We start from the raw sequence: 60,948 nt of genomic DNA, 5'->3' as shown, positions 1-60,948 counted from the left end.
CGCCACTTCTGTCTTGTTCAAAAGCATTTCCAGCATTCCGAAGTAAAAGTCTTACCATTTCTCCCCACTCCTCCCTCCACCCAGCCTCTGGTACCCGCTAATCCGTGTGCTGTGGCTACAGATTTATCTATTCTGGATAGTTCTTATAAATGGAATCATACAAGTATGTGACATTTCGTGTCTGCCTTCTTTCACTTAACATAATTTTTTAGAGGTTCGTTCACATTGTAGCATGAATCAGTACTTCATTCCTTTCAATAACTGAATAATATCCCATTTAATGTTTATACCACAATTTGTTTTTCTATTATCTGTTGATGGGCATTTGGGTTGTTTCCACCTTTTGGCTGTTGTGATTAGTGCTACTATGAACACACGTGTACACGTGCTCGTTTGAGTACCTGTTATCAATTCTTTTGGCTATTTACCTAGGAGGGAAATTGCAGGGTCATATGGCAATTCTATATTTAACTTTTTGAGAAATTATCAAACTTTTTTCCACAGTGGTTGAACCATTTTACATTCTCATCAGCAATGTATGAGGGTCGCAGTTTCTCCACATCCTTGCAAACACTTGTTATTTTTTGTTTTGTTTTTTAACTTTATTTTCTTCCAGCCATGCTGGTGGGTGTGAGGTGGTACCTATTGTGGTTTTGATTTGCATTTCCTGAATGACTCTTGATGTTGTGTATCTTTTCACGTGCACCTGGGTAATTTTAATTTTGTGATTTCATCCTGAGTCCTAGGTACATGATAGAGTTTCTCATCTGGTGCAGCATAGCACAGGTCACAGGTACGCAAATTATTGACCCCCTCGGCCTTTGGTATTAGTAAGGGAGAGTTCAGATGGCCAGAGTCTCTGGGATCGTTCATGTCAGGCTGTGAGCAGACTCCTCCGCTTTCTCCACTGGGCCATAGGATTTTATCACTTTCCATGTGTGCCAGTATGTGAACAGTTTGGGGGTACTGATTTATAGGGGTGTAGAAAACCACAGTTCTCTTGATCTAGCTTAGTTATTGGAACAACAAACAGACTCTGAACCGTTTAATAGCACTGGAATTTGTTTAATTTTTTCAGAAATCACAACAAAGAACTTTCTGTAATGGCTCACTAAGAATAGCCATTCTAAGGTTATGTTCCTAAAATAGGGCCTTCTATTAATGTAATTAGAAAAATCTAGTGATATATTACAACAATCATGACAAGTTGTTCAACTTTGGAGAATTTTAATCTTCAAAATGGCATACAACATATGAATACATGAAATTCCAAAATGCAGAGCACTGTGTATTTGTTTTACATCATGATTTATGGGAAATAGATATTTTAGATAAAATCCCAATTCTAGGCAGTGTGAGGATCATCCATCTAAGGTTGACATTAGGCACGCTTAATGCCGAATATTTCAATAGCTCAGCTTGTCAGTTATTTCACATAATTGGTGCTTAATTAATAGAGATGTAGATGAGACAGCTATAGCTGAGGCCCAGAGATGAGGATACCTGCCCACAGGGGCGGGTCAGTAGATTGGGCAATATCTGATAATGAGGAAATCCAAAGAAGTACCAGAAGACAGGCAACTGCCATCAGGGAGGACCAGTAGAAAACAAAAAAACATCAGTTTTTGAAATAGACTCAAGATGCCAGGAAAAAATTCAAAGTAAAAATTTGGGACATCGATCAGTGAACCAAGGAGAGACCAATGAAGAGGAGAGGTATGGTTAAATTTGGGTAGAAGGTGGAAGCCTTGCTGAAACTGAGCAAGTGCAGTGTCTTAGTCATCTCGAGCTTTTATAACAAACTATCACAGACTGGGTGGCTTAAACACAGACATTTGTTTCTCATAGTTCTGGAGGCTGGGAAGTCCAAGATCAAGGTGCCAGCAGATCCAGTGTCTGGTGAGAACTCACTTCCTGATTTGCAGACAGCAATCCTCTCATTGTATTCTCACATGTGGAGAGCGTGGAGAGAGGTCTCGTGTCTCCTCTTCTTCTTATAAGGTCACTAATCCCATCATGAGGGCCCTTCGTGACTGAATCTCACCCTGATTACCTCCCAAATACCATCCCACTGGGGGTTAGGATTTCAACATACGAATTTTGGGGGTACACAAACATTCAGTCCATAACAGGCAGTGACTCATTATCCCTGGTTATAAGGTAACCGTGGATAAACTGAAATGCTGGGTTGATGCTGAGCCAATAAGTTATTGTCTTTAAATGGAATTGGGAATCATAACTCAAATGAGCTCACAACATAATAACCTATTTGGAGTTATGTAGAAGAGCATTTAGTGCATTTCGAAGCCCTTCTGAAGCACTGGGCAGTAAGTGAAAGATGTGATACTGGATGGTGTTGGTGATGGAGAAAGCATTGAGACAGGCCACTCCAAGTCAGGGTCTCCAGCTTAATCCACTCCTGGAGGGCAAAGAGAAAAAGTTGATAAGTGTTAGATTGTGTGGGTCCATAGAAATATCATCTGAAACAAGATTCAGACCCTCAGCCTGAAGGGTCATGTTGACCAAGTCAATCTATCATTCTAGGTTCTTCTGGTTCTTAATCCAAAGTTCTTTTCCCCACCTAGGACATTTCTATGCTCAGAGAAAATAGAAAAGCTCCCCTCCCCAAACTTAGCCATTTGGTTAGTTATATCAGACTAAAATAAACATCAAAGACAACCTATGCTCAATGAAATCTAGAACATAAAGATTGGTAAAGAAGACTGCAGGAAGTGTCTCAACCAGGCATATGCAGACAGCCAGCCATGACTGACAGCATTCTTCTCTTGTTAACCTGAAAAGCCTCAAAACGAGTTTACTTGGGAATAGCCAAAAGAATTGCATTTCGGGATGAGCATGCTATGGCATACCACAGGCAAATTCCAACAAACAAAGAAGGGGAACTGCTTTTATAGAAAAAAGGGAGATTAGGGAAGGGCTGTGCTAAATGAAAGTCCATGGGGGAAAGCAATAGTTCAGGGCAGCAATGGTGTCCCACTGGCTAGGCTATTGCTGAGCGGGGAGAGACATCTTCCTTCGGTAGTAAAGGGGTTGTACTTCCTGTCCAACATGCAGGTGTCCCTCTCTTCCTGTTTGGTGCAATTGACCAGATATGACAGGAGTAAGAGCTCCCCCTACAGGCCACCTTGACTCCAATTTAGTTACGGTTTCTTTTATTAATTTCCACACTCTCAACCCTGGCATGGAGCCCTTCAAAATTTAGAGCCCCGGGGAAATGGAAATTTTCTAGTTCTGGAACCACTTCCCCTAGTATCATTGTGAGCCCAGTAAATGCATCTCCCTTGGCAAAAGAGTCAGGGCCAATCACAACCAGGAAGGGAAATCTAGTTGGCTCAAATGCACTTAAGATAAATCTCTTCTGGTTATTTACAGAATGACTAACACTAAGGGATGTTTACAGGTTGTTAGAAAACTATAGCCAGTCTGCTCCTTCTTACGACAGATTGCAACTCACAAAAACCTCCCAAGGAAGCCAAACGTGTTGTCATGCCATATTGAACACAATTTCCTTGTATTTCCTAATAATGCTGCTTTGCAGAAGAAATTAAGTTATACAATTTTTTTTCTCAGCTGAGTGACAGTAAGCTTGACTATGACATAAAACCTGGCTTCTGGAGAATGTATGCAAATAAATAGTAAATCCTCTTGCAAAACCAAATGCTGGAATATTATTACATACTTTAATGGCTTTTATTCCTAACATCAGATCTCATAAGAGCCAGTGACTAGAGGGAAAACCTACAAAGAAAAAGAGAGTAAAACAAAACAACAGCATCGACAACAAAAATGTTATTTGTAGCATCATTTTGTGCTGTCATAGAACATTTACTTAAAAAATAATACCAGGATGGCAGAAACAGTTTTGCAAGTCATAAGGAACATCTTGTTATAAACATTGTACCCACTGTAGAATGAAAGAAATTGAAGGCACAGAAAAATCAATTCAAAGGTCAAATTGTCAATGCGATGTCTGTGAAATTCACATATTTGCATTGATGCAAATATCTGAAAACACCAGTATCTGCTGACCTGGAGTTTAGAAATGACCCATGATGGGTGTTTAAGAAATGAGGATACCAGGAAAATTATTTGCAATCATAAAGATATTCCCATTTTGACAAAGGAAAGAAAAAGAAAAATATGCCAGGGTCTTCTATAAACAAGGTGCTCTGTATAAATAAAGCATTATGTTAATTTTACAAGTGTAATGGATTATTGATAACAAGTTATTCATTCCTTCATCAAATAAATAATTTTGAGTACCTACAGTGGGCCAGGCAATGTTAGGAACTGGGGATATATTAGTGAACAAAATAAATAACGCCTGCTCTCACGGAGCTTACATCCTAGTGGGGGTGGAATGCAGAGACAATGAACAATAATAATTAAGTTTCCATGGTGTATTGGAAGGTAAAACATGTTATGGAAGAAGAGAAAAAAGAGCAGCTTGGAAGGTGTTGGCAGTGGGAGGAGGTGGGCAAGGGAGGGGAGAGTTCAAGTTGCATTTTAAGTGCGTGGTCAGAAGAGGCACCATAGAGCTGGCGCAGAGCTAAGACTTGAAGGTGGGCGTGAGCCATGTGAACACCTTGGGGAGAATGTTCCTAGCAAAGGCAGCAGCAAGTGCAGAGAGCAGAAAAAGAGAAGACCTGAGAGGCAAGGGAGTGTAGTATCCTGGAGTGCCCTGAGGCTGTAGTAAGAACTCTGGTTTTTCCTCCAGGAGCAATTGGGAGCCTCTGGAGGAGTTTGAGCAAAGGAGGGACCTGATCTGACTTCTATTTTATTTTATTTTATTTTATTTTTTTAAAGATTGGCACCTGAGCTAACAACTGCTGCCAATCATTTTTTTTTTTTTCTGCTTTTTTACTCCCCGGATCCCCCCAGTATATAGTTGTATATTTTAGTCATGGGTCCTTCTAGTTGTAGCATGTGGGACGTCACCTCACCATGGCCTGATGAGCAGTGCCATGTCTGTGCCCAGAATCTGAGCCGGTGAAACCCTGGGCCACTGAAACAGAGCGTGCGAACTTAACCACTCGGCCACAGGGCCGGCCCTTGACTTCTATTTTAGAAGGATCACTCCTGTGGCTGTGTAGCATGTAGACGGCAAGGACAAAACCCAGGTGACCAACTAGTGCCTCAGGCCAGAGAGAAAGCAGCAGGGTGTGGAGAGTGTTCACATTCTGGAAGTCTCATGTATGACATACTCTCTGGCTGCTTCTAACACTAATAAACTGAGACCAGACAGAGTGAATCACTTCTGTATAGCTATTCAAATAAACTCATCTTCAAAGGTAAGTATAAACCCCCAAAATTTACAACATAATGTTAGTAAGAATTTGCTCTTGGGCTGGCCCGGTGGTGTAATGCTTAATTTTGGCACACTCCACTTCAGCAGCCCAGGTTTGCGGGTTGGGATCCTGGGTGCAGACCTACACTGCTCGTCAGCCATGCTGAGGCGGTGACCCACATACAAAATAGAGGAGGACTGGCACAGATGTTAGCTCGGGGCCAATGTTCCTCACAAAAAGACAAAAAGAATTTGCTCTTCAGAAAAATGGACACTATTCTGCTAAAGCAGCCTTCCTAATGAAGATCATTTTTATTTAGGAAATTATTCAAAATACTTTTTCTTTTTGTATTCATGCCTCAGAATTAGTTATTATGTATCTAGTATAATATTAAGACGTGGTCTTTACCTAAAAAATTATTTGGAATAATCTAGGCTTCAAAGTTTATTTTTTGTCAGTTTGACTACCTATATTGATCACATTAACCATATATTTGTGAAATTTCTTCCCATTTTCTACTGTTTAAAAGCCACAATAGATAGAAGGAGGAAAATCCGTTTTTATTATTCACTTAAAGAGCAAAATGACTGTGATAGGAATGTTTTACCTTAAAATATTAACTCAACGACAACTCCAGAGCCTCAAGAACACTAAAATTAAAATTAAAAATGGTGGTTATCATTTTCTTTTATAACATTTTTGCCTCTGGCCTACCCAATCTAGTTTAAAAGCCTTAAAAAGATGGCAGTAGGATGATTCTTACTTATTTTTTCAACCTAAATGTCTCTTTTCTACTCCCTAAATTAAAACAGAATCTATGACATTGCTAAGCAGCTAAACTTTTGAATTCATTGACTTTCCAGATAGCAAGCGGGTTTAGCAACTGAGAAAAGAGAAGATGCTGGATATTAAAATCAAGGATCACAAAAAAATCTCAGTACTAAATACTGAGTGTCATTAATACAAAGGCTCACAGTGCCAGGAAAGCTATTAAAGTCTAAATGATTTTATTCAGCTAAGATACAGTTCTTACAGAGCCTGTTTACTAATGGTGTGTATGTGTGTGTGTATACAACGGGTGTTCCAATGAGTAAATATGAGAGTGAATGTGTACCAGCTAAGGGTACGTTAACTGCTGAAAGAAGAAAACTCGTGAATCTTAGTGGCCTATCAGAAGACAAACTTATTTTTACTAATATGCAGTCCAGTTGGGTTGGGGCATTACTGAGCCTTTGTCATTCAAAATCTTTCTTGGTTTTATTTTTCACTGTTTGAGGTCTAGAAGCAGTCAGCTTTTCCAACCCCTCAAGGCCTTGAAAATTTCTAGACTATTCCATGTCATTTGTGCTTGCAAATTGTCCAGTTCTTGCTTGAGCCCCACTCTTTCTTCTACTGTCAAGTGATCACAGCCTGTAACAGCCAGCATTCCCTGCTAGCTTTGTTTTCCAGCCTCTTTGCTTCAGCTGGCGGCTGGTAGACTACCTTCTAGGTTGTCCCAGGCCACCGTTTAAAAGTTTTGATCCTGCTCAGCATGGCTCTCCAGGCCACCAGCCTCTGTTCTACGCCTCGTCATCTCCCACTCCCTGAACACTAAATGGAGCTTTCAGGTCTTTGTAAAAGCTGTGCTCCGTTTCAGTGTTCCAGTTTCTGTATTAATTACAGAAGGATAACTACCACAGAACATAACCCCCCAAATCTGGGTGGCTTACTGGAAGTCTATTTCTTGCTCACATGAAATTCACAAGAGGATTTAGTGGGGGAGTTAGAGTTCAGATTTAGGCGAGAATTAGGGTTTGCTTCGAAAAGAAGTAAAGGAGATTTTGAATCCTACTCCCTGTGTCGGATTTCTGAAAAGAGCCTGCTTTTATCTTAAGTGCATGATTTCTTTCTTGTGATTTGTATTTTATCCAAAAACCTCATGCTCTTAGAAGTTGAATAAAATGCCAGACCTCATAAAAATAACTTTGAAATACAAGCTTTTGCTCTACCAGCTTCCTCTCGTTCTTCTAAACCATTTGGATAATGAGATTGCCCACAGATACGGGGAGGAATCAGTGATCATGAAGCGAATAATGAACAGTCTAGCAAGATGAACTCATCCACGCTGATCGGAAGCAAGATGGAGGCTGCGCTCGTCAGAGGTTATCAAGGCTTAGTAGCTGAGAGGCTGGGCGTTGGGGTAAAATAGAGCCGCATTCAAATTTCAGCTCAGCTGTTTACTAGCTCTTCATCATGGTTGCATTTCTTAGTGGCCTCCCGGCAAAGCAGAGCGGGAGAGGGTCATAAATTTCAGGACCTCACTCTGGTGTTTAAAGAAAGAAGGGCAGACAACACTCTTAAGAAACCATGATCCGGGTGCTGGGTAGACTTATTGCTACCAAGGTATCATTCATTCTAAGCTTTCTCAGCAGACAAAGCTAGGATACAGATGTATGTATAGACGTTCAAACAGACACATGTCTGTGCAGGCATGTGTACGTGTGTGTGCACATACACATGTTGCACATAGTTTCAATGTTTTCACTTACATGCACACCTGGATTCATTTTAGCAGGATTTCTGTTTTGATTTGGAAGGGCTTTTTGCATGCTATTATAACAAATATTCAGATAGCAAGGAATTAGGAGGTATCTGGTACACAGCAAGCATCAGATATTTTTTCTTACTTATTATAAACATGGATGGTGTAGATGAGCTCTTTGCTCATTAGGCAAATAATCAGAAGGATGCGATTGACGAAAAGAAAAGTTACAAGTCATAGTCACAGGATGGAATCTGGGATATGCTTCTGTATTCCTGCAGCAGAAGTTACGGTGTATGTGAAAATAACAAAGTATAGATATATGTTCAATATGCGTAAACCTTTGAGATTGTCCTTTTGTTTTAAAACAAGTTGAGATTTCTTTCTTCCTTTTTTTTTTTAGGAAGATTAGCCCTGGGCTAACTGCTGCCAATCGTCCTCTTTTCACTGAGGAAGACTAGCCCTGAGCTAACATCCACGCCCATCTTCCTCTACTTTATAGGTGCCCATCTTCCTCTACTTTATACGTGGGACGCCTACCACAGCATGGTGTGCCAAGTGGTGCCATGTCTGCACCCGGGATCCGAACTGGTGAACCCCAGGCCGCCAAAGCAGAACATGCGCACTTAACTGCTGCGCCACCGGGCTGGCCCCAAGTTGAGATTTCTGTTTGAAGGGCAAAATGACATCTAACTTGCTGAAGGGCCTCTCACTCCTGGAAGGAACATGAGTCTGGCATAGGCAGATCTCCCCAAGGATTATTCCTAGATGGGGTATGGCCATACCTTTGCTAGATTTCTCGGAATAAGAAGTTAGCCACTACAAGGCAAAATATTATTTTAATATATAATTTATTAAAGTAACATTTATTATTATCTTGAAGAAGATTAAGGTAAAGCGATGACTGCTTTCACACTCTCAGAGGTAATTTCTCAAACTTATGCTATTGACGAACCCTTAACAAATTCACAGATGCTAATTCTTCTGATCTATTCATAAATCAGTTTGATGGGTTTTTACTGTATAGTGAGCAAAATAACGTACCTATAATGGGCAGTAAAATTAATCATTAACCTAGGGATCATGAAAAATTAACTTGGAATGAGGTGACAGATATCATGTGGGCCATTATACTTTGTTAGAGACAAGACTTGCTGATAGTTCTATAATGCTACCCTACTCTACTTCTTAATTTGATTGAAAAGTACCACAAGCTTTATGGCCAGAGTCATTATTATCACTTTTTGTAGATAATTATGTTTCTGTATCTTAACAAAATAATTTGTATCATCGAGTGTTGGTATTTGAGTCTCATGGGCACAACTAACTGTATTTGGTAGTTGCCTTGCGGCCAGAGAGAGTTAATGAGTCACTCTAGTGTCCAACTTATTATAGAGAATGTTGGTATTACCTCTGTGTGACATGGAATTAAGTAATTTTAGAGGTAGGTAAAGATTACCTAGAGATGCTTTAACATCACTCCGTAATTTTACAGATAGTTTTACAAATGAAGGATTTTAAGCTCAGAAAGGTGAAGGAACCAGTTCAGAATCACAATTTATGAAAGAGCTAGATCCAGAAGCCAGACATTGGACACTGGTCCCCCAGTGACTCATGCGTAGTGGGCCCTCCTTAAAACGTAATGAGTGAATGAAGTGTACATGATCAGATCTATGTATCAGGTACTCTGAGTAAGGCCTGCCTAGGACGCCATCAACTGGAGAAAGAATTCAGCATTCAGAACCCCAAGAGACTGCAGATAGTAATTTTAAGGAGAAAAGGAAAAGAATAATAACTTGCATTTGACACCTTTATCTTTACTTTCTCTAAGATTTGTTGCTTTTGTAGCCATTGCCACCCTAAGCATAATATTAGAAATGCGTTTTTATAGGCAGAGATCTTATTTTTTAAATAGCTTCATTTTGTAACTATGTTATTAAACCATAGTGCTTTATCTCTAAAAAAAAAATCGATTAAAATTATGTTTTGATCCTTTCTTGTGTTTTTGTTTTCTTTGCTGGTTGGTTGGATGTTAGATAATGATTTATTTATTCTGGTTTGTGGTTTAATATCAGTGTTGCATAGGATATGGCGAGTTTGCTAATGATGCTAATTAAGTTTACACATTTAGTTTTTTTTATCGCTGATCCCCCACCTTGGTGTTGAACTGCTCATTATGCCCTGGAGCCTGGAAATACGCTCCTTTTTATACATCAAGTGCATCCACTTAGCATTCAGAATTAGCGTGGGTTTAGCTCCCTTCAGACATTTTATGTTCAACTGTACAAAAAGCATGACTAAAATAACCAGGATTCAGAAGGAGTTTTTATAGAGCAGAAATAATGAGCCTGATTCTCTGACTCACAGGTCACAGATGGAGCCCACTGTTAGGTTCACTGGAGAGCAAGAAAGGCAGAAAACAACTTATTCTTGCCTCCTGATGGAGAACAGGTAACCACCTTGTTATTTCTATCCCCAGAGTCTACTGCACCCCTGACAACTGAGCTGCCCCCCAAATCCCTTTGCTCAGACTTCCCAGCCTAACCAATGTTCAGAGAGTCTTTCGAGATGCAGCAAAGAGGCCTGCATAATCTGCAGAAGCCAGTGCCCTGGCACAGCTACCAGGCAAGGCTCCCTCCCTTCATTCACTCTTCCCCTCCTGCAGGTAGGAGGGGCTTCTCCGAGCTCATGGACACTGGCAGGGTCTTTGCGATGATTAGGTCCGACAAAAGAGCAAGTGAGTTTTCCTTCGTTTTGACTGCTAATTATTGTTAATCTCATTCAGGGAAGGGATTGAGTTTTTAAATCATAGAAGGTGACTATGAAGAAGCTAAGACCAAAAGACAGACTTTCCCAAGGTCTATAACCAGCTAGTGGCAGGACTTGCATTTATTTCTCTTTCTACCACACCACCTTTCATTTCTCTGTCTCTGTAGTGTCTAGTACATACTAGTTGCTGAATAAATTGCTATGGATTTAATTTGATTCAGTTAAGTTAACCATCATATTAGTTGACCTAGTATTGTGGATACACTTAGATATACTTACTTCTCTTTATGTCAGTTATTTCCTACAAAGATTTCTGCATAAAAAGCAATGAAATGTTCTGAAACATTTTTTTTGGGTAATTTCCTAGAAATTTTAGTTATAAACTTCAAAAAATATTTTTTATAGGAAAGAGTAGAATGTCAGGGATCTGAATCATAGACATTGCTTATAGTTTTCCAACAGGCACCAGGACCAGTTTTTAATCCAGCTCAGTGAAGTAAAAGTAGACAGTGCTACACTACAAATTCAAAAGTGTTATGATGTAGCAAAATCATGTTCCAACCTTAGAATATTAAAATGAGTAGGAAATATCAAGTCAGGTCAGTTGCAGGATTTTGGAAAACATGTTATTGAAGAAAACAAGTAGTTTTGGAAAAGAGGCTATAGAATCTCTTATGACATCATTTGTCCCACTTCAAATAATCTTACATAAATAATGAATTTGAAATGTGATTTGGAATTTGGAAAAGAGATGTGACTGGGAATCAGAGACCTGGCTTCTAACGTTGACCCTCACTAACCTGCTCTGTGACCTTGGGAGAAGCAACTGTCCTCTCCTGGCCTGGAAAATGAGGTGAAGTTTGGACAAAGTGTTCTCTGGCTTCTGCTTTCACACTCCAGGATTTTCTACTGTAAGTGATTTTCTACACACATTCAAAAAGGCAAAGATTATTATCGAATAATAATTGGTTCTATCAAAAACCAAGATTTTAGAAAATTAAGTCCCTTTTTTTTCGGTTTGTGGTCTTTAGTGTTTTGTCCTTTTAAAAATTGAATATTAGCTTTTAAAATTATAAAGACAGAAGAAACGAAAAAACAAAGCTTGGGTGACATCAGTGAAAATGACAGAGTAAGGATCTCTGAAAACTCTCTCCTCCATGAATACAATGGGAGAACTGGCAAAAATGGTTAGAATCAACTTTTTTCAGACTCTGGAAATTAGACAAAGGCTTGTAGCAATCCAGGTGGCTTTTCTTCAAGAAAAATGTCTGGATATTGGTAAAAAACAGTGAGCTTTGTGGCAGTTTAACATGTTCTGTTGCTATTTCCTCTTTTTCGGCTTTGTAGTAGCCTTGAGAACCAATGGCCTCAATCACAGTGAAAACCAGCAGCCTGGCAGGCATGAGAGGGAACAGAACAAGGGTGGACTGTATTCAAAGCCTCATTTCCAGATGATTGTCATTATTTGATCTGTCTTGTGGTTCTCTGGAAGGCCCCACTTACAAGGCTTCTTTATTTCACCTGACTCAGAGCCCACCCAATGCAAAAGCTTTTTCTCCTGGGGTTTTTGTTGAAAACAATTAGAGGCAATTGTTTGACTTCATGGCTGTCTGAGGTATTGGATAACAGTTGAGACAAATAATAGGCTAATTAAAAAGTTTAAAAGGAAAAACTGAGGAATGAGATGTCCACAAAGGCTTTGAAAAGTTCTGACATATAACTGAGGATCTACAATGCCTGTGCATATTTAAGGCTGTGCACATGCTCAAGAAAGACCTATGGCTGACTTTGAGGCTCTGCACAAATAGGAAGTAAATGTTAAAGCAGATTTGTCAACTGTGGCTGAGTGTTGAGATGTAAGATAAGCTCAAAGTGATCCACACATAAACACATCATAATCAAACTATTGTAAGACAAAGACAAAGAGAGAATCTTGAAAGCAGCACATGAAAAGCAACCTGTCATGTGCAAGTGATCTTTAATGAGAGTAATTCTGATTTCTCATCCGAAACCAGGAAGGTCTGAAGGCAGTGTGATGACATATTCAAAAGAAAATATTGTCAACCAAGTATTCTATATCCAGAAGAACTATTTTTAAAAAATGAAGAATAAATTAAGACATTCCCAGCCAAGTAAAAACTAGGAGACTTGTTGCTAGCATGGCTACCCTACAAGAAATACTGAAGGAAGTCTTTCAGACTAAAATTAAAAGTCTCTTGACAGTAACTTGAATACACATGAAGAAATAGAGAGCACTAGTAAAATTAACTACATAGGTAATGTAAATATAAAAGGAAATAAAATAGGTAAATATAAAGGTAAAATATTTAAAAAATAGGTAAATATAAAAGACTATATATATATATATATATATATATATATATATATATATATATATATATAACAAAAGTTGGTAATGGAGGAAAAGAGGAACAAAAAGACATAATACACAGAAAACAAACATCAAAATGGCAGATGCAAAATCCTACCTGGCAACCTCTTTAGTTCCTGGATAAAAACTAAGGAATTTTTATTATCATTTCAACTCTCAGCAACACATTTCACCTCCATACAGTGAGATCACACAGAGGAGACAATCTAAAGACTGTGATTAGGTCAATAACGAGAGACAGTAAATTGCTAGTCTGCTTTAAAATATATTCACCACAGGGGCTGGCCCCGTGGCCGAGCGGTTAAGTTCGCGCACTCCGCTGCAGGCGGCCCAGTGTTTCGTTGGTTCGAATCCTGGGCGCGGACATGACACTGCTCATCAAACCACGCTGAGGCAGCGTCCCACATGGCACAACTAGAAGGACCCACAACAAAGAATATACAACTATGTACCGGGGGGCTTTGGGGAGAAAAAGGAAAAAATAAAATCTTTAAAAAAAAAAAAAAAAATATGGTCTAGAGAAATGAATCATTTAAAAAAAATATATATATATATTCACCACAAGGATTCATATTTAGATTGTTTAATAGATATCTAATAAATAAACTGAGGGGTTGTTCATAGCCACTAACCTCCCTCTATTTTTCTTTAAACATCATATGTCTTTTCCAAGAACTGCTTACAATATTTTCCTTAGATTAACCTCTATGTTTAACTGGCTTCAATGTTTAAAGTCTTGTTATTTACTACAATTCCCCCATTCTTTAACTTTTTCTCTGGTTTTTCTCTCAGTCTGTTCAGGTATATCTCTGCGTGCTTTTTTAAAGAACTGGCATGTAGATGGTAAGCTTTCTTGTGGCCATATATGTCAGAGAATGTTAGGACTAGGGTAAGGTAAACCAGGCACACAGGCACAAAATTTAAGAAGGGCAGACTCTCAGGCCCCCAGAAGGGAGCATCTCCTTACGAAAGAGATTCCCAGGACTTCTCCTAGTCCAGACCCTGTGTCTTATATTGCCTTCCCTCATGAGGTTAATTTACCACTTTTGGATTACAAGTTTTCTTCTCAGAACTCTATTGCTTTGTTGTATTTACTGTTAATATAGATGACATAGGGGGCCAATCTAACTTTTCACTTTATTTGTAATCTTTCTTTTTCTTCCTGGACATTAGTAGCATTTTAAATTTTATTCCTGAACCTAAAACCCACCATGCTATTTCCACCTATGGCTCTGTCTTCATGTATTTTACCCAGTAATCAGTATTTAGTATCCATTTAAATATGTTCATGTAGGCATTTATCTAGCTTAAGAAAGTTTGATTATTCCTTTTTATGATTACATCTGTTTTGACCTTCTGTTATCTCTTTGGATTTCTTATTATTCATAGACTGTATCTCCTGGATCCAATATATCATTTTTCATCTCTTCAGTTTGTTCCAATTCTACTAGTCTAGCTAAGAGGACAAAAAAAATTATATTTACTAACAATGGACATTTCAAGTTTGGAGATCCAGCAACTTAGAGAGAGGCAGTGGGAAGCACTGGGGAAAATCTCAGCAGTGAGCTCATTTTCTGTACCACTTCTTCTACATATTTTATGTGGCCACTTATGCCAATATTAAGCCCCAATTATTCTTACATGGCTCTCTGAAGTGCCTCCCTTCCTATCCCGTAGGTTTTCTAGTGCCATGGAAGTTTTAGGCGACATTTGGGTCATCTCCACTGTTCACATGGCAGCCCCATGGATCAAAAGCATTGACTCACAGAACAAAGAGGGCCTCCAAGTGGTTTATCTCCTAACATTCCCCTAGGACTGCCCTGGGTTCCTACTCTCACCCTCTGTGTTAGAGGATACGAGTGGATGCTTCCAGCCTGTCTTAATTTAATTCCTAGGCACACTGCTCTTTTCCAGAGGGGAAGACATAGGTCAGTCGACTTGGCTGACGTCTCTTGAGCAAGAATGAATTCTGCAGCAGGTGGCCCTAGGAATTGAACTATAATGTTGATTCTTTCCTGGGTCTTTAGCCTCCACCCTGCAGATTTTGGAATTACCAGCCTCCTTAATGAGCCAACTCCTTGAAATAAATCTCTTTCTATATATATTCTCTCTCTCTATATATATATACACATACACTTCCTATTGATTCTGCTTCTCTGAAGAACCCTGATTAATGCAGAGGAGAAATAAGGGTACTCAGAGTGGATCATTTATATGTTTTATTCAAAGAGTAAGGATAAGAGACATGATCTGATTTACATTTTTAAAAGGTCATCTGGCTTCGGTGGACAGATCGGATTCAAGACATATTTTGGCAATGGGTTGGATGTACAGAATGAGGGAGACTCCAAGCTTTCTGGCTTGTGCACTTGGATGGATAATACTGCCATTTACAGATACACAGAGACCAGAGGAAAAAGGGTGGGGGCACTGGGAATCCCTTCAGTTTGGGACATGTTAATTTTGAGATGCTCATGAGAGTATCAAGAAGATAGTTGGATATACAGGTCTGGAGCTACGAGGTAAAGTGTGGACTTGAAATATATGCAAATCTACTCAGCACTTGCTAAATCCAGTTTTATATGCTGCTCTGCACTTGAAATCAGTGATGAAAAATGTGTAGAGAGTTTGCAGATGGTTTTCAAACAGAAGTGAGGGATTCAAAATAAAATCTACAAGAAAGATTGTATCAGTGGCTTCCAAACGTTCACACATCACAGCCCAGTGAAATTAAGATAACAAACACACATTTGGGAGATTGGTATGAGCTTGCCAACTTTCGTTAACTAAAGATATTTTTTTTAAAAGAACCACCTGCTATCATCATAATGTCGTAAAAGAAATAGTCCACTTCCTCTCTCCCTAAAACCCCAAGAAATATATATTCTTATATTGAGTCATTCTTTTAAAAAGGAATAAATTTAGCTTCATGAAAACAACCACAACATTATCCTTATTTTTATTATTTTTCTGTAAATCTATGAAAACTTTATCTCACAACAATTCTATGGATAAATGTTTGACAAGCAGTGGGATACAGGACTTGGGATATTTCAGCTTCGTGAGAAAAGAAAGGTGAAGGTTGATGTACTTTTAAGCTCTTCATATAACCTACATGCAGCTTCTGCAACCCATCCCCCATGTCTTTCTGTCCTGGTCCCTCTCCTGCCATCGGGCTCTGCCGCAAAGCTCGTCATGCCCTGGGAGCAACTCCAGCTCAGGACATGAAGTTCCTTCCTCACTTCTCTGAAGGCCAGTTGGAGCTATGGGAAAGCTCAGCCTCCCTTTCCTACATAATTGAGACCTAGGGGTGTTACAGCAAAGCAGAAACTGTGGCCAAACTCAATGGGTCTGTTTCTCAGTGAGTGCAGAGTTGAAAAGCACAACCAAGGCTGAAGTGGGTGAAGAAAATGGCTTATTGCTTGCACAGCAATGGAGAACACAAGGGATAGCTCCCAAAGCAGTGCCCCCTGCCGCCTTAGTGCCAGTGGAGACTTGTACTCCAGAGTGCAGAGGACGTGTTACATCTTTAACAACTGGGCCTAATCAGGGTGCATGCGCAGGCCATTACATAATGAGTTCAAGGCACCATTGCATAACGAGTTTTCAACATAACATGCCATTACATAACAGGGTCAAGGTCTCATTACATAACAGGTTCAATGCAGCATGCCATTCATGACATTACGGGTCTGTGGCAACTTTTGGACATTTAGAGCTGGAGCAATTTTCAGAGGGCCTGCTGCAACCATGTAAGTTTCACTGTAGGATGGCAACATCTGCAAAAACAAGGACATCAACTTCTGAAAAACAGCACATTTGGTTTCCTTCTTGTCTGGAAAACATTTTACAGTCTGTGTTTAGCGATGGAACAGATTTTCGGTAACCCTTTCCTTGCCTGGTTTCTGATTACAGATTCCCCCATGACCATCTGACCAACCTTTCTGGGTTTTGTTCACCTTCTCTGGGAGATATTCATCTACCCTAGGGTGTGGAATGGAAATCAAATCAGTCAACTCACTTGATCAACCAACATTTTCTGGTGACTCCTCTGGGCCTGGTACAGTGCTAGGCACTGGGAATATAGAGGTATGAGACATGGTCTCTTTCATTCAAGGAGCTCAAAGGAGAGAGGGATATGGCTGGCTAGGGCCTAGCCTCCTGTAGCCTAATGAGAAAACACAGAATTGCCTTATCTAGTAGTAGGTAGAGCCTGGAGTGCCAGGCTAGTATTTAAAAGGCAAGTTCATGGACTTCCTACCAAGTTCATGATCGATGATTTCCTTTTCCCACCCAAGACCTATTTCAGCATCTCTGTGTGGACTGAGTGAGGAGGCAGTTGGGAGGTGAGGCCTCCCCACTGATGGCCTATATCTATATCTGTTATATAGCCTCATCACCAGTTTGAAGAAAAACAAAAAAGAAAGCAACTGAAATCCTAATTATCATTCTTTCCTCTCCTTGATCTGGAACCAGCTGTTTATCGCCTGGTGCGGTTCATTTGGTGTTGCTAGGGTTAGCAAGAGTAACCTGCACTTTAGCAGGAAGTGAGAACAACGGGATAAAGGTCAGCTTTCCCTGCCACCATGGAGCCTACTTCTAGCCCAGAGCAACTGGACCCTGTCCTGAATGCACGTGGCATTTGGGAAGGGACTGAAGTAGAAAACCGATTGCCATAACCAAGTCCCTCTGTTGGCCAGCACCAAATGAAACTGAAACACAGATGAGTTCAGAGAAAGTTTGGGTAGAGGAGAACATGGTTCACGCTGGCTGGTTGTGAACAGAGGCCCAGGCTTAAGTGCTGGTGGTGACTCTGGCCCCTTCCTGAGCATTGTCCCAGCTGCTATGCTGTCACAGCCATTCTCTGGAATCCCAAAGGTCCCTCCTTATTCATTCCAGGGGAAGGCTCCTTGGGAGGGGAGTCCCAGCAGTGATAGCCTTTCTTCTCTAAGGACTAGCACCACATCTAGGCTTACAGCAGGCAGCTCATGCAGAACTGGTGGGAGCTGATCACCACACTGGAACCCAAGACATGCTGGTAGGCTACTGAGAAGCCTCCATTACAGCGGAGGGGCTGTCACAATCAGATGGTGAGCTGGTCAGTCACAAACAGAGCCCTGGCTTTGGAAAGAGGCCTGAGCCCTTTGCTGGCACAACAGGCAAAAGGTTGGTCACAGTGATGTCATCTAAACTGCAACAAATTAAGGAACTGAAGAGGTTCGAGGCTAAAGAGAGTGGGTTCCTCTTTCCTGAGGGCACAGCTGCGAAGCTCTCATGCACAGTGAGCTAGAGCTAAGGAACACTGGACCCACAGCTGTCCCCTGGAAGTGGGTGGCCAGTGATAGTGTGAGCTGAGCACCTTACCCTCAGGTCCCCACAAAAGCCAAGGATTGAGGAGGCAGTGGCAGTAATGTGCCTTCTCTGGTACAAGGTGGACCGTTGAGCGCTGGCATGGCTCCTCCTCCATGCGAGAGGAGAGACTGAACCTGTGGCTCTGAGCCCTCCGACCCGAAGGGTTTCTCACCCCGGGAGACAATAGGGGACCATTGTCTATATCACTTCAGATGCAACTTTTTGATAATGAGTGAGGCACCCGGGAGCAGCACCTGCTACTAAGTTGTACCTTTATTCCAAATATCCTTTGCACTTTTGCTGACCCTCAAACCTGGACTGCAGTTCTGAGGTCTAGCTGAACACTTGGGGAAATGGCTATATAAAGCAGGAAACCATTCAGTGTGGTATGTGCTGTGTTAGATGTCCACACCTGCTTTCATGGAAGCACATACCAATGACCCCTCACCCAGTCTGAAGTAGGCCATACATGACCTTGTGCTGAATCATGAAGAAGGAAGAGAGGTTATTCAAGAGAAGGCTGGTGGGGGTGAGCGTATAGGATGGAGGCATTCCAGGGAGAAGGGACTGTTGTGAGCAAGGATGTGGTGTTCTGGGACCCAATGGTGGAGTTGCACAGTCTTTGTTTTCAAAGTTGTTAAATGCACCCCAAGACTGTCAGGCAGAGTTTCCAGAGAGAATTGTCTATTAATGCATTCAGTCATTCAACAGACATTTACTGAATCCCCACATTGTATGAGCCAAAAGGCATTAAAAGATTAATAAGGCTTGTTGTCTGTCCTCAAAGAACTCACAGTTTTAGCAAATATTATCTATAAAGAGACAGGTGCTATGATAGAGGTTAGAACAAAATGTTACAGGAACATGAAGGATGGAGTGATTACTTTTGATTAAGCAGGTCAGGAAGTCTTCATGGGGAAGAGATTTTGAAATCATTAAATAGAACAGCAAAGGGCCATTTGTATTGCCAAGATGTTCAAATATGTCTGTACTTATTTTAGTTTGTCCTATTTGTGAAAACGCTTCAACTGTTGAGATGCTTATAAATTAGATGTTAATTAATGAAGTGAAAATGATGCAAGGAACAGATCAAGATTTATTTTAGAATGGCACGGCAGAATTGGGCTCCTTTCTAAAGTCAAGTTATGCACATTTATATAAGAGAATTGAAAATGTTATTTAAATATGTTAAATATATTCTAACAGATAGTGACTATTTATAATGCCAACTAATTTTCTAAGATAACATATATTTAACATCATGCATTTCTAGTCCTAGTTTGAAATAATTTTCTCTTCAATATTAACGTTTTTCTTCTCTTGTGCATAAATATAGTGTATTTGCTCTAGCACAGCTTCTCAAACTTGATGGACCCTACTCTGCTTTCATTTTCTATCTTTTTAAACAAGTATTGAGTCATAACATACACACCTGCACAAATCTTAAGTGTATCATTCAATCAATTTTTACATATGTATATATTCATGTAATTACCATTTAGATTAAAATATAAAACATTTCTAGAACCTTTGAAGGCTCCTTCATGCCCTCTCCCAATTAATACTCAACCCTGCAGAGCTGACTACTGTTCTGATTCTATCACTGCAGATTAGTTTTGTCCATTCTTGATCTTTATATAAATGGACTCATGCAGGACATACTCTTCTGGGTCTGGCTGCTTTTGCTCAATGTTATGTCTCTAAGATTCAACCATGTCACATGTAGTTTTCATTGATGTGTTGCTATATTCCACTTCTATTTCTGAATATACCAAAACTTATTTATCTCTTTCTGTTGATGACATATTTCCTGTTGAGCTATTATGAGTAAGTCTTATAGAGGTCTTTTGGTGGACCTATATACTTATTTCTCTAGGGTAAACAGGAGTGGAATTCCTGGGTCACAGGATAGGTATACGTGGAACTTTAGTAGACATGGCTAAATAAATTTTCAAACTGCGACAATTTAAAGTCATATCAGGGGCCGGCCCCGTGGCCGAGTGGTTAAGTTCGCACACTCCGCTTCTGCGGCCCAGGGTTTCTCTGGTTCAGATCCTGGGTGTGGACATGACACTGCTCATCAGGCCATGCTGAGGAGGCGTCCCACATGCCACAACTGGAAGGACCCACAACTGAAATATACAGCTATGTACTGGGGGGATTTGGGGAGAAAAAGCAGGGAAAAAAAAAAGATTGGCAGCAGTTGTTAGCTCAGGTGCCAATCTTAAAAAATAAAAAATAAAAAAAATAAAGTCATATAGGCAGGGCATGAGAGACTTGGTATTCTCAACCTTTTAAATTTTAGCTATTCTAGAGAGCGTATAATATATCTTATTGTGGTTTTAATTTTCCTTTCCTTGACGACTGTGTTGAGAACCTTTTTATATGCTTATTGGCCATTTGGATATCCTCTTGTGAAATGCCTATTTAAATCTTTTGCCCATTTTTTAAAAGTTGAGTTCTCCTTTTCTTATTAAACTGTAGGATTTCTATTCTAAACATAAGTCCTTTGACAGATATATGTATTGTGAATATCTTCTCCCAGTCTTCAGAGGGCCTGTTCACTCTTTTAATGGTGTCCTTTTGGTGAAAAGAAGTTCTTGACTTTAATGAAGTCCAGATTGATCAATCTTTTCTCTTGTGGTTAGTGCATTCTGTATCCTTTTAAAGAAATATTTGCCTCCTTAAGAGAAAAATTCTAATGAAATGAAAACAAAAAATTTTAACATTTCTCAAAGAACCCTCAAACTCCCATGACTACACATTTAGATTCCTACTTTGAGAGCTATGCTCCAGTATATTGTTATAGAATCTTCTGGATAGACAGATAGATCCCCCCAAAACAACATCAAAATACCAACATGGGAGGATTTCATTTTTAAATAAAATGGGCAGAGAGTTTTAACTTTAGAGGAGCAGTTACTCAGAAATATTTTATTGTAAATAATATAACGTAGGGGCTGGCCCTGTGGCACAGGGTTAAGTTCACACACTCTACTTCAGCGACTGGGGGTTCACTGGTTCCGATCCTGGGTGTGGGCCTAGCACTGCTTATCGGGCCATGCTGTGGTAGGCATCCCCATATAAAATAGAGGAAGATGGGCATGGATGTTAGCTCAGGGCTGATCTTCCTCTAGCAAAAAAGAGGAGGATTGGCAGTGGATGTTAGCTCAGGGCTAATCTTCCTCAAAAAATAAATAAATAAATAAAATGTATACAATATAAGTGTATATTAAATAAACATTTTTGTTCTACGGTGTTTCAAAGATTCAATAATATGAAAGAGTTCTGAAAAAAGAGTGTGAGATGAGAAAATCAATTCACTTGAAAGCATTGGAGCAAAACTCTGATCCTTCCTCCCCTTCTATGCCCAATTTGGAACACCAATCCCTCCCTTTAACCTACTTCTTATCGTCATCCCACCACACACACACACACACACACACACACACACACACCCCCACACCCACAGAAGTCCCGAGGGAAGAACACAACTGAAATATTTATAGTTTCTAAACTTGCTGTAACTTGACAGTGCACAAACATAACAGATGGTCTATGATGACTAAACTACTGTTGAATTTGTCTTTAACGGTTAATTACACATTCATTTATTAAAATCTAAAATACATGGAGAGCCATTATTTCCAACAGTGGTATACTCATATTTTCATATTCGAATTAGTCATTTCATCATACAATTTTATAGATAGATAACAGATTTCAAATAACTGGGCACACTAAAACACAATTACCATTTGATATTGAACATAACTTTTCCTGTTGTCACGTCTCTGAAAAGCTTATAAACATCAGGATGATGGGAGGTAGTGTGCCTTTATTCAGTAGCACTCAAAAATTCAAAGTCGTCTTTCTATATGGATTCTCTGTATAAATGGGAGTTTATTCTAATTATACACAAAACATTTCTCTCTCCAGCAAAGTCCCAATTAGAAATAAATAGAAACACCAAGTTTATATGCCTTACAAGAGTCAGAGCAAATCACTGAAATGGGGTTGACGCTCTATTTAAAAACTGGGCAGAGAGACCTTCCTTCAACGTCCAGACTAAGATAATTCACAATAGTAAGACTGTGTTTTTTGAGTGTGGTCCTTTCTCAATTTGCTGTGATTATTTTGGGAAGAAACCTCAGCGCAAGAACAGTAAGTGTCTTTATTTTTCTTTGTGTATTCATTCCTTTCTTTCAATGCTTCATTTATGGAAATTTTTCATTTTGTGTGAATAATAAATGCAGCAGAGGGTTATGAACGCTTTGATAGAAGGGGCTATGGGAAGCAGTGGACCTCGAGTGAAGAAGGCCAGTCCCCTTGGGATAAGGAGGGATTTCGGAACGGTTTATAGAGTCATGAAACAACTCTCGAAAGATGAATAGGTTCTTCACTTCTTCTGGTTCGTTTTTCCTCTATTTTCTTTCACTGTTCTCTTCACTGTTATTCTGTTTTCTATAAATCTTTTAGTGAATGTCTTATCACTAGTCCAACTGGTAGAGGTGTGTTTTGTTTTAGGGGGCAAAATTATGCTCAGAGGCTGAGACTGTCTTTGCCAATACTTTATTTAACACAGGTTCACTGTGGGAATTATAACAATTTCACAAGTCAATAGCATACAGAATAATGTCTCTTAATAAGCCAACAAAGAAATTACATAACATACTCCAAACCAATGACAGAGTAATCACATTATTGTTCCAGGCAAGGGGAGATGAAAGGAATAAAGTCCAAATTTATTTTGAGGCATACCTTTTTATGAGTAGGTACTAGGGAGAGGAAGCTTAGCCATCGGAGCTGAGCTGCCAGTGCAAAACAGAAGTCCCCTGTTGCTAGAGCATGTTGCTAGGGAACCATGGCAACTGTTGATAGGCAAGATAGGCTGCTCCGAAGGTTGTCACTCCAAGGACCCTCAGATGTCCCTTTTCTTGAGACTGCTGCCTGCTTTAATAGCACTGTTGACCAAAGAGTTGCCTTGGCCATGGCAGGAACAAGTGTCTCCAGATCTTTGGAGAGCTATTTAGGTCAGTAAAGTGTTGTCCTGCCCAGAGGGAAAGCTCTTGGTAAGTCCTCGCAAACTCTTGGTATTTAAAGGTTAAATGTCCCTTAGCCATAGTTGCTTCTTCACATGTTCTTACCATCAGCCCCCAGCGATGCCCATCACCAGCTAAGTTACTGAGTGCTTATCAACAGCCACAGAAGTAAAAGGGTGACATCTTGACACAGCTAACTTCACTCTTAGGTCAAAACATTGTCCTTTCAGCCGCAAACACGTAGACCAAAACAACTTCACTTAAGGCATCAACAAGTGGATTTGAAATCATAATAAACCAACACACGACAAAGTGGAAGACAGTAATCTGGAGGATTCCTTTAGTCTCAGTCCTGCCGAATCCATGTCTGCCCCTGGGCTCAATATCGATAGAACACTCACCAACAAAGGACGTAAGAGACCGTGTAGGGCTGACAATGACAAAATCTCAGATCAGAGAGATGCCATGTATTTGCAGGAAAGTTCTGGAAGTCTGACTTGGATGGCAAAGAAACAGAGAATCAGTCATCTTTGGTTTAGCTTTGAAATCCTAATGAAGGTTGGGTTTTCAGTTATCCATTCTGTGTTGGACTATTCCTGCCTGCTCTTAAGGACATCTCATTCTGTTTTACTTGGAGCAGGACTGAAGTTCAAATAGCAAGGAGCCTAATAATGCCATTTTTTCAAACAATTAGATACCCCCAGGTGTTTTAGTTCAATAATTAGGATGGATGAGAAATGAGTCCTGGTGAATTTCCTCGGGTCCAGATCACAAGGATACTCTGGTTTCCAGGGAGGACTGGATCTCCACCGTCTTTCTTCCTGTCAGACTTTTTCTGAAACTCTACATCTGATTGTTGAATAACATCCTCAGCAGAACAATTCTGATAACTAATTTATGTCTATGTACAAAAGGAAAATGAAGAAACCTGGGGAGAACAATCTGAGCTGAAGACGTTATGTATTATTCAACAAAAGCCCTCTTCATTATTGCTAGCATAGTTTGCTGGACTTGTCAATCCTGCCAAGTTATTTTTATTTTTAATTCTTTCCCAAAGGGTTATGCTTACTTCTTTTTCACATTGTAACAGACACATTTCCTGCTTCATGCTTATTTCTCAGTAGGTTTAAATGTGGAAGACATTTTTATTAAATGGGAAAGAATTTAGAATTTTTTAAAGTTTAAGTCTCTCGATCTGTGGGAAGGAGGGAGAAAAGGAGTGGAAGAGGGAGAAAATGTATGTCTGTTATCTTGAGAGATGCAGAGATTGAGTACAGGGTGAAAGGAGACATCTTCAAGAAAATTACAGTCGTCATAGGCCTTTCTCCAGTGGGTACTGAAAAGGTTTAGGTCTTCTTATGGCCTAGGATTGCCTAGATTTGGGATAGTAAGCTATTAGCAACAGTACTCTCTGATCGCTTCCCTGTGTGAGGACATATAGGCTCATGTGGAAACTTTATAGTCTTATTACAATTACTTTCTTCAAAATGTATCTTTACCAACTATATTTCTATTGTCTTAGCTTCTGGTTTTGTCTTTTAAGAGCCTCACATTAAAATTCCAATACTCTTGACATTGTTGCCAGCAAATATCGTGATGCTTCAACAGAAAATTACAGTCAAGATTCAAGCACCCAGGACGGATAGAATAGAAAAGGCTCACCATTAACTGAGCTTATTCTTATTTTGATATGCAACTCCTGACATTTGTTCTGAGTCCCAAGGTCTCTAACGATGTTACAGAAGACACAAGGAAAGTCACCTTTACTTGCACGTTGGTGCAGTCAAAAGCCACTTATTCAATTAAAAGTTCAAAAAGTTCCCTTCTTTGAATAATCTTTTGCGTTATTTGAACTGTTTCTCGATCAGAGCTGATGTTCTTGCCTCGTCTGGTCACTGTTCTGTTTCTTCTGGTAGTTTTACTTCCACAGCTCGCTCTTCTAAGTTTGGTGAGGCTCTTTCATGATACTGATTTTTCTGAAAGATCAGGAGATTTTAGTTCTTTTTCCATATTTATATCTGTTTCAAGATGAAGAGAGTGGAGGCAAGTGAACGGAAAAGACTCGTCCCTGGGTGGATGGTCGTTGGTGCTGACCAGTACGTAGAGGGTTCATCAAAGTCTCTACTTTTAACATTTGTTAATATTGTTCTAATATTTTCATTGTATTTTATGACCAGTTTGCCATCTGTCTTGGGGTAGGTGGAACTTGCCATTCTAAATAAGAGAAAAATAGTCTACTTGCTGATGAGGCTGGTTTTGGTGATATGGGTTTCAGTGAATGTCGCAAAAGCAGCGAGTTGAAAAGAATGAAGTCTCATTGCTGGCACAAAACAGGGCTCTCTCTCTCTTAAATCAAAATACTATCTTACTTCTTTTTCACCACTTTTTTCTAGCAAGGAGTCTCCCTGCCTAATCCTTTTCCAGTGGCCACTATGTGTTCCCTCCAAAAATTTACAAGCCTTGAGAGATCCTAGAATAATAGCTGTAAAACAAATGTCATTGCTGGTTCAAAGTGCTATTTTGGATGAACGAGTGGAATGTTGCAGTAGACCACTCCAGGTTTTACTGAGGATCCTGGTCTTATGTTAGGATTACTTCCTGCAATATCTCATCGAAATATACTGTACATTATCTAGGGCACACAACATCCAGAGGCCACTCAGATCAGTTACATCCGAATCCGGGACGGAAATAGGAAGGGGCTTGGGGCCCAGTCATTTTTATGAACAGCCCACAGTTGAGAAATGTTCACTGTTTCATCTTTCTCTTTGTAATTAATATAAACCAAAGTTCTGCTGCTAATGATCTTCAAACTGAAATCCTGTGTCTAGATTTAGAGCAGTGATCTTAAACTTTATCAGACTTTCTGGGGGTGCCCCTTGCTAAAGTGCGTCTCCGTGGACCACACCCACAGAGACACTGATTCAGCATCACTGGGTTGGGGCAGGGCTCTCCTCTGGTGAAAAGAGTCCTCCACATAGGCTTTTGAAGACCGAATTTTGGGAACTGTTGAGCTAGTGATTCCTTCCCTGTCTCTGTCAGTCAAACGCCAATTTGGTTGATACTTCAAATAGGGAAAATGCACTCCATATTTAATATAGGGCTCCAAAGGGGGCGTCTACAAGGGACCAAATGATAAAAGGCCAAGGTAAAGAGTTTAGATTTTATTCCCAGTGTGAAAGGGATGTTTTTTATAGGTCTATAGGTAAGAAAGTGATGGGATCTGATTCAAGCCTCTTCTAAGGCCCTGTACCTAGTTTTGTTTTTGTAATTTTGTATTCTTTTTGCTAAAGAAGACCCCTAAATCCTGGATCTGCCTGGTGATACGGTACATACAGGGCCTAGCAGAGCGCCTGGCACACACAGGGTCCACAGCAAATGGAGGTGCTCCCTCGTCATCCGTCTCTTCTTGAAAGTCATTATCTCACCTTATCCACTTATATTTCCCAATCTCTAGCTTAGTGACTGTCACCAAAGGACATTCTTAAATATTTGTTGAATGACTGATAGAAAGCAGAGCAGGAAGAAAAGAGAATTGATTCATTGGTGTTTTCCTTCTCATCCAACTAAGAGTATTAAGTGACTGATTTTTTGTTTATTTTAACTCTAGCAAATGCAAAAAATCTTCTGATGGATGGCAGAGCTTTCTTGACATCCACAACTGTGCTTTTTAATGGGCAGAATAGGAAGTGATAGATGTGAATTTGATAGGGGAATCTATTATTTCTGATTTTGTCAAAATGCTGGCAGGAAACAATGTATTAATAAATGCAGGGGCCGGCCCGGTGACCAAGTGGTTAAGTTCATGCGCTCCGCTTCGGCAGTCCAGGGTTTTGCCAGTTCGAATCCTGGGTGTGGACATGGCACTGCTCATCAGGCCGTGTTGAGGCGGTGTCCCACATGCCGCAACTAGAAGGACCAACAACTAAAAACATACAACTATGTACCGGGGGGCTTTGGGGAGAAAAAGAAAAAATAAAATCTTTAAAAATAAATAAAAATAAATAAATAAATAAATGCAGTCTGTTGATCAATATGAGGCTAATAGGCTCCCAACCTTTTAAGAAAACCTTCGTATCTTTTCAAAGAAATTACCTGTAAGAAATAGGAGGACTTCTATTGCTTGTTTGACTCTGTATAGCATCCAAAAATAAGCAAGTTTTAGACATTTTGCAAACATCAATCAACATTCCTGGATCTCAATTATCACCCTAAATAAGAACTTTAAAAATTAGCTTGTCGAGCCAGCCCTGATGGCTTAGTGGTTAAAGTTTGGCGTGCTCTGCTTCAGTGGGTCAGTAGCCACGCTGTGGTGGCAGCTCACATAGTAGGACTAGAAGGACCTAAAACGAGAATATACAACTATGTACTGGGGCTTTGGGGAGAAAAAAAAGAGGGGAAGATTGGCAACAGATGTTGAGTCAGGGTGAATCTTTCCCAGGGAAAAAAAAAAAAAACAAGAAAAAATAATCACCCTGTCTTCGCAATTTATTTATCCAGAAATGTCATGACCACAATCTCACCAGAAATATAAATTTGGTTGAAGAAAATTTTTTTAAGGCTTTCTTTAACCTTGACTTCTGGGAAGCCTACTTTTTCCTAACTTTCTGATGATTTCTTCTTAATTTCCTTTATGGACTCCTATTATTCTTTTTCTCCCTTTAAACTCTGACATTTTCTGGGCCTATGTCCAAGTTTTCTTTTCTTTTTTTATGTCCTCCCTGGAAAATTTCACCCCCTTCTCTAGCTTCATCTGCCTCCAGTGTCTCCTGGTCTCTCCCTCGCACCCCAAGCCCTCTCTTGATCTCACGAGTCTCCTAATCGAGTGCTCCTGGAAGTCTGGGACACAGATTGCAGAGGTTCATGAATCATGGTCGAGAGGTACCTGGCTTAAGATGGTGGAGAAGAAGTGCTGCGTTCTGGTCACAGGGCCCCTGATGAAGCCGATGGCATAGGAAAAGTCTGCAAAGCAAAAGAGGTGCATAAACAAACTGTCTAATGGTGAAACAGTGTAAAGGTGGATAATATGTTCTGATTAGTTTTGCCATTGAAAATGATAAAATTAAAATGAATTAATTATTTCTATTTTCACGAATTCAGTTGACTACCCCCATTAATCTGAGTTAGAGTGGTATTTACTTAGAGTCTTTCCCTTCAAAATAAATTTCTTACAATTATGTTTTAAGATATAGTTAAAACGTTGTACCTTAAAGGCTTGTGAAAAATAACTAAGTTGAAGACGTTGTGTTCCATCGTTAGAATGATGTACAAACTTCAAATTATAACTCTTCCATTCCAAAAGCTCTATTAGAATGGTATCCAAAAAGAATTTTATCTGATTAAATTCAGGTCACTGAAAAAATTTCAATAAAGAATATTCTCTATAGCAAATGGTACTTTTATTTGATTATTAATTCAGTTGGTTTTCATCCATTTTGAATGTTGGTTCTAGCATCCTCAGATATATTTAGATATTAACAACCTTGACAACGTAAGGAAATAGCAAATTTTAGGTGGATTTATAATTAGTTATAAAGGATCATGTCCTCTGTCTCCCTATAAGGTTTGTCACCATCCCATCCTTACAGTTTCAATCTTCTCCAATTCCTTCCATTATTATTACCCCAATACCCATGAGACAAGGAAAAATATCACAATTCACTTGTCTTCACCAGAAGATGAAGTTTTCTGGCATGGTTAGCCACTTATCTTTGTTATGTTCTCGATCTCCCTATGGATCTCCCTTCAGTGTAACAGAAGTTTGGTACCAACGGGACATCATAATGCTTCAGAACGTAAACTCTGCAATCTTAAAGTCTAGATTCAAATTCAACTCCCTCTTATTAGTTGAGTGACCTTGGATAAGTTATTTAACTTATCTGAGCCATTGTTTCTTCACCTTAAAAATGAGAATGACCATGACCATGTGCTGTTGTGAGAATTCAATGAAATAACATGAAAAGCATCAAGCACAAGACCCAATACATGTAAATCTGAAATAAATGGTAGCCTTTTTTTTTTACGATTGGCCCTGAACTAACATCTCTTGCCAATCTTCCTCTTTTTTTCTTTTCTCCACAAAGCCCCAGTAGATAGTTGTATCTCCTCGTTGTGGGTCATTCTAGTTCTTCCATGTGGGATGCCACCACAGCATGGCTTGATGAGCAGTGCGTAGGTCTGTGTCCAGGATTGGAACTGCCAAACCCTGGGCTGCCAAAGTGCAGCATGTGAACTTGACCACTCAGCCACGAGGCCAGCCCCAGTGGTATCCATTTTGATTATTGCTTTTATTTTTGTACAAGGGAATCAGTGATCATTAACACTGGTAATTGTGCCAACAACTGTACCACATACCCTCTCCCCAGCTTGCAACTTTAGAGGTGGTCCAGGTAATTCAAACTGTCCCTTGCAAGTTCTGCCCACTTCAAAGTTAGCCTAGGCCAGTGTGGATCATAATGAATTCATTCATTCTATAGATATTATTGTCAAGTGCCTACTGTATTCCAGGTATTGGGAGAGGGGCGGAGGATGCAGGAGTCAGCAAGCAGATGGTTCTGAGACTTGACTGAAGACCTTTGCTTCCAACCATGATGGAGTAACTGGTACCAAACTACTGCTAGTATGGCCAACAACTGGAAAGCTAGTCAAAATACATAAACTGTTTTCAGACATTGGACGATAGGCAGTGCAGAACCGTGATGGCTGAGAGAAGGGAGACCAAGTGCACAATGACTGCCCAGCTTGCTGGCTGGAGGTCTTTTCACGATTGTGATGTAGGGAAGGAATATCCAGGTAGGCCATGGCCATTTGGTTGAGCTGAAGAGACAGAGACCAGAGTTCAAGGAAGCTGAGGCAGCTGGAATTTGCAGGCAGAGCACAGAAGAAGAGGGAATTACACCGAGAAAGGGCTCCAGAAATTAGCAAATGGATCCCCTCTGAGACTTCAGCTGAACATGAAGCTGCACGTGCATAGGGTGAGACTCTAGAAAGCTGGGCCAATCCCAGCTATCAGGGAAGGAGCAACAAGTAGGGAGCTAAGAGCTGAACAATATCAGAGCTACGCAGGGCGGAGAGACAGTGGATTTCCAACCAGCCAGAGTAGACATACCTTGTTGAGTATCTGAGCATTCAGAAGAGACCTCAGAAAGGCCACTTCTTAGGACAAGTTGTCCCTAGTTAAGATTACTCTAGATCCACCCTAATAAAGCTCAAACACAAGCTTCAAAAAGATAAAGTTGGTCCACAAGTAAATTATCTGACTGACAATAGAATACTCAATACTCTTCAAAGGAATAATTCATTATGTCTAGTATCCAATAAACTATTTGAAGAAGCAGGAAAATATGATCTATATCCCACAGAAAAATCAATTAATAGAAATAGATCCAGAATTAGTAAAGAAGGACTTTAAAAGAGCTATTATAAATCTGTTTAAGGATTTAAAGAAAAACATAAACCTACTGAGAAGACAAATGAAAATTATATAAAAGAGCCAATGGAACTTGCAGGGCTGAAAAACACATATCTGAAACAAAAAATTCCTCCGATAGATTTAACAGCAGGTTAGAAGAAAACATCAGCAAACGTGAAAACAGTGCAATAGACAATGAAACACAGGGAAAAGGTTGAAAAAAATGAACAGGCATCAGTGACCTCTGGGACAATATCAGGCAGCCTAACATACGTCTATATGGGTCCCAGAAAGGAAGAAGCACAAACAAATCAGAAGGAAATAATGGCTCCAAAATTTACAGATGCGTGAAAAATATCAACCTACAGATGCAAGATACTCAGAGAACCCCAAACCAGATAGATAGAAAGAAAATCACACCAAGATACACTCTAATCAAACTTCTGAAAACCAGTAAAGAGAAACGCCTAAAATCCACCAGAGGGGGGAAAAGTGACCTATTCTATCTACAGGATAATAAAGATTGTAATTATCACTATAATTATCACTCTTTAGAAACAATGCAAATCAAAAGGCAGGAGAATAATATATTTTTAATGCTGAAAAAAACAGAAAAACCTCTCAATTCAGAATTCTATATTCAGTAAAAAAAAATCTTTGAATAACGAAGACAAAGTATTTTTCCAAGACAAGCAAACAAAAGGCAAGAGAACATATTGCCAGCAGAGCTGCACTACAAGCAATGCAGTGAAGGAAAATCATTCCAGGAAAGGACTGAAATCAACTTAAAGGAATTGTGAGTGCCAAAAATTTAAATGTGTGGGTTAATATGAAAGATTCTCTTTTTCATTTTAAAAAGATAGGATTTTAAAAATGAAAGAAAACATTATTTAAAAAGGTAGTTGTTTAAAATAAAATAATAACAATGTGGTTTATAATAGATGTAGAACAAAAATGTATGACGATAATTATATAAAGGATAAGAGTAAGAAAATGGAATTAAACCCTTGTAAGATTCTTACATTACATATGAAGTAATAGAATATTATTTGAAAATGGACTGTGACGTTAAAGGTGCATATTATGAATTCTAGAGCAGCCTCTAAAGATTATATAAAGAGGTATAACCAAATAAGGCAACAACTGAATAAATCAATAGACAAAATTGAACACTGAAAAGCACTTAATTCAAAAGAAGTCAGAAAAGGGGGAGAAAAGAGGCCAAGAAGAGATGGAGCCAACAGAAAACAAAATACTCAGTTGGTAGTATCAAATCAAATTATTACATTACATTATAATAATTACATTAAATGTAAAGTGGACATTTCCATGTTAAAAGGCATAGATTGCCAGACTGGCTGACAAAGGAGAACCAACTCTGTGCTGTCCACAAGAAACTCACTTTAAATATAAAGACTCAGATAGGTTATAAATAACCAGCTGGAAAGAGAGAGACCATGCAAATACTAGTCATAGGAAAGCTGGAGCGACTATATTAATACCAAACAAAGTGGGCTGTGGGACAAAGAATATTTCCAGGATCAAAGAGCGATATTTCATAATGTTAAAGGGTCAATTCATCAAAAAGACGTAACAATCCTAAATGTAGGTGACCTAGTGACAGTGCTTCTGAATACACAGACCCTAATTGTCTACCAGAATCACCAGTGGAGCATCTTAAAAGCTACTCAGGCCCAGTTCATTCCTCATGTCCGCTGTTTTAGATTCTCTGAGCCTAGAGCCTGGGCACGTGTTGTTCTTAAAAGCTCCACCATGTCTGATGTGCAGTATGGCTGGTACCACAGGGCCACTCTGCTCCGGGCTCTGTGCTCAGCATTTTATAGACAGTAACTTCACCAGTTCTCACACTTAACATGAAGAGTGTGACTAAGAGGAAACATACTCAGAGGGGTTATGCAGGCTGTTCAAGGTCACACGGCCAGGAAAGAGCCAGGGTTCAAGGCCAGGTCTGTCTGACTCCCAACGCCCGTGCCCTCTCACATCAACACTGCTTCCCGTGGAGAGACCATCTTTCCATCCACATGAGGGCGGGTAACTAAGCCCAATACTCTCAGGCTTGAAGGCAAAAGAGGCACAATTTAAATGGAACTGACTTTTAAGTTCTCATGCATCCCCAAAATGAAGTATCTATTTAAATTCCACAAGTGTGTATACAAAACACACAGAGAAGTTACCTAAAGTTTCCATAGTCCAACAGGCACGGTACAGAACTCCATTGTCACCCATAAATTAAAAATGAATTGAGGTGAGTTTCCGAAACCGTTTTAAATGAACACAAAGACACCATCTCCAAATCCAGTTGGTTTTGCCCATGGTTCTGAAAGGTCATTGTTACACATAATTTTCTGAGATATGTTTTTCTATCATGGAACTGTCTTTCTAGAAATCATAAAGCAGCTGAGGATCTGCTCAGCCAAATATATATGTTTCTAACCAAAAATATATATGAGGGTTCTACCGAATTATCTCCTGGCACATCTGACTCACAAATCCTTTAGAGGTATTCAAGTGAGACTCAGAATCTGATGGCCTGATGGTGACACTCTAACAGGAACTGAGTTCTTTCTTTAGGACACGATAATTTTATATAGTTTCAGTAAACTGTGACTGCATAGGTTGTGTAATGTGAAAAAGATCATTTGAGAAAGGTAGACGACAAGCGCCTGTGGTTTTATTACAGAACAAAAGCAAAAGAGGAATCAAGTCTAGCTTGGGATCAATGCTGAAGAACGATTTTGAGTGAAGAAGAAAAGTTGGTGTTGCAGAAATGGTTCATTGGCTCTCAGCATCTGTAGGCTGCTCGCCAGAACTACCCTCCTCTCTCCTCTGTGCTCTGTAATTAAACAGGAGGAGGATGCCCACGCAAAGAGCAGCCTGCAAAATACTTTATAACTCGGGCCATTAGCCAAAGTCAAAATAGCGCTTGGGAATGGGTGCAAGCCACCCATGAAAACCTTCCAGTTCAACCAAACCAAGAAAGGGCTATTCTTGTCTCTTCCGAACATCAGCTACTGAACAGAGGATAAAATATGAAGAGGCAAAGATGTGCAGGCTCATTTCATAGAACCCTCTGGAAAAGCCAGCATGCTAACCAAACTGAAGACCCCTTTCTTCAGAAAGATTGGAAGAGATTGCCAATAGCCCTTCTCAAAGAATAATGTCTACAAATGGAATATGTATTTAAGAATAGGAAAAGGAAATTAAATTAGATTAAATTGACAAAAAAATACACCTGAAGATAAAGTAACCTTATACATGACATTTTTAGGAGTCAAAATATGAACAACACTGTGGAGGGAAAGTATATTTTTGGCTATCAGAATAAGCAAAATATCTAAAAAGTAAAAAATATCCACTAGTGGCTTAGTAACCTTTTTTATTTCAGGGTTTTGTTATAAACCACTTAAAATTATATCCATGTGGCTTTTCCTGCTAAATACTACTTTAAGAAATTTTCTCCCAAAAGAGAAAGATCTGAAGGAATTTGCAAAGTGGCCATTAACAGTTATCAAAAAGTCATTCATTGTAGAAAAGTCTCTGATCACAGGAGACATCAAAACCCAGAAGGATTGATTAGGAGAGACTGCTTCTCAGGCAGAAGAGAAAAATCGAGCAAAGAGGCAAAGATGTTCTGCCTGTTCTCTAGGTGTCCAACCCCAGGTTCCTGGGTGGTGATGCATTTGTCACTGCTAACATCTCCATCTGTGATGAGCTCCTATTTTGACTGCTGTGACAAGACATTCTCTTGATTTTCTTCTCCTCTGCCCACAAGCAACGTTTCAATCTCTGCCATAGGTTCTTCCACTTTGGCCCAATGGGAAAGCTCTTCCCTTTTATTTACCCCTCTTATGAAACTGACTGGGAAACACACAGTCTTCTCTTGGGTCCATGCTCTAAACTCCAGTCTTAAAAAGTCAAATTCTATGAATATGTGTATCTTCTGCAATTTTCCTATGTAACAGCAGCACCTAGAAAACTTTACATATATACAGTGCCCAAAAATATTCTTAATGAATCTAAAGTGGTGGAATTATCGTTTTGACCTCAAGATGCTTTGAACATTTTTATCCCAATGGCTGAGTCATCAAGATGGCTAAAATGATTGCTCTTTTGTATTTCCTTTTAGGGTAGAATTCAACTACTTACTCTGGTAAATGAATGGAGTGTAGAAGTGATTGGCAGGTGTGACAGAATTCACCATGGCAATGCTTCTTGAGGAAAATTGGTGGCTGAGCAAATTGTCGGTTAGCATTAAAAGCATAATAACCTCCAGGCTGTCCTTTCAGGTTAAGTTACACAGAGTTTCAGAGGAGGAATAATGAATCAAATATTTTATTAGTTCAGAAAGGCTCACTCACAAAATATGTATTTATCACTTCAATTTGTTCTTTGGCTGCCACACAGTTTAGTAGCATCAAATTTTTCTCTGTCTGTGGCATCTGGGTCAAGATCTCTGACCAAATATGACCTTGGTCAGTGCTCAAGTCAGCCAACACACACCAGGTCAGACCGTGGAAGGGTCACAGGCTCTCTTCAAAGATTCTCCCCAACAAGACCAGCAACATAATTCAAGGGGCTCAGAGCAAAATAAAGATGTGGGACCATTTGTTGAAAAATTATGAAGAATTTCAAGACAACAACAGCAGAGAATTAAAGCAGGCCATAGCCTTTCCATGAAACTGCACAGGGTACATGCCCATGAAGGCAGCTGGGCTCCCCCATCTCCTGGCCCCCTCCTTTCTGCATTGAAGCTGCTGTTTCTTCTCTCCTGCTCATTTGGAAGAGGGTGAAAGTAGGGAGAATCTTCCCCAAGTAGTCGAGTCTTACGGAGTCCTCATATCTTCTAAATTAGAGAAAAGAAAAAGCCTTATTCCACTGCAGATTTGGTTATAAAAGCAAATTCTGTTTCTTCTTCTTCTTTTTTTTTTTTGGTGAGGAAGATTGGCCTTGAGCTAACATCTGTTGTCAATCTTCTTCTTCTTTTTTTTTCTCCCTAAAACCCCAGTACATAGCTGTATATCCTAGTTGCAGGTCCTTCTAGTTCTTCTATGTGGGATGCCTCCTCAGCATGGCTTGATGAGTGGTGTGTAGGTCTGAGCCCAGGATCGGAACTGGTGAAGCAGAGTGCGTGAACTTAACCACTTGGCCACAGGGCCAACCTCAGCAAATTCCATTTCTGAGAACTGGCATACAAAATTATTAGCCTAAAAGAGTCAGAAAACAGTTTAATGAAAGGAGGCCTGTCCTGGCAGGGATGAGACTGAATAGCCTTTTGGGTTTATTCCATTTTTTAAATTTCTAGAAATCTGTGAAAATATGTAAGTATATCATATAGCTATCATATACCAAATCCGGGCTCTGATTGTTTTAATAAAAGGAGAAACATGTCTTTTGTTTATACCAAGCCATTGTCTTTTTCCTTCAAGCATATTAACATTAATAAGAAAAAAATGAAAAGTTCATTTAAAAAACTATACGAGAATCTGTCTCGTCTCATCCTAATTGTGGTATGGGCACAAGAAAAGCAGCCGTGGATGAGGGAGCTGTTTCTCTGATGAAGTGTCACTCAGTATTGCCCTACATGTGCCCGGCAGATTGTTAGTGTTCACGATAAAAGGACTCGATACTCGAATAAGACTGGGAACCGTGCACTAGAGACCTACATGAAAGTCTCCTAGATGCCCTGCAGTTAGAAAAGGAAACAAAAACACAAAGAAAATCTATAACCTGTTTACTCTTTGTAAAACCCAGTTTTGCCCAAATAGATTTAATCACAGAGTTCTTTCTTTATGTAACAACTATTGAAATCGTGGTGTTGAGAACTGGTGTTGAGAGAGGACACTTGGGGAAATGCGGATTTAATGAATCCATGAGTTCAGAGGAGGGAATTCGTATCATTGAGCATCTTCTAGATTCTAGGCACTGTTTATGCAACTGACGTGCCTTAACTCAATTAACAGAACAGCCAGCCCCCAGAGGTGGTTATCATGATCTTGATTTTACATACAAGGTGAATACACTAATTCTGATGGACACACAACTTAAAGTGGTGCTGGCTTCTGAGCCAGTGTCTGACTCTAGAACCCATAGCCCCTTCGTCTACAGCATCCAAAACTTACTACCAGTGAAAGCAAACAACATCAAATATTTTTAACACCTTGTCAATGCATGCCTTCAGTTCTTTCATAAGATACGTAGTATTTTCTTGATAAATTTTTCACAAATGAAACAGCAAATTGGCTTTCTCACGTGGCCTGCCATTTGTTATGAATCCCAAGAGACACATCTTTCTCTGCGCAGCAAAGCTAGGCTGAACAATTGTACCAGGTTACTAAGATACAGAATGCAGAATACCTCTGTGGAGAATCAGAACGGAGGAGCTGGTCAGAGCACTGCTAAATTGAAACTAGCACCGAGAATGTTGTGAATCTCATAGGTTCATTTCAGAGATAAATGTGTTGGGATCTTAGCCTTTAAAAGAAATTTACAGACTTTTATTAATCAATTACCAGAGGCGGCTGGATCAAAATCAAAGTGGAATCTTAGGAACTTCCAATCAGATCCAGATTTACTCTCTCCTTAAAGCCGAAACTGAAATTTGCTGTTGGGCATTTTTCCATTCCATCTGAAATAATTCAATGTGTCATGCTTGCTAGTTTTTGCAAATTTTCAGGAAACATTTCATCTTTAATTGGTGAATCATTGCACATATTAATTTCAAAGGAAGTATTCCAGAAATAAAACCAATCTGGAACTGAGAGTGCATAGAGTAGACACTTGTGGAAGCAGACATAGAGAAAGACAAACATATGGTAAGTCAGGGCAGACTAAAGAGGATGCTTGGACCTGAGATTACAGTGAGAGAAGACTCATGTAGACAAAGCTCGAGCCGTGTTAGCACTTGAGGGATAAATCGGAATTAAGTAAAGACCCCTGGTGGATTGGCCGTAGGGGAATCTACTTGAAAACACTCACCCATAGCTAGTAAGCAGTAGACCCAGGATGACAAGAGTAACCACTTCTCCTAGCAGCTGGAGTGCCTAGTCACTGTATCAGAACGCAGCGTGCCTTCTCCAGCATGGGTGTTAGGGTAAAAGTCGCAGTCACCCACGCAATGCCACGAAAGAGCCACAATACCATGGGGACATCACAGAGAAGCTCATTCTGGAACACACAGGAGAAGAACCCCTGAAAACTCTCAGAAAGGGCTGAGGGGCTTCTTGAGGGTGGCTCATTTCTACTATTCAATTTGAGACTAAACCGGAAGTGCAGCTCAGTGTGATAAGGGGCAGGCTGATGAGGTCCGTTGGAAAATGAAACACTATACAATGATCTAGTTTGGGTTGTATTGATTATACTGGCTACTGTTTGTGCCTATCCAGGCCCCTACCTCTCCTGTAACAAAAATCCTGTCCACCTGACCGTGTGTGTGGACCCATGACCCACAGTTGGCCAATCCTAGTGTGTGATGCCCACACGTCACTGTCACCAGTACAGATATGAGCACATAACCAAGACCAAACCAATTAGAACATATCCTTGAACTTGTTTAAGTCTGCATTCAAATAAATAGTAACAAAACATTTATAACATAATTGGGGAAATTAAATGCTGACTGAATATTTAATGTTATTAGGGAATTGCAATGAATATTTTAGGTGTGATGAACCATATTGTTCTTATCCTTTGGATGTACACACAGAAATATTTGTGGGTGAAATGATTTGAAATCTGATATTTGAATCAAAATCATCAGAATAATTCAAGGGGATGTGAGTAGATGAAACAAAATTGTCCGTGTTAAAGCAGGATGCTTGGCACATTGGGGGTTGTTACTCTATTTTCTCTACTTCTGGGAAGGTTCAGATTTTTTTCATAATTATAAAAGAAAAGAAAGAAATTCCTGAGACTTTATTCACTGAAGCTGGAGGAAAGAAGTTCTGTCTCCTCTTAGATCGCTATGCTCAGGACTGGTCGGCAGCCATTTCTCCATGATTGGAGAAGGCTTATCTGTAGTAAAAGATGAGACCATGCTGCGGAGGGAAACAGTGACAATCGGTGGAGAATGAGAGAGAGGGTCCTGACTCATACGGTGATTTTGCAGGATTTTATTTATTCACCTGGAGAGCTGATCACAAATGAATCTGATCACCTGTGATCCTTTTGCTTAAAAGGTACATTTGAGAGGCCAGCCTCGTGGCGTAATGGTTAAGTTCACACGTTCCACTTCGGTGGCCCAGGGTTCACAGGCTCAGATGCCAGGTGCAGACCTAGCACCGCTCATCAAGCCATGCTGAGGCGGGGTCCCACAATAAAAATAGAGGAAGACTGGCATGGATATTAACTCAGTAACAATCTTCCTCAAGCAAAAAGAGGAAGATTGCAACAGATGTTAGCTCAGGACCAATGTTTCTCACACACACACACACACACAAAGTACATTTGTTTTATGTCAAGAAATGTACATATCTATGCATAGAATACAACACCGGAGGATATATACACATATATATATCATTTAATATATATGATATTAGTCCATCTACACTTTATTTTAGAACTTGGTAAGAAGTAAGTATACAACTTTTTGTCCCCAAATAATTATCCCAGCATTATTTATTGAATAATTCACAATTTTCCCACCAACTTTATATGCCACTTTAATCAAATCCCGAATACTTAGGTCTATACAATCCATTATGTTCTTTCGATCTGTATGTTTTGGCATGTGTCACACTGTTAATTGTTGTGCTGTATATAGTATGATATAAAATCTGAAAGTTCAAGTTCCCTTTTGTAAAAGTTATTCTCACTTTTCAGTATTTTAAGTGCCTTTCTGCTGTTTTATTCCTTCAGGTAGAATTTAGAATAATCTTGTAAAATTTTTAAAGACTATATTGAGATTTAGATTGTAGTTACATTATATTTATATATTTTTGGGGGGATTTTAAGAGCCTTGAATACTTTAATAGGCTTTCTAAAAGTTGCCTCGTTTATATATTCTAAAAGGCCTAGATAAGAGAATTCAAAATGCATTGTACTTCTGATTTTCTTTTTGAAAAAACTGTCGTGACCTTTTAAAATTCGGAGTTCTTCATTTGATGTTCCCACTAGATTTGTTTTGTACAAGGTTCTCCTTTATTTCCAACAGCATGGATAATGCAGATTTGTTCTGCCAATATAACTTTATTTGAATAGTCTTTATCTCTATTTATTTCGAATGTGTGATTGAGTTTCTGACAAATTTTATGAAAGCCACGTCCTGTATTCATTTGGATCCCAGCTGTACCGCAAGAGAGAAGGCAAAGAGCACATGTTTGGGAATTGGGCTCCCCCTGCTGGCAGGTTTAGCACTTTGTAATGCATCTTATTCTCAGTTTTGCAATCCAATTCTGTTTTATCACATACTGAATCTAAGAGACTGAAGCGTCTGCTAACTCCTCTGCTAGATGGTCTGCGTGGATAAGATTTATTGATGTGAAATTTAAAAGACCATATAATTAATTCTAAAGTGTACAAAGTACAAGTGTACTATCGTTTGAAGACGGTGGTGTGCTGGTAAATGTTTACCAGTCAGCTCTCCGGAAAGCACTGATTTGTGGTATTTGCTAATTTCTGTGGTGTAAATACTTCCACCATGGCTCATTTCCAGTTACCAGCGTGAAGCGACTGAACGTGGAGCGGGGAGGAGATGCTCGTAATTGGCTTCGACAAGCCGGCTCCAGTCCACCCCTGGCTGAGGATGTGGGAAGGCTTCAGCTGGATTTTATATTGTGCACAGAATATAAGAGAGGGAAAAGCGCATAGGCGAAAAACGTTAAGCACTTTAAAGTTAGACAGATCCAAATTTAAATCCTGCTTCTCTGCTTTCTGAGCACTGTGTTCGTTGAATTTAAATGTTCTTGTCTCTAAAATGAGTTGGTAATACCTCTCTTGCAAAAATTAAATAGGATAATGTATATAAATCACCTCAAGAGAAGATATATTTCTAATAAAAGGCAAGTTAACTATTTACATACACACAGAGGAGGACGGACCGTCTGAACTAGAGTAAGAGATAATCAGACACAAAGATGCTTACCACGTCCTGAAATTGGAGCTGTGACACTGAACAGATACTCATGTTCTCTGTACCCAGCCCTAAAGGACCGGTGACCCGCAAGTGGGTCCTTTTGTCCAGATCCGCTGCCGCCAATAGAACAAGACTAGGTCGGAATAGCACAGCAGAAACATTATTCATCCGTCAAGGAACAGAGGAGGCGGAGCTCATGCTCTAAAACACCTCCTCCCCTCAACTGAAGGTGAGCAGGATTCTTATGAGACGTGAAGGGGGAGGGCTCTCCGCGTCATCGCTCGGGGCAGGGGCATTTGGGGAATGCGCAGATCTTTCTTTCTGGCGCACGGCACGTTTTGCATATGTTTCCTCTGGTCCACGGCACCCCATCACCATCTTAGTTTGGACCGGTTGTGCAGTTTGGCCATCTGGTAACGTTCCCTCTTGGTTCCTATAAACACAGCTTAAAACAAAGCGTTTGACGTGGAAAATGTTTTCGGGACTTCTCTGGGTGGCGTGATCTCAGAGCGTTTCTAGTGTAGGAAGAGTCTGCTCAGTTGGCTGTGAGGAAGTCATTCTGATTATAATTAGAGATACATCCTGGAGGAGTGTGGAGCAGTAATAGCAGATAAATAATATTATATTTTGGTTTTGGTTTCCGCAAGAGCAAGACAAGGCCATTGATTGTCTAATGGTGGAGAACAGAGAGTTTTGGGATGCCTGGTCCTGGAGCAATGGCAGAAGGAGCAAGACGCACCTGCCTCCTTGTTGTCTCCTGTCGCTGGGCCGGATTTATTTCTAGTCCTTTCTTTCAGTAGGGGTAGTCTTTTGCAAGCTCTCCGTTTCTGTAGGCCTCTTGGTTCCAACTCACTACCTTGCGAAGACCCAAGACTTCATTCATCTCCAGTCTCTGTTCTGATGTTGAAAGAGATGCCCTAGGGAGCCGAGGACAAGCAGACCGCTAGATTATAGAGACGAAGGGCCCGGCAGCCGCTCCACGGCCCAGCCTCTCCGGGATTTCCTCAGAGGGCTCCAGGGAGTTCCGTCGGGAACTGAGAAAGGCTCGCCAAGCTCAGTCACCTGCCTGGTCCTCTGTAATTTAATTTCTCCACAACATTAAACTCACAGGATATCAAAATATCTTTTTCCCCCTCTGATAACTGCGTTCTGGGAGCCAGGAATGGGTTTCCCAGATCCTTTTCCCTTGGAGCATTTCTAGCTGGAGATGCATGTAGAATACCAACACGTTTTTTTAAAGCTTTGTCTTTTTAATAAAAAATAAACTGTCGGTGACAAGCAGTTTTCTGAATCCCAAAATAAAGGAAAGGGGAGAGGAGAGAGGTCAAGAGTCAGCCAGAGGAAAGGCGTGAACAAGGCCCAGATTACCCCAGGGCAGATACCAGCACAGTCGGCCCCAACTGAAGCAGGAAGGAAGGCAGTCAGACTTCAGAAAAGACTTCCCGGGAGTCAGAGATGCTTGACTGACAAAGGGAGCAGGAGAGGGCAGCTCACTGCAGAACCCTAGAGACCCCTGAAATGAAGCAATACGTTGGGGAGCTGCATGGAGCTGTCTGCCACCTGACAGCTGCCTTTGGAAAATCTGCCCCCAGAAGGTAGCTCTCAGGAGCATGCGCACAGGGATCCATTTTTGGTCTCAAATCTGAGGGGCCCATAGGCCGAGCCAAACACTTACATGTGCCTTTATTTCAAAGCTGTCAGAAGAGAGAGAAACGTACTTAGTGCATCCAATTTTAGCTCTTTGTAATTGGGGTTCCAACCAAGTAGAAGGTAGGTTGTTATTTTTTAAAAGAGAATTTTTTCATTTAAAAAATAGTTTCTTTAAAAGCTTTTAGAGGAAAGGTTTCAGAAAATGTCAGAGAGGCCTCTTGAAGGAAAAAAATTAGTTCGTATATTTGTATATTCCTCTTATTCTTTGTTTTAATTGGAAGCTGAGCTTGGTAGATTTTTAAAAAGCATTTAGCAAAATTTTGCCTTGGGGCTTTGGGCAGCTATTTTTCTGGCTTATTTTGTTTGAAAAGTTTGTTGTTTTTGTTTAGAAACTGAGGCTAGAGGACTTTAAACAAAATTTAGTTTCCAAAAAGGCCCTCCTTTTTTTCGTTTTTCCTACTTCAGGTCCAGAAATGTGGTGGACTATTTCTATAAAGACGCATTTTTTACTTTTGGACTTTAATTAGTTTGTTTTTAATTGGAAACTGTGGCTGGGGGATTTCCACATGAGTTTTTTAAAGCCATGTCTAAATTTTACAGCAGAGTCTTCCTTGCTATTTTTATTCTTTTCTTTTCTTTCTTTCCTTTTTTTTTTTTTTTTTGGTGAGGAAGATAGACCCTGAGCTAATGTCTGTTGCCAATCTTCCTCTTTTCGCTTGAGGAAGATTGTCCCTGAGCCAACATCTTACTAATCTCCCTCTGTTTTATATTTGGGAGACCACCACAGATTGGCTTGATGAGCAGTATATAGGTCTGCTCCTAGGATCCAAACCCATGAAATCTGGGTCCACGAAGCGGAGCTCACGAACTTAACCACTACACCACTGGGGGGGCCCCTAATTCTTTTTTATATTAGATTTTAGTTTTCCTAGCTTTTGTCTGTTACTTTGTTTTATGTTGGAAACAGTGGCAAGGGAGCTTGAAACATTATTACATGTTGAAAACCCTTTAAAAGCCACTTAAAAATTGTACAACCAGCCTTTAGGCTGCATATTTCTGCTGTTTTTGTTTTACTTTAAAGCAGAAGCTTTTAAGTGCATGTTGTATGTTTATACCATATGGTATTTCAGTGTGAGTTGTGTTTAAATTCATTCAGTCTCTATTTTATTCAACACATATTTACTGAGCTCCTCCTCTGTGCCAGGTTCTCCTCTGGGCTTTGGGGCACAGCAGTGAACAAAATCACGTCGCTGGCCTCATGATGCTTAGACTCAAGTGCTTGGTAGGACACTCTGGGAGTCGGGGCAGGGTTTGTGGCTGGGCAGGAGATGGCGGATGAAGGGTTTGAGAGTCAGCGTTCATGTGGAGCTGGAATTGGGGGCGGGGTGTAGTTGTAGAGTTGGGGTAAGGGGCTTTCACCAAGAAGAGTGGGCTACAAATGGGAGACAGAGGCAGAAAGGAGGGAGGCTGGGTTTGGATAATTGGACTGGGGACTAATAGGATCAGGGTTTTACTGGACATCATCCAGTGAATGATGGGTAGAATGCACCCCCATTTTTACAGGTAGGATGTCCCCTTCATGCTGACTAGACAATAAACATGTAGAAATGCAGCACCCTCCCCCCCCATACACACACACGTATAGGAGGGTGGGGTAAATTCATTCATTGTTTCTTTTGACAAATATTTACTGAGCTCCTACTCTGTGCTGGGTACTTATCCAGGCTTTGAGATATGGCAGTGAGCAAAGCAGACAAATCCTTGGCCTCATGATGCTTTAATTCAAGTGGGTGTATATCTAAATAAATACTTTAAAAATAATGCATAACTGAGCTAGAATCAGGTCTGGAAATTAAGACCAAATAATACTGATGCTTTCAGGGATGTGGGATGTGAGGCTCAGCAGCGTAGGGAGTTGAGTTTGATGCTTGAGTGGGGGTAGGAGATGAGACTCTGGGTCCATGCAAGGAGAGTTATAACTGAGATCCCTTTGAAAAGCCTTGACACTTAGATTGGACCAGAAAAAAATCCACGCGTTGGCACAGAGAGACAACAAGGAAACTTATCTGCCTCAGTGTGGGGATCTGTAGGGAAAAAATTCAGCCCTAAGTATCAAAAGCCACAGACCAGAACCTCACCTGAATTTAGGATGTGAAACTGGAACAGCCAAGTCATCTGGGAAAAAAGTTTAGAACCATTAGCAGGAGCAAATGTAACACTGCACTAAACTGATGTTACCACAACCCTTGTGACAGAAGATTCTCACAGAAAACCAAGCCCTGACAAAAATAAGCTCGTTATAAAAAATGTCAACTTGCAAGAGGAAACAATGAGTGAGAGTCAACAGAAACAACAGAGGGTGAGTTTACAATTCTGAGAAGTCAGTTTAATGGAACAACAATCTGAAAGAGAATATAAAGAAAGCCTGTTTAAAATAAAGGTATGAAAAGAGAACCAAAACTTTTAGACCCTGTGATAAAAGGGCAGAAAGCTTTGCAAAACAATCAAATAGAAATTCCAGAAATAAAGAACACAGACATTTAAGGTTAAAAAAAACCCTGGGGGGCCAACTTAGTGGTGTAGTGGTTAAGTTTGGTGCTCTCTGCTTCGGCAGCCTGGGTTCACAGGTTCAGATTCCGGGTGCAAACCTGCACCACTCACCAAGCCATGCTGTGGTGGTGACTCATATACTAAAATAGAGGAAAACTGGCACAGATGTTAGCTCAGGGCCAATTTTCCTCACTAAAACAAACAAGCAAAACAAACCTGTGGAAAGTTAGATTAGACATAATCAATGAAAAAATTAGTGAACTAGAAGATAAATGTGGGGGAAATTATCTATAAAATAGATGGAAATATTAAAGAGACGTTAAGAGATATGGCAATTAGAATGAAAAATTATAGATACATATAAAATGAGTTTTAGGGAGGAATGATAGAGAGATAAAATGCTCACTACAAATGATAAAAGGAGCTGTTCATCAGGATGATACATTTCTAAACTTGTGTGAACATAATGATAAAGAAAATATTGTCATAATTACCAAAAAGAATTGTAAAAAGACAGTAATTTTTGGAGTCTTAACCTTCCATAGCATGTGCTATTTGATAGATTAAGCAGAATCAAAATTATAAGGTTGTACAGTAGTCCTCTCTTATCTACCAGGGATATGTTCCAGGACCCCCAGTGGATCCCAGAAACCACAGATAGTACCAAGCCCTATAAATAATATGTTTTTTCCTATATATACATACCTATGATAAAGCTTAATTTATAAATTAGGCACAATAACAGACTAACAATAATAACTACTAATGAAGTTGACCTTGAGGCCATTAGTAAGTAAAATAAGGGTTACTTGAACACAAGCACGGCAGTACTACAACAGTCAATCTGTTGGCTGCTAAGTGACTGACAGGCAGTTAGTCTATACAGTGTAGATATGCCAGACAAAGCGATGGTGTACGTCCCAAATGGGACAGGGTGGGACAGAGTGAGATTTCCTCACGCTACTCAGAAGGGTGCACAATTTAAGACTTATGAATTGTTTATTTCTGGAATTTTCTATCTAATATTTTCAGACCACAGTTGACCGTGGGTAACTGAAACCATGGAACGCAAAACTGTGAATAAGGGTGGACTACTGTGGAATACATAAAAAACAAAAGACGGGCTGGATTTATTGAGTGTGTACAGAGCTGAGCCCTAGAGAATAAATATTCTTTTTAAGTACTCTTGAAACATTTACAAAAATTGACCATATGTTTGGCCAAAAGGCAAATTGCAAAATATCCAAAGAAAAATAACAAAAACATCATGGTGTCTTAATGCAAGGCTTCAAAATTAAAAATAAAGAAAGTGATAACTCCACCAAACAATAAAATGCCAAAGCGATTTAGACATTTTAAAAGCATGTATCTAGGTAATTCACAGATCAAAGCAAATTTTGTATGAAAAATGAGAAAATATTTAGATTGTATGACAATAAAAACATCACATATAAAAACGAATATGATGCAGCTAAACCAGTACTTAGAAGGAAATTTAAAGCTTTACATGCATGTTTTAGGTCATTTTTGGCCAAACATAAAGAGAGATTATCCTCTTCTTTACAGACTCAAGTTAATTAATAGGTTCTTTTAAAAAGACTCTCTATTATAAAGCATTTCAAAGATGTGAAAGTAGAAAGGATGCTATAATGAACCTGCATGCACCTACGATCCAGCTTCCATAGTTACCACTCATAGCAGGTCCTGCTTCGTCTATATCCCCACTGCCCCCTCGCACATACCACTGGATTATTCTGAAGCAAATTACTGGCATCATATCATTTAATCAACAAGTATTTCATTATGCATATCTAAAGATAAATACTCTTTAGAAAAAGAAGAAAAGTATAACCACAATATCACAATCACACCTAAAATCTTTTTTTTTTTTTTTTGAGGAGGAGGATTAGCCCTGAGCTAACATCTGCTGCCAATCCTCCTCTTTTTGCTGAGGAAGACTGGCCCTGAGCTAACATCCCTGCCCATCTTCCTCTAGTTTATATGTGGGACACCTACCATAGCATAGCTTGTCAAGCGGTGCCTGGCCGCACCCAGGATCCGAACCAATGAACCTCGGGCCACTGAAGGGGAATGTGCGCGAGCACTTAACCTCTGTGCCTCCAGGCTGGCCCCCTAAAATCTTTTTAGTAAGGATTTCCTAAAGTAATCAAACATTTAGGCAATTGTCCCATAACTGATCAGATTGTGACACCACACTCTGGGTGGCTCCCCACCATACCCCTGCAGATGGCTACTTTTCTCTGCTGCATTTTATGTCTTTTTTTTTTTTTTTAAGATTGGCACCTGAGCTAAAATCTGTTGCCAATGTTTTTCCTCCTTTTTCTTTTCCCCAAAGCCCTCCAGGACATAGCTGTATATCCTAGTTGTAGGTCCTTCTGATTGTGCTGTGTGGGATGCTGCCTCAGCATGGCTTGATGAGCAGTGCTAGGTCTGTGCCCAGGATCTGAACCGGCAAAACCCTGGGCTGCTGAAGCAGAGCATGCAAACTTAACCGCTCAGCCATGGGCCGGTCCCTGCATCTTGTGTCTTTAGGATTGGCTTGTTCAGGAAGGGAAGGAATGGGAGAGAAACTTTCTTATTCTCTTTTTAATGTCTGCAAGTAAGCATATTCTTGTGACAAAGGTAATAATACAAAAACTCTAGAGCTGTGCTCCAATCTGAACAGCTTTTTTGAATCTCGTAGAATAGGACAAGGTATGTGAAATTTATAAAAAGAAAGAACTCTACAAAAATGATATAGAAAACATTTATGTCTCAATAAATTGAGGGGGAGAAATGGAAGTCACTAGCCATATGTGTCTATTTAATTTTAAATTTAAGTTAACTACAATTAAATAAACTTTAAGCTTCAGTGCCTGAGTTGACCAGCCACATTTCAAGTGCTCAATAGCCACATGTGGCTAGTGGCTATTGAATTGGGTGGTATACATTGTAGAATATTTGCATGACCATAGGAGGCTGTGTAGAATAGCTCTTTTTGACTTTCCTACTCTAATTATAATTTATATTAAATTATCTCCTGGAAGTAAAATGGCCATAGCCTTGCTTTAACATGATCTTCAGTGAGAATTTACCAAATTCGTACATTCACAAATGAAAAAAAATGTCTCATGGAAAATGTGCTGCACAAAGTTGTCTAAATTCCCTTAACACAATGAGAAAATGATGAAGAATCAAAAATTAATAAATTAAGTGATTATATCCAAAGTAAGAAAGAAAGAACTATGGAGTAAATGCAAAGAGAAAAATGAAGCAAATGATGAAGTCAAGAAAAAAATCAATAGAAAAGATAACCACCAACTTTTGTTCTTTAAAAAGATTAATAAAATACACAAACTTTAGCAAGATCAGTCAAAAAGAAAAGAAAGAAAGAGAAGGCATTCAGCTAAAGAATATTTTGTAATGAAAAAAGTGGCATAATTGTCAATACAGTAGCAGGTTTTACAAAAGCGTAAAAAAATACCATGAACAACTTTATGGGAAATAAATTTGAAAATGTAGACAAAATGGGTTATTTCCTAGAAAGACATGACTTACAAAAATAGTTCTTGAAAAAATAGAAAGCATCAGCTTAGACAATTTAATAGGTGAGTTCTTTTTAAAATTTTTAATGGAAAATATAATCTCAGTATTTTATAAATTGTGGCACTGAGTAGAAAAAAGAGGGAGTGTCTCTCTTCATGCATCTTAAGAGGCTGAAATAACCTTAATAACCAAACTGGTGTAGGGGAAGCAGAACCAGACCTCTACCCTATAGTCTTTCTGGCTGATCTAAGAATTAAATTGATGTGAGACAGAATAACAGGAGAAAATCAAACAAAGTTTAATAACTTGTGTACATGAGAGAAACCCAGGAAAACTGAGTATCTCGCCAAAATGGCAGAAGCCACCCTTTTAAATACCATCTTCAGCTAAAGACAAAGGAGGATGCTGGGCATAGTGGTTTGGGACTTCAAAGGGGAAGAAGGCAATCTACATGGAGATGGAAAAGCAAATGTTTGCTGGGCCATCTGTAGACAATGAGACCCAAGAGAGAACTTTAATAAAAATAGGCTTGCTAGTCCCTTCCTGTCTGCTAAACCTAGTTTATATTATACTATAGTTCTCTTAACAGTATTAGCTCCTTCCTGGAACAGGCCTTCTATCTTAAATTCTTTTAGGCAGTTAGGGGGAAGGTCACAGTTTCTTTCAGAGTCTTTTGTTCTTAAAAACAATCAAGACAAAGAGATACATTTTGGGGTGGCAATTTCTGATCTCCCACACTAGACAAAAACAATAAAGAAGGGAAAATTATTGGACGATCTCACTTTTGAACAGAGATGAAATAAAATATGTCACCTAAATCCAATATGGCATTTTAAAAACTCATCAGGAACCAGTAGAAGTTTTCTCAGGAAAGCAAGATAATACATCTTTAGAAAATAGAAAATTCATCACATTAATGAATACGGAGAAAATTAATAGAATCGGGAAAATCATTATACTAAACTTCAACAGCCATTCATGATACAACCTTCAGCAAACCACGAATAGAAGAATCTTCCTTAACTTGTTAAAGCATATCTGTGAAAAACCTACAACAACTTGCTGAAATTTTAAAAGTACTTCCTCTAAGGTTAGAGGTCAGACAAGTTGCCCATCTCCATTTTTAGTCAACATTGTACTTTAGCTTGTTAACACAATAAGACATTAAAAAATAAAATAAAAGGGATAAGGATTGAATAGAAAGAAGCAAAATTATCATCAAACATCTATGTTTGGCTACTTAGAAATTCCAAGTGACTATATTGAGACTGTCAGAATTTATGAGTTCACCAATGATGCTAGAAACAAAACAAATACACAAAAACCAACAGCATTTTAAAACACCAGCAGCATGCAATGACAAACCATAACTCAAAACAGAGATAGTATTTATAGTTAGGAACAAAACTAAAATGTATAGAAGAATAAAGCCAACAAAGTATGTCCAGATGATTTTTTTTAAAGAAAATTATAAATACTTATTAAATGGCACAAAATAAAACCTAAATGAATGGTATTGAAGACTTATTATCATATAGACCACAATTCTCCTTATGTTAAGTTAGCAACACTCCATAATTTCAGTGAAATTTCCATCGGAATCTGAACAGGATTATTTTTATTTGTTTATTTTATAGAATTTGATGAGGTGATCCAAAAATTCACATGGAAGAGTGAAAGACTAAGAATAAGCAAGACTTTGAAGAAAAATAAGAAGAACAAGAAATTCATTGAGCCAGGCCTGATGGCATAGTGGTTAAAGTTTGGTGCTCTCCACTTCAGTGGCTGGGGTTCAGTTCCCCATTGCAGAACCACACCATTCATCTGTCAGTACCGTTGCAGAACCACACCATTCATCTGTCAGTAGCCATGCTGTGGTGATGGCTCACATAGAAGAACTAAAAGGACTTACAACTAGAATATACAACTATGGACTGGGGCTTTGGGCAGGAGAAAAAAATGAGGAAGATTGGCAACAGATGTTACCTTAGGGTGAATCTTTCCTAGCAAAACAGAAAAGAAAAGAAAGAAAGAAATTCACAACACAACACAAAGATCTGGATTAACTATAAAGCTTTGGTTTATTAAAACCATGCGATGTTGTCATGGGAATAAATGTGTACCCAGAAAAGAGGGCAGAGGAACAGAACTCTAATGCCCCCTCTGTAAATGTCTATAATGACAGAGAGGACATTATATAAATTAATTGGGAAAGGATACAGCATTGAATAAATGGTGCTAGCCAGACAGAGAAAATTAAATTAGATTCCTACTGTATCCTGGCCACAAAAACAAATTCAAGATGGATTGAAAACTTGTAGGTGAAAAGCAGAACTGATGCTTTTAGAAGAAAACATAGGAGAACAACATGTTTACCACATTGCAGGGGTGGAAGAATTTCTTAAGACCTCCAAAGTACAAACCATAAAAGAAAAGATTTAAATTTAAGCCTTCTGATGAGAAAAGATGCTCAAAAGTGAAAAGCCAGGGCATGTGCTTGGAGAAGCTGTATGCGACCTAATAACCAACATCAGATTATATAGGTTGCCAGTCACCTCCTCACATATCTTTGTCAGAATGTCATCTTTTCAATGAGCTCCTAACTGGCCATCATGTTTAAAACTGCAACCTTCCCACCTTGACATGCTCTATCTCCTTTCCTTGCAGTATTGTTCTCTGCAGGAATTAACACCTTCCAATCTGCTGTACAGTTTACAACCTTACTTTATTTCTTGTTTGATTCTCCTTGCAAGAACGTGAGCACTATGAGGGTAAGGATTTTTTTTCTGTGTGATTTACTGCTACATTCCTGGCACCCAGAATAATTTCAGGCCCATAGTATGTGTTCAACAGATATTTGTTGAATGAAGGAATGTATCTGTATTTGTATTCATCATTTTTTAAAAAAAGTCCTCCTAATAAATAGAAAAATTCAAATAACTCGATATGAGTGGGCAAAGTATTTGAGGAGTAGTTCACAGAGAAAGAAACCCAAATGGTCAATAAACATGAAATAGTCAATCCCACTAGAAATCAGCACTTAAACTAGTAATTAAAGCCATAAGATTCACCAAAAGTAATATATAAGTTAATGTGAAGTGTTGCTGATGAGGCTGGGCAACAAGAACTCTTATCATCCGATAGAAGTGTAAATTGGTACAACTGTAGAGAAGAGTTTGGCAATAAGTTGAAGTAAGCTGAAGATGTGCACACTTAGCATTTCAGTAAGTCCCCTCTAAATGTAGAAAGAGGATATGCACAAATACAATTTATGTAAGTTTGTAAAGGTAAACAGTAGTGTGAGCAATCCTCACGGTAGCTTGGCCCCTGATTTAATACCATCAGCCATTGGCACCTGCCCTCCTTATCAAGTCCTCCTCTTGGCTTTACTAACCTTATGGTAACAAGACCGCATGTTTTACATGGTTCAATTTTGGGGTCTCTATTTATATTGCTTCTTGTTATATACATATATGATAAACATAAATAAAAAAGAAGAATACAAGGAAATGATGTGCTCCAACTTCAGGAGAATGGTTATCTCTGGGAGGAAGGGAAAGGAAAGACCTGGGTGGTGCTCTGACTATATCAGCAATGTTTATTTCTTGTAAGAAGGCAAAGAGATTGCCGAAGCAAATCCAGCAAAATATAAACATTTCCTTAATTTTCATGGTCGGTATAAAGTCTGTTCCATTATTTTTCTGCTTTAAAATAGCTCATAATTAATAACTAAGAACAAAAAGAAGGAAAAGGAATGAAAGATAGGCCAGCACTGGTCTTAGAATGAGAAGTAAATACAAAGCGCATCTCTGCTGCTTTCTCGATACAACCTTGGGAAAATGGCATCATTGTCCTGGGCATCTTTTCTCATCTATAAAACAGGCTGACGATCCTTGGTCAACATCAGTGTTTTTCAAACTTCAGTCATTCTGTTCTGCTTCAGGATTTTTGCCAATATTCCCTTATTGCCTGTGCTATTTGCTGTCTCAATGCAGAGCCTAAAGCTATCTTCCATCCTTCTTGTGATCCACTACTCTTCTTTGGAAAGCATGGCTCTATTGTAGTGCAACTTGTGGACGAAACGAGGCTCCATATGTGAAAACAATCATGTGTGCACATATTAAGCATTCAATAAATATAGTAGATGTGTGTTGGATCTTAATCTACGTATTTTGTGTTATAAGTTACTTCCCATAATTTAAAAGTATTTATCCAATCCTTCTAATTTTACATTTTAAAAATCTGTGATGATATTAACCTAGGAAACCATGCTTTTGGGTTTTCTTCCTTATTTTTTTCTCTGCGCTTAGATACAGTAAATATTTCTCCTACAGTCTTATTTATAGCATTGATTTTGTAATGATAAATTTGTTATTCAATTATAAGAAAATGAACGTAACTTGAGAGGTCCTAAGTTGTAGCTTTCGGTGAATAATGAATGATTCTCAGGTGTTCCCAGGTGAGAGGGATCAAAGCCCCACGCATCTCTCCCTACACCCTCCCTTGCTTCTTTCTGGTCCCTACATCTGAGGCTTAGTGATGATTTTTCTGGAGCAAAGGCTTTGAGTGAGGTGAGAAATAAGGAAGCAGTGTCACAGATGATGACTCCAGCTGTAAGTCGAACCACCTTCTCATGAGCATGGATTGCAAAAACCAATCTGTTATATGGAGGCCATTTCAGCCACACCCACATGAGTAAACGCACTTGGGTCTCACACCAGCACCAGCAGGGCAGCGGGGAGCCTTGCTTCCAGGACGGCTGCACAGAGCTCTTGTTGTTTAATGAGGTCCTTTGCTCATGGACTTTCTCAAATAGGCTCCAAGCAAGAGCCGTTTTGGGCTAACATTTTCACTCTGATCCCAGTTTTCAGTGAAGCGACCAGGATACAGATAACTTAACATCCCAAGCACAGCCTGCATTTTGAAGAACAACAAGAAATGTAATCTAAACTCATCTGCTTCTCTCAGGGAAGCCCTTCCTTAAAGGTCTGGCAGGGAAGGGATCTGAGATCTGGAGAACATCTCAAGGTAAATCTTCCATGTTGTCCCTGTTCATCAACAGAATGCATAAGTCAAGAGCTAGCGCCACGTATCGGGGTGGCTCGATCAAAAATATTTTAAGAGTTTACTCTGTACAAGATACCAAACTAGGAGCTTTGGGGCAGGTATGGAAGACCCAGCTACAGCCCCTGATTTCAGAGTTTACACTGTATTAGAGAGAAAGGCATGTGAGGACAAAGTACCAGCATGCACAAGAGATAATGAGAAATTCGTTTCAACGCTTTAAGGGAGATCACAGAACACCTACATACACGATTCACCTCTGAGTAAATGGTAATGATAGTCACTGGATAGTGGCCTAGTTAGTATTCTCCCCACTCACCGTTGGAGTGTTTCCTTGTCTTAGGCATCCTGTGAAGTGCTTTTCAAATGTAACTCCCACACTCCCGAGTCCTTCAGCTTTCTGTGGGTCCCTTTCCTTTAATATTGAGACAGAATGCCCTGAGCCTCCATCCCTCATAATGTACACAATCCGACACATTCCACAATATCTTGGCGACTTTCTAGTGTGTTCGAATGAGGGAGTGAGAGTGGGGTGGTTAGTGTTGCATTCTCCTGCCTCCTCTGCCCAGATTCCTTCTCCCTGATGCTCAGTGCCCCCTCTCAGCTGACCACTGGCATGTTGGTCCTCTTTCTGCCTGCTTTATCCCACTCATGAAACTCTTCCCTTCTTCCTCATTCTCTAAAACACCACTCACACTCATGCGTTATAGCAACAAACGATTCTGAAAGTAAGAGGAAGAAAAGTAAAGGGCATTAAGTACAGAACAGAGTAGAAAACAAGCTAAGATTGAATAGTTTACATCTAACACTTTCTCTTCTTCTTTCCAAAGACCTCTTCCACCTATTCCTCCTTTTCTCCAAATTTCAGGCTCCTCGACCTTACATCCTCTTTCCTCGACTGACTATAAATATCTGGATTTCAAATATTCTACTAAGCCGAGACAATCAGCTCTCTTAGAATTCAGTCCTTTTCCGTGATCTATACTTGTGGGGGAGAAGGATGAGAAAAGTAGCTTTGCCTTTCAGACCCAGAAGACATATCAAGATATTTTCTAAACAAAAGAGCAGTTCTTTCCTTAGGAAATATTCTTCTGTCTTGGCCAGTGACTCAAGTGGAAGCAATCTAAAAATAACACTCTTGCTCTCCCACACTTCACATGCATCCACATATACACCTGGAGGAGGTGATTATTACCCCCACTTTGTAGATGAAGAAACAGGTCTTAAGGAGATTACTGTCCATAATTCACCCAGTTTGTAAGTGATGGTTAGAATCCATACCTATATCTCCTGTCTCTAGAGCCTTATCCACTTGACTATCTTATTTATACATCTATGGTGCAGAAAGCAAGGGCTACAGGCATTCAAGGAAAGTTGAGATACTGGCAGAAAGAAGAGGAAGGGAAATTTCAATTTCAGTTGGAAGAAGAGACACATAAGTGAGAACTGATCCAAACATGAGACTGTAAAGATCTCACTAAGGGATGGCAATGGGTAAAGAGCTTTGGCCATTCGGTGGGGAGCAAAGAGAGAACTAAAATTGGCTTCATGTTTTCCAGTCTGGTGACAAGCATCATTCATTCATCCAACTAACAGGTCAGGCGCTGTCTATGTCAGCCATTGGACAAAAGGTTGGGAACAGTAGCAGGAGTAGAAAAGGGATGAGAAGATGAGGCGTCTACAGGTAGGCGTGAGGAGGCTGCAGTGAGGAGAGCTTCCCCTTGAAATGTCCAGCAGGCAGCAGCAAATACCAAACTCATTTGCCTAAAAGCTGGAGGCACTCAGTGAACACCAGGTGGCAGCATGGACTCGGAAGTTAGAGTGAAGCAGGGCCAACTAATATCTGGTAAGTCTTCTATTTTGCATCTGAAACAGATTAAAACAAAATACCATCATTCTTAGGAGAGTACTTTAAAAAAACTCATAAGTAATATCAACTCATTAAATGCTTGCTTTAACATTTATAAACAATCTTTCCCTTTTGGAGGGGGGTTGTTTCAGTCGAAGGATATGAGTATTAATATTGCTTAGTTTTTGCATAATATAATTTATCAAAATACCCAGCAAAAATATGCTTATGATTAGGGTAACAGTCTTCCAGCTGGACAGTACTCTCAATATTAAATCGTACGTTACCATGTTCACGGTTTATAAGCTAACAGTTACCTATATTGGCAGGGATGAAAATACTGTGGCTGTGAGAATCCTGAGGTTATAATACTGCTAAATGAGGTGGATGTTTTGTTACATAATTAGCGCATTATATTCCTGTGTGTTTCGTGGAGATCTGTTCCTATATTTAGCATAATCCTTCTACCCATTGTTTTCTAGCCCATCCCAGCCCCACCTTCCCTGAAATTAAGCACACTTAATAACCTCTTTGCTCTTGGGTTGTTTCATCTTTTATAGTTAGTTCTCTACCTTCTCACTTCATGTACTCACAAGTCTCCTTACAACACAACAGTGTGCTATTATTAGGGAGGGAACCAGTGTGAGAGCTCAGCAGCCAGCCAGCCTGATGAAGGGAGGCCCGCGCCGAACAGAAACAGTACCTTTATTCCTGCAAGCTAAGTCTTCTATAGCCGCTTTATAAAGATGCAGTTTCTAAGCAATGCCAGGCTCACACTGCGGCTATGATGGTTTGTAAGTCCACGATTTGTATTTTGCTGTGTAGGGTTATTCTTAATTGTTTAGTCAATGGTAAATCGTTCATTCCAGCTGTGAATTTAGTTCTTCTGTAATTCTCTAAACTAATCCATTTGTTGTCCTTGTATAATTCTAAATTATTAAGATTATTCAGGTATTGATCCACAGTTTACCCAGTAAAGTAAAAAAAAAATTAGAAGCTTGTGTTGTAAACAATCCACCCATCAAAACAAGTGTCTATTTCTGGGATTTGGTGGAATTTAATAAGGCAGAAAAAGAAGAGCCAGCTATACACATGGGAAAACTGGCTCAGAAAAGAGGAGGAGGTAGAGGGACAAAAATCCAGAGAAAAACATCAGACCCGCACAGAGGGATATTTACAAAACAACTCTCAGTATCATGAGAGACAAAGAAAATCTGAGGAACTGGTCCAGCTTAAAGGGACATGGTATCTGGATGTAATGTACAAACCTGGATCAGATCCTGCACCAGGATGTGAAGGAAATTATTGGGATAGTGGACAAAATTAAAATATGGGCCATATATATTGTATCAATGCTACATTTCCTGAATTTGATTCTTGTACAGTGGTCATGTAAGAGAATATCCTTGTTCTTAGAAACAGAGGCAGAAGCATTTAAGAGGAAAGGGGCTTAATGTCTGCAACTTATCGTCAGATAGCTCAGAAAACACAGAGAAAGAGGTGAAAAATCAAATATGGTAAAATGTTAATACATGTTGAGTTTAGGTGAAGTTTAAAGATTTATGGAAGTTCTTTGTACTATTCTTACAACTTTTCCATACATTTGCAATTATTTTAAATTTAAAAGTAATCATGATAATCATAATAATTCAGTGAAAGGTGACCTAAAACTTCACACCAATTACATTTTTCTGCTTCAGATTAGACTAGCACAGTGGGCCAGTTTTGTCTAACCATCTATGGTAGCTATAGAAATAAATATGCCAGGGTCTGTGTCTAAAGTTTCCATTAAATATCTTTGCTTTAATTATTCACACATTTATTTGTTATCTAATATGCTATTAAGGATTCTTTTTTTACCGAAAAGTTATCAGGAAACTATAAAGACTTTCCTTCTGAATCATTGACAGTAAGTTACCAACCTGATACCCCATAAGGGCAGAAAACTTTAACATGCATTTCTTACAAACAAGGACAGTTTCCCACACAACTACAATACAGCCACCAAAATCAGAAAATTAACCTTGATGTATAATTACCATCTGATCCCCAGATCTCCACCTTGCTAATTGTTCCAATAACGTCCTTTACAGCAAGTGGATCCAGTTCAGAGCCACATAATGGATTTAGCTTTCAGTCTTTTCATTCTCCTTCCCTCCAGAACTGTTGCTCAGACTTTCATGACCTTGGCACTTTTAAAGACTCTAAGTAAGTTATTTTGTAAAATGTCCCTCAGTTTAGGGTCATCTGTTGTTTTCTCAGGATCAGACTCAGGTTATGCATCTTTGGCAGGAGCATCACAGACATGATGCTGTGGTCTTCTCATTTCACACGATGGGTGGCACGTTATTTCCATTGGTCCTGTTCTGGTGATGCTCACTTTGATCCCTGGCTATGGACTGCCAGCCTTCTCCAATGTAAAGTTACTCCTCTTCTCTTTGTAATCAAATTTTGCGCAGAGGGATTTCTCATCAAACTTGTAATTTATTTACTCATTTATTTATATCAGTATGGACTGATGGTTTTCTATTTTATTCAATAGGTTATAATCTCCTAGTATTATTGTTTACTCTAAAGCACAAATTGTGTCAGACTCGGCCAGTGGGAGCCCCTTCAACCTGGCCCTGTGTTTCTTGGACATGTCCCCATCATTCTTTGAGCACTTTCTTAGTTTCTGATGCAAGAAAGGTTTTCCTGTCCCACCTTGTACTTTCTCTGCCCCAGGCCCGGAATCGGTCAGTCCTCCAAGGAAGCTGGTTCCTTTTTGTGAAGAGTGGTGTTGAGAAAACCAGATCGGAGGGCTAGGCGTGCTGCTCACTGTTTATGGATCGTCACTGTGCTCAGACCTCCTCACTGGACAGTCAGGCAAAATATATATGTCTGTGTGTACATTTAAATCTGTTTATATTTCCTTTCTACCTCTCTATGTTGAAAAACCATATGTTCATACTACCAATTCCAACTCAACACCGCTAGGTTCATTTCGTGAGTAAGAAATCTGTCTCCCATTATTCTTTGTACATCTGCTTATTTGATCAATTCTCCAGTATGTGAATGATCTCTGATTGCTGTCACCGCCCACTGTCCCATGTAAATGCTTTTCCCACCACACCTCGGCTCCAACACCCCAAGGTTTGGCTGCCACCTCTGCCTCCTCCATGGAACCCCTGCTGGTGCTCTTAGGGCTTTCATTCTCCAGGCTGCCTCTGCTCTCTGCAGAGACACCCTCTTCACCCAGTCTAGGCTCCGACCCCACACACCAGGCCACTCATTTCTAAGGAGGTCCTTCCTACCCTATTCAGGTTCTAACATCCTCGTTGAGGACACACCCGCAGAGAGATGGCCTCTTCACTCTGCCCAAGGGTTAGAGCTCATTCTTCTTGGAATCACAAATGATTGTGAGCATTCCTTATAAAATCAAGTGAAAATAAGTAGGGAAAGAAAATTTACACGGAGTAAACTGCAACTGAAAACAAAGCAATGTGTTTATAAGCTTAAATAAAGCAAGCTTGAAACAAATTATTTAGTTATCAAATAATAGCCCATTAAGCTTTAAATTCTCTGAACTCAAATCGTGTGACATCCGCCTGAGGAGTGGAGACTTAGAGAGCATGGGATCCGGAGGGTGAAATAGCAGAATCTGCTCTTCCTCTCTTCACAAGACGATGGAATGATTTATGAGCTTCCCAGATGATATCAAGAATTCAGGCAAGGTGCCTCACAGCCTGCTCCTTTTTAATGAAGTCAGGCGTTGATTCTGTTTTTATCATTAAACAGCAATCAGATGCACTGGATCTTTTTTTCTACTGAATGACACATTTCAGTAAATACTGAATGGCCCGGCATTTACTTGAACAGTTAGATATCCAAGATCGCCTGGTGTGGTAGTGACGGGAGCCATATTTGTCTCTGCTCTGTCCCCTGACTTTTGAGTGGGCGTGGATGATGCCATTTGCAAGGTTCCTTTCTGAGCTCCACTCTTGGCTCTTGATCTCTATCTGAACTTCCGGCTTTTCAACAGAGGCAGCATGATGCGCAGGAAAGGAGGGTGGGCTCTGCAGCTAGATGCAGTGTGAAATCTGTTTAGGTAAAGCTTAATTTCCTCATCTAGAGAACAGCATCAAAAGTTACACCTATTCTGCTAAATTTCTGTGAAGATTTGGGGTAGTTCAAATGCGATGGGGGAAATAATTTGACAATTATGTCTGTGCTTTTTTAACTTCTGAATTTCCTAATACGTGGCCTTGGTCCTCCGACCCTCAGGGTACCCATCCGCCCGAAGGCAGGAGATTACCACTTCTATAAAAAGAATACAAAACAAAACTAACAGCAACAACAAAATGACCGATAATGTTCAGTTTCTGTCATTTAAACTATGGTTTAGTTTAGTTTAAGTGAAACAAAACATTTAGAGCTTTAAAAAACATTAGAAATATGGTTTAAATGAAGCAAAACAAAAACCTTTCAGGCAATGCTTTGTCACAAGAAAGGATTAGCTGAATTCACTTATCTTTTTCTTTAGCTTGGAGTTTGAGCTTAGGGGCAGACAGAACAGAAGAGGAGAGAAAGCTGCCCTTTTCCAGCCCTGAGACGATTATATAAAGGACTTAGGGAGAGAGTGAGAGAGAGAGAGAGAGAGGAGAGCGAGATGGGGAGACGGAAGTGCCCTGATTCCTCCCTCTGAAATCTATTATAGAAGTTGAGCGCATGGACTCGTCTTGTTGCTTGTTTGGGACTCAGGGAGGAGGACACCTCATACGTAGCCACATCCCAGACGAGGAACAGTCCATCCAAGTAAATTTGAAGATGCAATGTAGTCAAGTAGAGAAATGGCTTGAAGTGTAGCTTCCCAGGCTACTCTCCTTCCCGTGAGATAAGGACTCTGTGTTGAGGGCCGGTGGACCTGCCATGGGGCTGCTAGGATATGGGAAAGTGACCCACAACAGAGGCTAAGGGCAGACTCTCTGGCCAGGTGACCACGTGGAGGATGAAACAGAGACTCAGAAGTCAGCAGGAGATGGGAGATGAGGAGAAGCAGAGCCAGCCTGTGAGAGTTGACTTGTGCTGCCCAGAAGCGTTACCCGAAAGAAAGACCCATGCGTTCATCAGCCCAAAATAGCAGGTTTGGAAGTAGTTGACTAAGCAACATCACTCTAGAGACCAGCAGATGTTGCCAGAACATGCTCCAAATTCAACACAAGACCAGAGTACCCTTTTCCCCCCGAACTCAAGAGGTTATGTGGCCACCCCTTACCACCTTCTACACCAACTACGCCATCTTAGGGAGAAGGCAGAGAGAGAGGGAGTGATCTGAGAGACAGAACATTTTTATCCAAATGAGAAATTTTTTATCCAATGGGATTGTTTTATTTTTTAGGTTGGACTAAGTGTAAACTACAC

At 39.7% G+C, this 60,948-nt stretch overlaps 1 long non-coding RNA gene across 1 annotated transcript; it reads right to left on the bottom strand.

Moving 5' to 3' along the window:
- Positions 1-1,154: 1,154 nt before the first annotated feature.
- LOC139080074 (uncharacterized) lies at positions 1,155-41,117 on the bottom strand. Its single transcript, XR_011534233.1, has 3 exons — positions 40,899-41,117; positions 28,271-28,347; positions 1,155-2,419 (listed from the first exon to the last, which is right to left on the bottom strand). It is a non-coding gene; the product is annotated as an uncharacterized lncRNA (long non-coding RNA).
- Between the last annotated feature and the right edge of the window lie 19,831 nt (positions 41,118-60,948).

The sequence above is a fragment of the Equus przewalskii genome, chromosome 28 (assembly GCF_037783145.1).
Source record: "Equus przewalskii isolate Varuska chromosome 28, EquPr2, whole genome shotgun sequence".
Classification (NCBI taxonomy): domain Eukaryota; kingdom Metazoa; phylum Chordata; class Mammalia; order Perissodactyla; family Equidae; genus Equus; species Equus przewalskii.
Note: the sequence above shows the minus strand (reverse complement) of the source record. Positions and strands in the feature narration are given on the sequence as shown.